Below are 63737 nucleotides of genomic sequence, written 5' to 3' on the forward strand. Positions count from 1 at the left end.
TTTTTTTATCAACATGTGAAATAATAAATGGGCAAAAAGCCCTAAACAAAATAAAAGGGCAACCTATTCCCTAGACTTGAAATTTAAGGTCATGAGTTCGAATTCCATCAAATATGTGGTTATTTATATTATTTTATATGGGGTGTTTATAATTTATTTATTATTTTTAATTATATTAATTTATTAGTTGAATTAGATGTCGATTTAATCATACATATAATTACCACGTAAAAAAAACAGTATATGAACTAATCCAATATTAGAGAGGGTGAACTAATCCATCAATCATCTCAATTACACCTCTAATCATCATCAATTATGACCAAAGTTTGTTGAATTTTCTACCACATTTTGCAATTTCTACTATCAACTGATTCCTACTCCTTACCTATATATTTCACTCACCTTTGAAGTTTTGCAGATATACCTTTAGTATTAATTGGCAATATCCTTTGATGCATTTTTATTTCAACCAATTTCATCTTACTCAAATTAATCATATAATAAGTGTATTGTATTTATCATATAAATTATATACAGATTATTTAAAATAATAAATTACATAGGTAGGGTAACAATTGATGCTTATTCATAAGAAAGTGTTTTTTACTACGCTTGATGCACATTTTTATCGTCGTTTTGAAAAAATAAAAATTATTGCTTCTATAATTTATTTTTCAAAAAAATTGATTTTTTGAGATTTAATTTTCCAAATAAACCTTATGACTTGGGTTTATACAAGAAAGCAAACACATTGATTTTCCATTTTTCTGAATTATTCTTTAGGATTTAGGAATTAAATAAAATTTAGGTTTAAGTACATTGTTTTTATTTAAAATTTGATATAATTATAAGTACACCTCCTATGATTTGTAAAATAACATTTAGTAACACCCCTAACATTTATTTTTGTCTATTACATGTCCGCACGATAAAGTATATCATATCATTACTCAAAAAATTATGAAATATTATATATTAATTATATTATAAATTTGCACATTGTACAATGTATATATATTGTTCGATATAATATTTTAGAATTGTATGGATAAAAAAAATTCAAGATATATAACAATACAAACAAAAATTATGTAAAACTTTTACCAGTTATATAAAAAATATAAGGATTATAAATTTATAGAGTTATACAGATTCTATATCTTATAATAAAAATCATAAATTTTGACTAGTGTTTATTTTTAAATAAATATTTTATAATAATTCAAATTATAGTTAGGAGAATAATTATAATAGACATATTTTAAGGTGTAAATAATAAGGTCGTTATCGTTATAAAAAAATTGGTCCTATTATGAGGGGCTATTTTGTTATATTTTATAGTTTATGGCTGTAAATACACTTTATGCATAGTTTAGGTGTGCAAAGTGTATTAAACTTTTTAAAAATATATTTATTTATATATGTTTTTATTAAAAATATATTAATTTAATAATAGAGTTTAATATAAAATATAATTTTATTATTTAATAAATATATTCTCATTTTACATTAAAATTTAGGATTAACGACACGTAAATCCTCTTTACATACGAAATTATATTTTTTTTTCAAAAAAAATATAAAATTAAATTTACACCCTCTCTGAAAATTTTCTATTTACATTTCACCCCATTCCTTTAGAATTTGGATGAAAAATGTTGGTATTGACAAAAAAAAAAATCATAAATTTTAAAATTTAATCCTTATTTATATTTTTTATATTTATAATATATATGAAGTGAAGTCGACATCATTTTTTTATAAGTATAAAATTATTAAATAAAAATATTAAATAAAGGATAAAATTGAAAATTTATTTAATTTTCTCTGATGTCAGCATTTTTCATCTCAAATACTAATGAAAAGAAAGTGTAAACAAAAATTTTTGAAATTTTTATAAGTATAATTCTAAAAAGTTTTTTTAAAAAACATAATTTTATATTTTTGGAGCGGATTTAAGAGTAAATATCCCAAAAGTTATACAAATTGAAAATACGTATTTTTCATGAATACTTGAAACTGAAAATGAAATACAAAGACCCTCCCTTCAACTCAAATTACAAAATGCTCTCACTTCACTTGCAATGTACTCCACCATCTACATCTCTCCAAGAATCCCCTCTCCAACCTTTGTGATTGATCGCCACCCTCCAACTATCGCCATTCTTTAACTCATCCCAAATCTTCCCACAACAGCAAAACACTCTTCTTTGATTCACATCTTTCATATGCATCATCATCCCGTTCCCACCTCCATTCCCAACTTAGATACCTCAAAACCCAAGCACTGATCAAGAGAATTAATGTTGGAGACGCTGACGCCCACCAATGGCCACCACCACCGCCGTTGGGTGCCCTCCACCATCACTTTCTTGTCCACCCACAAGACCCTCTTGATAGCTTTCTGGATGGTCTTCTTCTTCACCGTCTTTTACTCGCAGCGGGATGCTTCCCCACGCGGGCTCTTGATTTTCCGGCGGGCATTTCCTCCGCCGAGGCAGCTGCCTAAGCTCCGGCCCGTGGCGTTTAACTTAACCGACTTTGGAGGGGTGGGTGATGGGGTGACTCTCAACACGGCGGCGTTTGAGAGGGCGGTGACGGCGATATCGAAGCTCCGGAAAAAGGGTGGCGGGCAGCTTAATGTGCCGCCGGGGTATTGGCTCACGGCGCCCTTCAATCTCACTAGTCATATGACTCTGTTTCTTGCTGAAGGTGCTGTTATTCTTGGCATTGACGTGAGTGCTTTCTTTAATTTTCGAATTAATCCATTTTCTTTCCATTTTAAAGGCTTGAACTTTGTTTTATAATTAGAACGTGATACTATTTTTCTCTAATAACTAGGACTGCTGGTGTATGATGTGTTGGACGTGTACATTCAAAAGCTTATGCCTTTGTGGCGTAGACTGATCTTCTTGATTCTTAAGGAATATTAACTCATTGTATATGTTACATCGTTTCGGCACTGAACTGAAATTATCATAACAGTTTGGATAATGTGCTTATAATTAAACTAGAGGAGCTTAGATTGATGCTTTCGAGTTTATATTGGCATTCATGATCGCACCAACCTGTAACATTTGGCTCCAAACCTTGAGGATTGTATGAAATGTTTCGATATGTGTTCTCACTAGCTTGGTTTGGTCAATAGTTTGGTAGAAATGCAATGCATGTGAAATTTGCCCAAGTGATGGCAGTAATAAAGAATCAGAACACTCTGCAAAGTTTTCTCATTTATTTCATCTATTTGTAACATATTTGTAAGTCTTATTGTACTTGATGTTGAGGTGCTGTTCTAATATCTGCAATAGGTAGAAGGAGGAAAGAGGAAGTCCATGTTATACAAAGCCAATTTCATTTATAATTGTCCTCAAATAAAAAATTCTAAGTATAAGAAACTTCATAAATAATGAGAGCCTGCTATATGCCGGAAAACTTATCAACCGGATTCTGTCACATACACATTCTTCATATGTGATAGTTAGATTTTTTAAAGTCAATCAGATTTCGAATAGCTTCATCGTGTGATGTATTCCAACTATGCATCCGTTCATATTAATAGAGCTTAGTTCTTGGAAACTTTCTCATTTTCATTGGAAGCTTGTCAAAGACAAGGTCTATGTTAATGAAGCACCTATAATAACATCGTTTTGTCAAATGAATACAATATTATAAATAATGTACGAAAATCAATGCATTGCTAATGTTTAAAATGTTATTAAGTAGGAATTCGAGCTGCCGAAATCATCTAAAGGAAAAGAAAAGTTGTTTTTCCTGCTATTCATACAAGTATAGAGTGTAGTGGAAACCACAATTAATAGGTTATTTGCTTATATAAGACATTCGGCTAAGTCACATGCAATAAGATAATTAGGAAGGGAAACTTTAGGAGGAGATAATCGAGGTAGACAACGATCCTCCCTTTTATTTATATATGGGCGTAAGCTGCATTAAAGTGGAATTGGGGAAGGAAGTCGGAATTAATTGTGTAACAATTTCAATACATGCAACTTGGATGAAGGTTACTTATGCTAGAATGATTTAGAATTTAACAGTCAGTTCAAAGACAAACATTTGGATTTCATTGAATCGAACAATGGCGAATGGATTTCTAATGCAAAAAATTTTGTTGAGAATTCATTTTATAAAATTTTCCAAAGTTTTTCTTTTGTATTTTCTTCTGTGATTTTTTTTTTTGGGGGGGGGGGGAGTCACTAAAATCTCGACTAATTAGGTTGATACTAATGATCTGAGCACTGGAATACGACTACGGGGTTAAGGACATAGCTGGGAATCTCATGATTACTAAAATTGTCTTTTGGAATTTGCAGCCTAACTATATCAATTTAGTACACTTTGTTATTTGCAAAACATGTGCATCACATCTGTTTGGTATTTATATCAGAGTTTGGCACAATTAACACGACTGTAGCATCCTTGTTTTGACATGGTTTTGATGTCAATTTTGATTTGCTTTGCAACTGCTTGAAAGAATTAAATGAGTCATGTTAGCTTCAGATATTTTACCATTCTTGAATTTGGAGTCATTGATGCATTTTTTCCTTTTAATATTCTGTAGGATGAGAAGTATTGGCCTCTGATGCCTCCATTGCCTTCTTATGGATACGGGAGAGAGCGTCCAGGACCACGATATGGTAGTTTAATCCATGGACAAAATCTCAAAGATGTTGTAATTACAGGTCAGCATTTTAAACACAGTTTCTATGCTTCTCTTTTTGGAGTAACGGAATGCTGTTTCCATCAAATATCGCTGGTTGTTTGAGGATTTTATTGTGGCTAGAAGGTGTATAGAGAGAATATATACTCCTAAGTTTCATAATAGACACTGCTTCAGAGTATGTATTGAAGTGCCCAACAAGGAGTTATAGATGATGCTGGCAATGATTATAATAGCTATGGCCTTTGAAGGACAGAAAATTTTTTGGAAGAGAAGAATACTAATTCCTCAACTCCTCATTCTGATTGCATATGTTACTGTTATTAAATAGTGTACTCATTTGCACCTTTCTGGACTTTTTTAAATAGAAAATATCTTTTCGATTTGTGACTGCAATTTTTATAAACATTTAAATGGAGAAAGAAAACTTTTGGAGCTCTTGCTCGGGATTGCAAAACCTCCACTGTGAAATATGTGCTACCTTGAATCGTCGATGTTAATTATTATATATGTTGAGTGTTAAGATATCACGTCCTTGAAGGCTTTGGGCTTAAATTTAATATACATGGACCATGAGTACATACAGCTACGCCTGTGTCTTATCATCCTTGTTGCTACGTGCAATGCATGCAACAACATAACTCAGCTAATCCTTATCCTGTTTGCATGTTTTCCTGTGTTACCTTCCGATTTGTGTTATGAATGAATCTTTTAGTACTGCACTTGGTTTCGAAATTCTTTATGCCTGGTGAGAGTATGATGTATCAACCGTTTGTATAGATGTAATTGTACTATTGTCATCTGAATACCTGCTCGTGGATCCTGTAACAGGGCATAATGGCACCATTAATGGGCAGGGTCAAACATGGTGGAAAAAGTATCGGCAGAAGCTTCTTAACCACACCAGAGGACCACTTGTGCAGATTATGTGGTCTAGTGACATTGTGATATCTAACATAACATTACGTAATTCTCCTTTTTGGACTGTTCATCCGTACGACTGCAAGAATGTGACAATGAAGAATCTAACCATCCTGGCACCGATCTTTGATGCTCCAAACACTGATGGCATCGATCCTGGTAAGTTTCTTTCTCTGCTCTGTCTTTGTTCAGGTAATTGGACGGCAATATTGCAGTTGCACATATTTCGTATAGAATGTTGTAACATGTTGAAGTACAAGTGGATCCGGACATCGATGTGATAATCATATTTTTACATGTGAGCCATTGGATGACAATATGATACTGTGAAAAAGTGAAACGCTGACATCAATACGTGTTAGCCAAGACTCAAGTAGGTGGCATGAAATGGCTGTTGATATTATGCTAGATGTTGGTATTTTATAGCTTTATGTTTACTCCATATAAGATGATGTATTTCTTGGATTATACCGTCTGTGAGCTAATTGACTTGGGATAAACAGATTCGTGTGAGGATATGGTGATTGAGGACTGTTACATAAGCGTTGGAGATGATGGTGTTGCGATAAAAAGTGGTTGGGATCAGTATGGGATCACTTATGGAAAGCCGTCAAAGAACATACTCATCAGAAACCTCATTGTACGCTCCAATGTGAGGTGAGATATTGCTTCTATTCCATATTTTCGTATACTTGCGCAAGAAAGACCGGTTGGGATCAATACGGTATCTCTTATGGACGGCCCTCAATGAATATACTCGTCAGAAACCTTGTCATTCGCTCCATGGTCAGGTAAGATAGAAAAGAATAGATGGCACTCTGCCAGTTGCTTGCTAGTACAGAAATTGCATTTTGTCGATGTTTACATGAACGTTATACTTGTGCCTCAATGATAGTAATGGAACGAATTTTCCTGAACGACAGTGCGGGCGTATCAATAGGCAGCGAGATGTCTGGTGGTGTATCAAACGTCATCGTGGAGAACATCCATGTATGGAACTCAAGACGCGCTGTTCGGATCAAAACTGCACCCGGCAGAGGAGGATTTGTCCAAAACATAACATACCGCAATCTGACATTTGACAATGTTCGTGTGGGGATCGTGATCAAGACAGATTACAACGAACATCCAGACGAGGGGTTCGACCCAAAGGCTGCTCCAATACTGGAGAACATAAGCTACAGTACAGTACACGGAGAAGGTGTGCGTGTGCCAGTTCGTATTCACGGGAGCGAAGAGATTCCTCTAAGAAACATCACTTTCCGGGACATGTCGATCGGGATAACATACAAAAAGAAGCACATATTCCAGTGCGCTTTCGTTCAAGGTCGTGTCATCGGTTCCATTTTCCCAGCTCCATGCGACAACCTTGATCTGTACGACGAACAAGGGCGCTTGGTCAGACGATCAACCTCCCAAAACATATCGGACATAGATTATGACTTCTAAATCCATTACAGTTTATTCCCATAACAGTTGCAAAGAACAGGGGATCACATGCTTCTTGATCATTCTTTTTCAAGAACCCTCTTCTTTCCTTCATGTTCCTCTATTCTTGTCTGTACATACAACAGTTACATGCATTAATACAGAGTTGATACATTTGATGAGCACACGACGCAGACCAGTATGTTGTTGAGGAAATTCAGACAGTTCGAATAATTCAGACAGATAATTAATAGGATGGCCAGGTGCAAGTAACCAATCATTTTCACAGCAACTTTCCCTCATATTTAATCATAACTCTTTCATGTACGTTGTTGCAATAATTGAGTTGATGTATGCAGCTGATGCAAGTATCAAACATGTTTAAAAAAAACCATGAATATGCACGCACCAGTCTGTTTCACAAATTAAACTATTCTTCACTTTTGCCAACGCTTGTTGGTTGGGGACTTTTAGTTTCTAATAAGATTATTTCTGGCAATCGAAAAGTAAAAGTAGTTTATATAGTGTTGTTGATATTTTTAGGGATGTATATGTAATTCTCCAAAAAATAGGGACGATTTACTGTGAATAAGAAGATTGTGGATTTGATTCAATTCCCTACATATATGGTGGATAATTTTATAGAATAAATTATATTGATATTCCTTGAGATTAGATACAAGGGATAATTATATTACATCTACTGACTTATGATTTATTTATTCAAATTATTCATATCTTTCGCGTAATTATAGGAATTACTAATGACAACCAAAAAGTAGAGGTAGTTTGTGTAATACTGTTGATATTTTTGGGGCGTGTGTAATTTTTCAAAAAGTATGGATGGTTTGTGTAAATGGTGTCATAGTTTTGATGGGTGTATATATATTTTGAAAAAAATAAGGATGATTTCTGTAAATAGACCATAGGTATGGTATGTAGGTGTAATTATCCCTAGATATGAATACACAAACATTTCCTTATCTTTAGTAAAATTACCGGTACACCTTTGAATGCGTACTAATGCAATGTATCTCAAAGGTATTTGTCTAAACTTTTGCAATCGGACAGGGTCACAACTACAATCTCATGGGTGTACTTATAATTTTGCAAAGAGTATGAGGTGTTTGTGCATTTAGACATAACCTCAGGTGATGTCAATGTAATTTTACCCCAATTTATAAGTATCCTTATAAATAATCTATAGTTTGAGAACATGCGTGGATCTACGATGGTAATTGGAGTTGAAATTATTAAAAAAAAAATCTTAGTTTTTTAGTCATTTTCTTTTGGAAAATATATCTTCTGGTAAAAGAAGGGAAGAGAAAATAAAAGAGAAGGGCCCATGAATCAAAGATCAACTGTAGTTTCTGGCATGTTTGCTGATTCCCCAAATGATACAAAATCCTGCTGTCGGGGTTCTATATTTTCACAGGGAATGTTGGGCCCTTTTTTTTTTTTTTTTTCATTTATAAAAAACAATTTTTTTATAAAAGTATTTGAAATTTAATTCCTCTTTATCGTACTCCAACAACTTAAAAGGAAAATTTTATTCTTTTTCCTCCGTCTTCCCTTTTCTCTCATTGAACAAATAAATCATAATATTAAATTATTCTTTTTTCTAACTACTTAAACTTTTATGTAGTTTAAATCAAAGCCAGGTCAAATAAGAGGACACAAAATTATACTTTTAGTCCTATAAGATAGATGGTTCGAAACTTTCGTCATTTGCTTTACGAAATTTTCAAAATAATCCCAAATCGAAAAACTTGAAATATTTTGTCCTCTACTTTATTGGATTTTCAGGATTAATTTTATTTAGTTTTCTCAATTTTGGGATCATTTTAAAAAGCACACAAATAATTGAAATAAATATATTGAATTTTCTTAATTTTGAGACTATTTCTTGGGACTAAAAGTTTCACCAATCAGAAATTTTTGGCTCGAATCTAATTATTACTCATTTATAATAGAAATATTTCACGTACAACATTTTTATATAAGTATGTTACGATATTAAGTAGTAAATAATTCTTCTTTTTAATTATTTAATTTATTATATACACAAAAACAACGTACTAATCATATATTATGTGAGAAGTGTGACATGTGAAATAGGTTAACTGGGCATTTGATTATTATATATAATATAAAATGGGTGACATGAGATTCTTTTCATAATGTTTTTTAAAGTCATTACTCCAATAATTCAGAGAGAGAATCAATGCAATGAATGTCCAGGTGCAATTAATTAACTTCCCTATTATTTAATTATTGCTTCTCTAAAAAATAAAATAATATTATAACTTTTCATGCATGCATGTTTTCTTCCTTCCCTTTAATTTAATCCGAAAAATATGCAATAAAGTGCATTTATTTTCCACAACGTGAATCATTGTGTTTCAGCTGCCCACATATCAGAATCAGGGTTTGTTTGGATTATTCCTTTATTTCTTAATTTTATTTGATTAACTCATGAAAAAATAAAATATCAAGAATTGATTTATGTGATTGGTTTCCAAAATTTAAATTAATTCGAATTAAGTGGATGGAAGTCGGAAAAATATATGTTAGTAGGTTAAAATTAAAGTTGATATCTTATAAACAAGTTCGATGTCATGAATTTGAATTTCATTGAATTTGTTGGTATTCGTCTCACTTTATCATTATTTATTTGTGATTGTTATCATGTTGATTTTATTGGTTGAATTTTGAGATAGTGCTTAGTGTATCCACATGAATTATTGTAATATATATATATATATATATATGCATATGCATGGGCCTATTCGACCAATTAAACTATCATCTTTTTCCATTCAAAAACAAAAAATTTAAAAAAACAAAGATGAGAGAGAAAGGGCCCGTGAATCAAAATAAATCATAATTTTTGGCCTTTTTGCTGATTTGCCCATTGAATGTGCAGCAGAATCCGGTTCCGGCCCACTGTATGCAGGAAAATGAAGTATTAATTTAAAATAGTTATGATTACATACACTCCTATTTATAGTTTATCTATATAAATTATTTTTATTTTTTTGCATAATTATAAAAAAAGAATACTTATTATCTTCTCCGAATTTAATATAATTACACGTAAACTTTCTATAGTTTGAAAATTTTACATTTAGTACTCTTGATATTTGCTTCTATCTAACAAGTAGGTTCATCCGTTAGTCAAAATTCATTAATATTAATGAAAAAACTGGATGAAGATTGATATTTTTCTTAAATTGACTTACTACTGATTTATTGTGAGTCAAATAATTTTTTTTATTAAACTACCCTTATAACAGTGAAAATTTATATGTTCATATACATTAATATATGATAATATATAAGGGTAATTGAATCCTAAAAACATTTATTTGACATGTAATAGAATAGTATTAAGTCAATCAAAGGTAAATATAGATTTTTATCCCATTTTTTTGGTTAATATCAGCAAATTCGATGAATTTTGACTAACAGAAGGACTTATTTGTTAGACTGAAGTGAACCTACGAGGTATTAGATGTAATTTGTCAAATTATAGAGGGTTTATGTGTAATTATACTAAACATTAAGGGAGGCGAGAGTAATTATTCCATAATATAAAAACTTACCCTGACAACAAAGGCAGTGGTAGTTTGTGTAATGTTGTTAATATTTCTGATGATGAATATGTAGCTTTTTTAAAAGTAATTATGAATACCCCTTCATTGTTTGAAAAATTATAAAAATACCCCTACATTTGGGAAATTACGTAATTCTTGGATGGAGGTATGGATTGTCAACTTTGCTTTTAATGTGTTTTTAAAAAGAATATATAAAAAAAATTGAACGGGAGGATGCAAAAATTTAAAATATTATTAAAAGTTTATCCATTAGTCCATATAAAAAATAAAAATAAATAAAATTATAATTTTTACCCACAAGGGCATTTTGCTCAATTTACCACAAAAAATAAATAAAAACCTAATGAGAGTAAAGAATTGGACTAATTGTTAGACGGTCGTCACTATCAGGAAGTTTTGATAATTTTTCAAACAACAATCGATTATTCATAATTGTTCTAAACCTCAGAGTGGGTCGTTGTAATCTTTTCATATAATAAATGAATATATATATAAATTATTTTATAAATATATATCTATAATAAACTTTATATTACTCAGTTTTAAATGTAATTAACTTAACTTGAAATGATTATTTTTTAAATTACTAATCTTATTTAGTTTTAAATTTAATTAAAACTAATTTCTACTTAATTAATAATTTTATTGAGTTTTAAATTTATTTTTTAAAATTCGATTAGTTTGGTACAAATCAAATTAAATTGAAATAACTTTGAATTTATCAATTGAACTAATTATTTTGATTCGATATGTCATTTCACCGTATCGAAATTTTGATTAATCGAATATTTGGTTCGATTGAGTTCGTTTAACCAAAATTGCAAACTTATTTTGCCACACCTTATTAAAAAAATAGATAAATATTAAAGATTAAGATATATTATAATGTACGAATTAAAAAATCGCACGTTAAAAATATTGATAAACGAAGTAGCAACTAACAAGTCAAGAATCTATCAACTTGGACGCATCAGCGTTAGGACATTCAACTCCCAACTTGTCAATTAATGAATTGCGCGTTATCGACCTAAAAATATTGGAATTGTTCAACCTAAAGAATTAGGAGTAAATTACGTTGACACCCCTCATGTTTAATAAAATTACACAAACCATCCGTCATAAAAGTATCATTATGCACTTGTCTTATTATTTTAGGATATTAAAAAATTAAATTACTTCAATTTCGATCGTTTCTATTATTTGTTGGGTTGTTTATAAGGAGATTTGCAATTTTTAAATACTAACACAAATTTTACATCAACGGAAGGAATCAAACATTAAATTTTTTTGATAGAAAGCTGTCCGTCAAGTGGTTTATTTTGTATTTCTATGCAAAAATAATATTTCAAAATTAGAAAAATTGCTCCGAATTTAGAACAACGAAATAATAATCATGGGATAATTACATTGATATTCCCTAACCTATAGTCTATTTACACAAAAAAATTATGTCTTTTGGATAATTACGTATACACTCATAAAAAATATCGATATTATTTAATATAAATCACTCGTATTTTTTGAAAAAGTATACATACACTTCTAAATACGTAAACATCATTACACAAATTATTTCTGCTTTTTAATTATCAATGTAGTTTCTGTAATTATAAAAAAAATGAGGAGGTGCAAATGTAATTATTCTAAAAATCAATAATCCATGAAAAGAATAATAACAAAAAAAAAGGAAATTATTAAAATATTTTTCTTTCCGGTTAAGATATATTATTAATTTGTTCCCCTGTCTCTACGTCACCGTCACAAGGGAAATAGGATGAGGGAGAATGATCCAATAGCACAGCATGTGCGAGGCTCACACGGAAATCTGGCCACGTGTTGATTCCTTGTTGGTAGCAGAACGTGCACCTGCCGTTTACTAAGTTGGGCTAAACAAGATTAACAACGTGCGTGGGCCTCACCTCACCCCCTTGTTTGGCCTACTAGAACTTCTAATTCACCTACTGCCGCCGTTTCTAACGCCGTCGATAACCCTTTATTTTCTTAGAGAAATTAATTTGTCAATTTCGTCATTACCGCCATAAGTCCAGGGAAAAATATCTTACATATTCAGATCTTCTATTCAATTTAATTATTATATATATATAATACCAATGTATGTAAACATGTTGTCTCACTTCTAAATTATAATTTAACTACTACTATATTTTATAATTTAAAAAAAAATATATAAGTTATTTATTCATGTGACGTTAGTATCTAACACCATAATATAATAGAAAACTCACAGCAATTCGTGCTTACGCCCTTTCAAAACTTGTGAGTTAGCATTTTTTAAATCAATACTTTAAATTAGAGTGTATATTAATAAAAAAAAATATTGCAAAAAATTCGACTGCTTATGGACTCGAACATGAGTGATTTGTCCATGATTAGGATGCAGCTTCGGTGAAACTAAGTGGAGGTCTAAATCGACTAATGTTGAAGAATTGGCGGATGGGTTGTGGTGAGAGGTAGTTGGTTCTCCACGAAATGCATGGAGGCACTACAAGCCACTAGGCATCTAGAATTAGAGCATTGTTTTGGCTAGTGAGGCAATTGGAAATAAGTTCCATCGTCGAGAGAGAAACAATCTGGATCACCGGCTACCACCCCTAAACGATCGATTAGTGTTAAAGGAAGTAGAAGTGCAAAGACAACCTAGAGGTTTGCCTAGAAGCAACCACCCTTCAAATAGTGTGTAATAGTTTACTGATTGAGCGCTCTTGTGCCAAAGATGAAAGTGGCTAAGCAATTTATCGAAGCCTATCGGATGCAAAAATACATCTGTAGGGAAGCATTCCACCTTAAAGGGAAGTCCCTATGCAAACAACGATGGACGATGCGAAAGCAAGAATGCTGGCTTGAGTAACGCAAATATTGATAAGAATCCAATGCCCTGAAAACTCAAGGATTCCTTGGCAAGGTTCGTCCACGAAGGGTGAGTCAAGGCTTAAGATCAGGCCGATATTTTTTTATAAAAGAAAATATACTAAGACTATAACTCTACTCTGCAAGGTCTAGGACTATACTTGAACTGATGGATTCAAAATCATGAATTTTGAATCTTTTGTATAAAAACAAACTTGTCGGATAATTCTAATTCAAATTATTTCAAAATTTTCAACTCTAAATTTGAGCTATATTTTGTTGAACGTTAATTAATTTCAAATCCGACTCCACCAATTAATATAGCCTACAAAAAATACGTTAAGTGTGATTTTTGAATAAACAAAGAATACTTTAATTTAAATGAATAATTACATTTACATCTTCTAACCTATAAGTTCTTTATACAAACCATCCTGACACTCAAAAAGTAAGAGTAGTTTGCGTAATGATGCTAATATTCTTGGGATGTATGTATAATTTCTTAAAATATAATGATAATTTGTGTAGATAATATTAATGTTTCAGTGGGTGGATATTTTTGTAAACAAATCACAGATCAAGGTGTGGAAATATAATTAAAACAAAGACTAATTACATCATTTCAAGAGCAAAAAACAGCTTTTAATATTTATAATCATGGGAGTAAAATTTAATTCAACTTGTGCATATAGATAAGTAAAATATTATTTATGTCTCATAGAGGGAAACAAGTGTGCAATGAACATAGTCTTTCTTTGACAAATATACGCAATGCTATTAAATGTTAATTTAGTGATTAAAAATCAAGTTGGTATTTGGTGGTTGTAATTATCCGACTAAGGTCTTTATGATGATCTATCATAAATATAAATTTATCTATAAACATCATAGTCTTTGACTTGAGATTATTTAATTTTAGGGAGGGAAGTAGACTTCAACTAGTTCAAAGTGTAGGTTGAAGCAGCCAATGAAGAATCGTGACTCAGCTAACCTCTTTCTTTTTTCTTTATTATAATCTTAAGTTATTGGAATTAGGGTTCAAAAATAAATTAAATTGTTCGATGTTTGATTGAAATTCAGTTTGATAAATTTTTTAATTCGGGTCGTACTCAAGTTAATTAGTGGAAAAATGCTTGAAATGTGTGCTTACTCGAGCTAAATTTGTGTTCAAATTCAATTAAAGCTCGACTAGATTGATATCAAACTCAGAGGGTGTTTGACTCTGCTTATAAGCTCCTCATGACATCTTAGAAGATGTTTGAAAGTTTATAAAATGCTACGAAATATTTTATAAGTTTTTTTAAGAAAAAAAGACTTGTAAGCTCGAAATATAAGATGTAATGAACTTATAAACTCTATTTAAAAAAAATAAAGAGATTATTAACAAATCCTCCCGATTGCATCTGGATTGAAGGATTTGAAGCTACGGATTTTAGATTTTTTGAATTGGTTTGGATAATTCAAAATTTAAAGGATTTCAAATCTTTCCAGTTTAATTTTGAATTATATTTTATTAAATATTGAAAGATTTTTTAAATTCTTTTCGAATTGAGGCATTTGTATCGTTTCTCCAAATCCTTCAGTCAAGTCAAAATCCATCGTCCCGAATACTAATTACAAATTTACAAATTACGAACATCTTACAAGTTTCATAATCTTATTTTATCCAAATATCTCAAGCATCTTATAAGACGTTTTAGAGAGTTTATAAGCTCATCCAAACACCCTCTAATTTATAAAATAAGATCTGAAATCTTATAAAATATACGAGTTTATAAAATCTTTTAAACAAACTTACCAAACACCCTCTAAGTTTAACTTCTTCAATTTCAATAATAATTCAAATGAACATGAATAATAACTCGACTCGATTTGTTTACGTCCCGCATTAAAATTGAATACCAAAAAGTGTTTTTTGTTAACTAGGAGTGGAGTAATCAAATTTGCCTTTGAAACAGTGATGTAAAATAAAGATCTCCCACCTCACATCAACATATGTTTTTTTTTTTTTTTTTTTCTCCAGTAAAATCGATAAATTATTATTTTTTTAAAAAATATTATAATTATTAATATCAAATATGGTATAGCGGGCCCACGTGTGCTCAATGTGTAATGTTTTGACTATTTAGATAAACATGGTTTCCATGTTTCAGACCAAGTGATGGGGAAGTGTAGTTGTTGATTAGTCAAAGCTTCTTGCGTATTAATAGGGTTATTTAAGAGTATAGTTGTAAAAATGACTATTTTATTCTTCAAATGAATAAAATACTTATAAAAAAATATATCGATATTTCTAAAGCAACCAACATGTTATTATAATATTTTCATTATACAAATTTAAAATTCTAAAATTAGCCACATTCTTAAAATTAATAAAAGTATTAAAAAACTATTTAATGGGCATAATGAATAATTAAATTAAAATTATTAATAATTGATATGGGATTAAAAGCTATATATTGTAACTTTGAACAAAGCATAGATAGAATTTAATCCCAAAAATATTAGTAGAAAGGCAGCCAAACAACACAAGAAATTACCCCTATTTTCGAGATGCAGGTTTAATATTATTAGCTCTTTTTGGTGTGAACGGGTCATTTTGCGTCCCAGAATTGTTTGTTCAAATTGCTCTACTGATATAATGTATAGACTACAGAGTGATTTTTTATTGCAAACTCTGTTACATCTATGTTCTATTCAACGTACACATGTCACGTATATAATTTTTTAAAAAAAATAAAATACATGATATAATTTTTAGACTCGTGATATGTGTATATTGAATGGAGCGGGATTTATAACAGAAAATTCGATGCGATTGATTGTGATAATTGTGATAATTTATAAGGGGCTCTTTTGAGATTTGTCTTAATTATATATAAAAAAAAATTATTGTTTGAAAAATTACAAATAATCTCTTAAAATTATAAATTTTCTAACAAGTACCCCACAATGAGATGTCACGAGAGGGTATTTGTTAAAGTAATTACAATTTCAGAGAGATATTTGTAATTTTTTAAATAATAAAAAGTATTTATAATTATGATAAATTTTAAGGGAGTCCGTTGCAACGTACCCTCAAATTATGTGTATTTCACAACAAAATAAACCATTAGCTTAGTCCATTGACTTTGTCCAAAATCTTTTATCTTAGCATATTTAAAATTAATTTATTTCATCAATTCTAATCAATCATTTACTTTATCTTTGTTTTTCTTGCATTTAATTAAAAAATATATAATAAAACTTAAAATATACACCCATCAAATGTATTTTAATTTAATCAAATAACTTTAATAAAAATTTAAAATATACATATTCATCGAGTGTGTTTCGACCATCCGTATCAACAACTTTCCTACATATCCATATTCTTAAGAAAAAAGTGAAATTCACAAAACGAACAGATTAAAATTCTCATTTAAAATCTCATTGTATTCTAACATCATGTACACAAATTACGTCATGTCTGTTATGCATATAGCAAATTGGAATAAAAGATAGGGATAATTACACTGTCTTTTTTTTTTAATTTCGGGATAATTATAATCATTTCAAATTTCATTGCATTCTGCCATCCTGTACATAGATTACGACATTTATGTTATGTAAAAGAAGATTTCATATTCATAATGTGCATATAGCAACTGAAATTAAAGATAATGATAATTATACCGTATTCCCCTAAGATTTGGGGTAATTATAATCATTTTAAATCTCATTGTATTCTGGCATCCTGTACGTAATTACATCATTTATATTATTTAAAAGAAGATTTCATGTTCATAATTACACCATCTTCCGCTAAGATTCGGAGTAATTAGATGTGGACTCATTGTAGGTTGAAAAATTACAAACAGATCTATTCGTTGAATTTGCTGATAAAAATTCATATTTACTCATTATTGACTTATTGCAGGTCAAATAAATTATTTTCTGACCAAACTACTTTTATACATCTTTACCCTTATAAGGGCAGTTTGATCAGAAATAAAATTTGTTTGACCTGCAATAAAAATTAATAATAAGTCAATAAGGGGTAAATATAGATTTTTATTCGATTTTTTTCAATAAATTTATTGAATTTTAACTAACGAATAAATCTAGTTATAAAATAAAAACAACATGAAATCAATATATAATTACATTGAATCTCATGTGAGGATTGTGTAATTATCCCTAAAAGATAGAACAAGATTGGGAAGGAAAAATTCAATTCAAATCAAATAAAAAGAGAATAACGGGAATCGAGAGGCGCAAACGGCGTTAACGGGAAGGAGTAGGACGCCCTACCGGCTGCAAAAAAGCAAACACGAAACGTACACCGATTCTGAGGGCCCAAAAGAGCACGTGTTTAAATTTTTTCCTTAAAATCCTCATAAACAACATTAAATAACATTAATCCTGCACTAACGCAGTGTCCTTTGACAGCTGCAAGGAGCAGTTCAGTTCGTCGGTCTCCTCCTCTCTCCTCGGCCCCACCCCCTCTTTTAATATCACCACATATTCCTCGTGCCCTTTTTCTCCTTGCGCCGGACAAGCTCCGAATATTTAAGCCCACCACTTCATTCCTTTCTTTTCCAATCCAAACAATCAAACAACGCCTGCCTTACAATCATCTATCTCTCGCCCTCTTATCTGTTCATAATTGATTCTTGTTCGTTGCCGTCGCCGGATTTCAGATGGGTTCCTTGGAAAAGATGGATTCCGGCAGGGGGAGGTCTAGCTTCTCGCAGACGTGTAGTCTTTTGAGTCAGTACTTAAAGGTGAAGGGCAGCTTTGGAGATCTCAGTCTTGGCTTGACTCCCAACTTGGCTGATCAACCTAAAGGTGTGTTTGGTTGGTTTATGAGATTCTCTGATTTTTCTTTCCTTTTCCGGTGGGGTTTTTTTGATGATTGATTCTCTCTCAGTTGCTGGATTTGCTTTCCAATTTTGATGGTTAATTTTTTGGAACAGGGACTATGAATTTGTTGCCCATGATTGAGAAATCAGGGCATAGCGCCGGCGCCGGCGCCGGAAACCTCAACGTGCAGCTGAATAAACTACCCCAGCTCGCCGTCGCCGGGGAAAAAACCCCGATGACCGAGGCGGAGACTGCGCAGATGACGATATTCTACGGCGGTCAAGTGATAGTGTTCAACGACTTCCCGGCCAATAAGGCGAAGGAAATCATGACGTTAGCCAGCAAGTGCAGCGCCGCCACGAACCTCCACCCCGCCGCCTTTGCTCCGCCGCTCGCTGCCCAGAGTCCGGCAGAATCCGCCACCAGCACCCCTAATATCGCCCCCGCTTGTGGAATCCAGGAGTGCGCTCGCCGCCCTCCTCAGCCGCCTCTTGGCTCCGGTAAGTCCGCATAACATCGAAACTGCTGAGATAAGATTTCTACGTCAATTTTCATAGTTTTCTGATGTGGTCAACATTTCGTGCCGCAGATTTACCGATCATGAGGCAGAAATCACTGGCCCGGTTCCTGGAGAAGAGAAAAGATAGAATCACAGCAAACGCGCCTTACCAAACCAGCAAACCGGCGACGGCGCCTCCCAAGACGGCGGAGACATGGCTGGGATTGGCCCCTCAGTTCCCAGTCCAAATCCAGCGTCATTAATCATCTCAATTTAGTTCTTATTAGTAGTGAAAGGTGTATTTTTTCCGTCATTAATTATTAATCAGTACATCATCAATGTTCATGATCGTGATTATTAACTTTGATCTTAGAAGGCATTTGGGCTTTGTTATTACTACCTTAGTCAGCTCGAATCTAACAGACTTGTCATCAATTCTTGATTCTTCGCTTCTTCTTTTTTAATAATTTGATTTATGGGTATGTAATAAAATAGAAAATATATGTGTGATGATAGGAAATTATGTTGGTCCATATGTTTTTTGTCTTTGATTCACATGCTGGTGCAGGGTATTATTGCTTCTTGGACTTGGAATTCTTTTTTCGATTTTGATAGAATAATATTGATTTCTAAAATAAAATATAAATAAATTAAATTTTTGGCACAATTTGAGTTTTACTAATTTGCTAGCCATGGAAGTTTTGTTATGTACTTAAATCTTATCATAATCTATTTGGTTAGTCCAACGTCGGCTCAATTTTTTGTTTCAAATTCTATTATAATTTGTATTGTATTTAATAAATATCTGTCCATATAATTACTTAAGAAAAATTTTTATACACGTCACATGTTGCAATAAAAAATTCAATCCGATGAAATGATTTTGGTAACATTGAGACAGTAGAAATATACAGTTCTCTTTAGAAAAATTATCATATTGTTTGAATTTACAAAATGAGATCTCAAATCAATTTTAAGGGATTAGCCATATGGAATAAAAAAGTTACCTTTGTTCCTTGGTTTATAACCAAATATTTTGAGTGTTTTGTTTTGATATTTTAGAGACAAAAAAAATAAAGATAAATAAATGTTTGTTGCAGATAGAGGAAAAGTTTGAATTTTTGTGTTTTGAGATAATTTAAAATATTTTAGAATAAATAGTATAGGTTTGATGTTGGGATTTAAAAGACAACAATCAATTATCAAAGAATGAATACTGTTTTAGAAGTAAAATCTACACGAACATTTCTTAAAATTAATTATATTGACATCCCATCGAAAAATATATTTATAATTTTATAAACAACGAAAAGTATTTATGTAATTAAAATTAATCTAAAAAAGATATGCATGAAACGTCCTGGGATTCTAGCATAGGCCCCTTTTTTCAGAATTTTAAGGTAAGGCATCAATGGACTTAGTACCTCTTTTACGATAATATGATGGCCAATGTCGGATATACTGCAAAATATCATCCAACCACTCATTCTTTTCATTTATTATTTATCCATGTTTATAAATATTTTGTAATTAACAAGATAGAATATTGTCGGGGAGAGTTGGAAATGAAATATAAATATGTATATATACAAATACACACATATATATATATATATTAAATTTTGTTAGATCCCATTACATCAGAATTATTATATACATGATATCCACAAGGATTAAATTATAATTCTTTTATATTTAAGTAAGAAAAGTCGTATAAAAAAAATATTAGTAAGGTTGTAATAATGAAGTACGGAAAAAATGCAAGTAACCATTTTGCGGTATCGTAAATGAACACATTACCTGCATATAAAAAAAAAAAATAGCAATTTACTTTTTTGTGTTTTTTTAAAATGCAACAATTTCTCCTCCCCTTTGTGTTTTTTAAAATAAAATAATTTAACTTCTTAGATATGGAGATAAAATTATTTTATTTTAAAAAATATAGGATGATAAATTACTATTTTTTTAATTATAATGAGTAATTTGTTCATTTGTAATATCACAAGAGAGTAAATTACATTAAGCCTATGAAGTATGTTGCGAAACTGTACTATATAGGATTAATATGTACCAATTTATAGTTGTATGGTTTCATGTGAACCATAAATATATAAGTAATTAGATGGTTAGTCTTATATAGATTTAGATTCGACTCGAATAAAAATACGTATTCTAATGTATTTTTATAATTAATAAAAAAAAATTGAGGACTTTAGAGTGTTTACGAATTTCAAGTAATATTCCATGTAAATTAATATTTAAATAAATTAGACATTAAAAAATCGTGGTCCCAAATCCCAATTTATTATTCCAAATAGTTGGTGAAATTTTGAGACTTTTTTTTCAAAGATAACCACACTAACGCGACCAACTTCTAGAATTTTCTTTTTTCCTCCCCCTTTTTATTTATTATTTTATGGTTTGAATAATAATATAAATATATTTTCCACCACCCACCAAATAATGCCGACAAAGCACGCGGTTTTGAAAACTAAAATAGGAAAAGCAAGTGTGTAAGAAGTCACGAGATTCATGTACTATTCAATTTCAATCACACATGCTCTATACCTAATTTAGATGTGGCGTTGTTTCTTCATTTTAATTGAATATTTTTTCCCATGTTTATATTAGCTTTGATGGAGTTTGTTTTTGAAAATTCTTCTTGTAGTTAAGAGTAAAATCTTTTTTGATTTATATTTTATTAGAATTATCAAATGATGTCTAATTTAGTTAGTAAAATTGAAGTCGTGTGATTTTAGAGGTCGTGAGTTCTAATACTGCCATGTGAGTGGAATGTTTTATACTGCATAGTAGTAGTTATTGTTTACCGCATAGTAGAAGTTGTTGTCTACTGTAATAGTAGGTGTTGCTGAGTATGATATAATTATTGTAATTGTTTTTGTTAGATGTTGATGTCGACGGGAATGATTGTAATTGTAATTTATTTATTTCAATTAATAATAGTTCATCGCTCTTACTTCAAAAAAATATATTATTAAAGTCATTCGTTTCTATTTCTTACAATAGTTGATTCGGGTTGGAGATTTAGATAGCTTGCCCCGAGTCGGGTGTTTCGGGGACTTGAGAAGAAAGAAGATAGTTAGGTTCGTTGGGTAGTCCTCAATTAAAAAGCATATTCGATACTTAAGTCAGTTTGTAAATTAATGATCATACTTGTACAAGCCCATGTGTCATCATCACGAGCTCCCAAGTACAAAGTCATTGAACTACCCTGGTTTCGAGTCCCAGGCCCGGTTGGATTGGACACGACCCGACCTAACCTGAGCGAAAAATACGCGGATCCTAGACCTGACTATATATTTTGTCTTTTTGGAGAGTACTTTAATCTTTATAGTGCAATGTTTCAGATATATCTCCATCAATCGTATATATATCATAAGTCCCTTGAACAAAAGGACTTGCGAATGATACATGGATTTATTCCCACACAGTGTCCCAGACGAGGGAACTTTGTATTTAAATATGGATTAATCTATAAATGTCCTTTAAAAGATTCACTATTTAGATATGAATAAAGATCGGTGTCCTTTGTCCGACCAAATGACCTGATTTATGAATTGTCGATTATGAAAGTATTACAGATATGCATTTATGATCTTGAGATGTAGGTCTTTAATTACATCCGATTTATTGTAGAACGCCATCCGACATAAATATCAAAGGGTTTTAGTAGGAGGGTCTTCTCAAGAAGCTTAACGAACTTTTAGTTTTAGGTTAATCCAGTTGTTTCAAATCAAGGTACTATCAACATCGTAAACCTTTCAAATAAAGAATTTCGATAGCTTTATTCCAAGTACAGTGTTGAACACAAAAAATAAAATATGCAAATAATTTGAATTCCACATACAACTTCATATATCGTGTAAAGTGCACTTGACGACTTTGATATCCTCACTTGTAATACTATACGGGAGAATTTGGAAATGCATACACTCTCGTTTCCACATACTACGTCAAATAATGCAATAAAGTTCGGAGAAGAAATTATAACAATTATAACACTTGTCGTATATAATTTTTTTTCTTTATTATATTATATTCTATGTATGATAAAGAATCTTGTAGGAAGGTTGAACTATTGATTATCAAACACAAGAAATAAATTAAGGAAGGGGCAATTTTGATTCTTTAAAAACTATTTGAGGGCATTTAATTAATTAATTAATTATTAATCACGTGGCATGGAAATTAGAAAGAAAGCAATGTCTGGCCCAAAAGAATTATGGGACAATTACAATTTACACTCTCATTTATGGTATATTTACATAAATTATTTATACTTTTTACTTAATTACATAAACCATTCTGATAGTCAAAAAATAGATAATAGTTTGTGTAATGATCTTGACGTTGTTGGGTGATGAATGTATAATTTTTTAAGAAGCAACGATAATTTGTATAAATGATGTTGATATTTTTAATGAGTGTATGTATATTTTTAAAAAAAAAAATAAAAATAATTTATATAAACATTATGAATCATAAGTTAGAAACATAATTTTAATTATCCCAAAAATTAATTAAGGAAGAAAAGGCATTATAAAGAAGCGGGAAGTCCAAGGTAGGAAAATGTCATTATAATTAAACATAAATATAGACTCGTACGTTGGTGTACATATAATTATGTCACGTTGTTCACGTCTCCTTCTTTTATACCCAATATCATTACTTTCTTGTATATGTTATTTTATAGGCATCACATGTATTGTCCACTACAAATCTTTTCTTTATATACGTCCGGCTCTCCACCTTTGACCCATTCCCCCCCCCCCCCCCCCCCCCAATTCTCCTGTAATTTTAATTCATATTGAATTTAATAGAATCTGAATTAATTATATAATAAATATAATATATTTACAGTGTAATTGATATATAATTTAAAGAAAAAATATAAAATATACAATTGATCAAAATCGATAATATATATTAACTTTAAATGTGCATGAATAAAACTTTATCGTAAAATCGATTAGTTAAAAGATATGATTATTTTATGAAAGAAATAAATACATTGGATGGCACTTTATGAGATGGCTTATGTGCTTATGTCGATTTAAATATGAACCTGTTTACGATAGTAAATTCAGAATTTAATTATAAAAGATGGATTTGATCCACCTTATATTCAGATTAGACTGCAGTAGCAATTAAAAGATTGTTTTTTTAGTAGTAATTATGATTTAAATCGATATTTTTAGAGTAGAATGGCACGTATTATTAATATCTTAAAGTTTCTTTATGCATAACTACTATTATTGTAAGATTTATTGTTCAGTATTGATTATTTTTACATACTTAGGCTACATTCATCAAAATATAATTAAGTATTTGAGAATATTTTACAAACACATACGTTTTATATTTTATTTTCATAATTTATAAATCTCTGAAAGTGAAATATTAAAATAAAATTATAGAACTTATAAAATATTAGAAATTTTAATTTTGTAATTGATATGATAAATATTAGGGATAATTACACTCCTCTTTCCTGAGATTTGGTGTAATTACATGTAGACTTCCTGTAATTTGAAAAATTACATCTAGCACCTCTGATGTTTGCATCCATCTAACAAATAAGTCTCATCGTTAGTTAAAATTCACTGAATTTGCTAATATGAACAAAAAAAAACTGAATAAAAATTGATATTAGCATTGATTGACTTAAAACTAACATATTGTAGGTTAATTTTTTTTGAACTAAACTACCCCTGTAACTGTGAAAATATTTCTCATCACACGCATTAATACGTGAAGATGTACGAGGATAATTTATAATAAAAAGATTTATTTAATCTATTATAAGTCAATAATAAGTTAATCGGGGTAAATCTAAGTTTCTTTTTAATTTTTTTTTTGTTAATATCAACAAATTCGCTGAATTAAACTAATGGAGGGACTTATTTGTTTGACGGAAGTAAACCTCAAGGGTGCTAAATGTAATTTTTTAAACTATAGGAGGTTTACGTCTAATTATACCAAACTTTAAGTAAAAAAAAAAAAGTGTAATTATTTCTAAATATTAAAAGAGTTTGTGAATATTTTAAAATAAGTCGGAAATTGCTTAACTTTAATAAAAACAAAAACATTGTTTTAACAATTTTACTTTCACATGCCGCTTTCACTCTTAAATAGTGTTAAAAGTGAGATCCACGTTCTAGCGCTTTTACGGTCATCATAATTGTTTCATTAATTTATTTGGTGGAGATCACGAGACCATTGTCTTGTCTTTTTGCTAAAATCCATGATTTCATTTATGGGTGAAAAATGGACGTTTCCTATTGAGATGCAACGTGCAGTCTATCCCAACTTTACATTCAAATTCAATGATCCTCAATTTTATTAATATAAAATATAAAAATAAATAAAAAAATTCGAGGGTGAAATTATAAATTTTATGATTTTTTAATATAAAAAGTTGAAAAGTAATTTTTTTAATATAATCTCTACCTGCCTTAGTCGTGACTTATATCGATCTAAGTAAATAAAATATAAATTTATCCTATCACCATTTATCCTTAGTTTTATTGTGTATTAATCCCATCCCACAAAATAAATAAGAATTTACCTTCATGTGATATGAGAAATGAGCAAAAAATCCCCCGTAAAAAAAAAAATAACAACCCATTGTATTTTGAAAAATGAAGCAAATTACCCCCTATCTGAACTATTGATAGGATAATTTGCTTCACTTTTTGTAACATAGGAAAATAATTTACTAAATCTTTTTTCATAAAAAGATATTTGCTCGTTTCACATATCACATCATTTTAGAAAATCAATCTTGGATTCTTTTCATGTAAGTAGCAGGACTTTGTGAATAATGATCATTTAAAGAGAAATCACGCTTTTAGCATTTAGAAAGAAACGATAAGAAACACGTTTCTGTATTATTCAAGTCTCGACAACCACCAAAAATGAAATGGAGAAGGATTAATTTAAATTTCAGGCCCAATAAACACAACAAAATACCAAATATATTAAGATCCAAATCAGCCCAAAATTAGTTGGGCTGCAGTGTTGGGCTAGCCCATCACTGAAAATTCACATTGTTGGGAGTTTCGGGACAGATCCACCGTCCACGTCTTATGAAAAATTAATAATGAACTACCCTCGATATGTATATATAATGTTAAATTTTATTATATTTATGTTATTTAATTAGTCTTGTGCAAAATCACATACATTTTTTAAATAAATTGACCGAAAAAGGATTAACATTGCAAAAATATTAAATTACAAAAATTAATTCGTGCATTATAAAATACCAATTTCTAAATTACAGGACTAAAATTATATTTTTTTATAATAAAATTATTTGTTATGCTCGACGAAAACAAATTAAATTTAAATAATTCGTTCAATTCAATAAATTAAAAAAAATGATAAAATGTCTATAAATATTAAATTATTATAACTATATTGAAACTTCTTGGAAGTAAACTCATTCAACAATTAAATTAGTAAATAATATCAACACCCCTTAAAATTATATTTAATTATACAAATTTCTTCTATCATTTACAAAATTACAAGTGCGCCTCTTAAATTTATAATTGCATTTTACATAAACATCTCATGACCCAAAAAAAAAAAAAAATTGTACAACAACCCCTAAAATACCTAATTGGAGAAAATACTTATACAAAAAATCCCTGAAGTATATTATACAGACATCGGTTATAATTTTGTAAAAAACAAAAAAGTGTTAATATAATTAAATCATAAAAAATACAAGTAATTCTTTTATGATATAGAAAATGAGCAAATTACCCCCTTATGAAAAAATAAATAGCGATTTACCTCCTTCTGTTTTATAAAATACAACATTTTATCTCCCTATGCATTTAAAATGAAGCAATTTACCTCCCTGTATAAGGAGGTAAATTGCTTCATTTTAAAAAGTATAGGGGGTAAATTGCTATAATTTTTTCATAGGAGGGTAATGTGCTCATTTTCAATATCACATGAGGATAAATTGCTATTCACCCTAATTAAATCTGATCTCAAAAGTGTTAGTGTAATTTATACTAAATCAAACTTATACATTAAAAACTATGGGAATACTTTTTGAAAAGTTTATAAAATTCTAAAATAAAATTAAATTTTTAGATCTTATAAGCTTTTTAATCTTAATATTCAATAAACAAAGCACAGTCAAAATTTTGATAATATTTCACTTTTATACTTAATTTAATTAATGTTTTTCTCAAAGCAAAATTATCTATTTATGTAATTTTAAATCCTAATAGTGTGATTATTTTTTTATTTTTATTATAGTATGAAAAATAACTTTATAGTTTTTGATATTTTATTTATTCAAATACTTTAGAATTTATTTTCAAAATAAAATGAAATATTTATAAAAATTTAAAATATTTTATAAAATGTAGAAAGTTAAGGAATGTTTTAAATAAGCTTAGCCGGACAACCTCGTACTGGGTGCGGTCCAGAAACCCGATAGCATAGACCCAGCAACATAAACGGACACACCCGCTCAAAATAAAAGATGAAAGCGAGCGCAATTTCACCCAACAGTGATTGCTCTCCCTCCACTCTCTCTCTCTCTCGCTCGCTCGCTTGCGGTCTTTCTTCTTCATAACCTCCCTCCTTAGAGGGTTTATTTCCTTTTTTTGCCTTCAGTTTTTGATTTATTTTTTGTATTCCTTTACTATTATGCGTTGTTGTGTCTGAAAATTCCGATTTTCATTTGCATCCATATAGTTAACATTGTGTTGTACGGGAAAAGAAGATGATGCAGCAGCAGAGGTTGAAGCAGCAGCAAGCACTGATGCAGCAATCGCTTTACCATCCGGGTCTTCTAGCACCTCCTCAGGTTCATTTTTCCTTTTATTTTCATTCTTTAATTTGTTACGTGTTCTGTGTGTTTGTTCCTTGGTTGTTGTTTTTAAGGATATTTTAGTTAATTTGGTTGTTACGCATTGCGAAATTTATGTTTTATTAATTGTTTCAGGCATTAGCGTTTTCTTTTTTCCCCATTGTTTAGTCACTTGAAGGAATGCAGATGAATTTGGAGAGTGTAAATTTGAGCAGTTAAACTCATAACTACTGGAGCTCATTCTTGATAGAGTTTGATCAAAATGCGTGGATGAAATGATTGACTATTGCATTTCATCTGAACTTGTTCAATTCCGGCGGAGACTATAGGGAATGAAAAGAAATGATTTTGATCTTGGTTTGTTTCTCAACCAAGAAGTTGCATGTATAATTATTTTCCTCTGCAGTTGCTTCTTTTTTTTTTTTTTTGGTTTTAATAGTTTTGAAGGTTATTCATGTGTCTGTGGCTTGGCTTTGATGAGTTGCGTGCTGCAATAACTTTTCTAATTTCAGTTTCCGACAAGAGCCGGACCTAATTGTTTTAAAGTGCTTTGTCGTAGTTTGGTGAGTTGCACCTATTTTTCGCCTTAAAATATGTGGAAAGTTGTTCATTATTGAGGTAGTTTTTGTCTTTGGTGAAGTGGCTCACGTTTCCCTTCAGGGAGATGCTTCCTTAGAGAACTTATTGATGTAGTGGGTACTCCTTCTTTACTTACATGTAGAAGTATTCGTTCAATGGATAGAATTTTAAGAATTTGGTGCCGTTCATGTCAAATGCATTAAATGTAGCTGGTGCTTTTATTGTTAATGCAATGGGGGAATTGAATCTTATTCTCACTTCCGATTAAGCAAGTTGTGAGTTGATCTCAAAACAATGTCAAATTAGAAAATACCGTGAGGAAGGTACTTCATTAGCTGGAGTCGACTTTCTGAAAGGGATATTAGACTATTGATACTCGTAGTTTACTGGCCGTAGGAGTACATGTCCAACTACCTAACTGAATCAGTAGGGTCACTGGGTGTTTATAGATACACAATTTAAGACTCTATTCGAGTTCGAACTTCTCACTTGCTGTGCAACCAGTTCATTACTGTTTTGGTTTATGGATTTATGGTTTTGAATGAACCTCACTATGGGTTTGGTGGTTTAAGCTAGACAATAATAAATAGTAACATCTGTTGCATTGAATCTATCATGAGACTGTCTTCAAGAGTAACTTATATATTGTACTTCAGTCTCTTGAAAGACAATTATAGTATTTTTATCTATATTCTTACGAAAATATTATTAAACATGCAGATAGAGCCTATCTTAAGTGGAAACTTGCCTCCTGGATTTGATTCAAGTTCTTGCCGCAGTGTGTGAGTTCTTTGTGAACATTCACCTTTCTTTATGCATTTACTTATTCCACTTTGCTTTTCCATTTCCAAATAAATACCTTCTTTTAGTGTTTGTTGACAATGTTGTCTCGATTGTTTTGTGAGTCTGTGGTATCTTCACTGTAAAACTATGTTGACATGCTTGATATAGATCCCTAAAGCAAATTTTGAAAATATATGTAGAAAAAATATTGAAATATCTTCCAAATATTTACTGCAATAATGATGGTCGGTCTCTGACTCTGATGCTAGGTTATGGAGAGGTAAAATGAGACACCACATCCAACTGTACCTCCTCTGTAGTTCCGGACAATATAGATAGTTATGATCTAATTCAGAAACCACAGTAGTTAATGGTTTATTGTGGTGGTTATTGAGAGACGTAATGAGAGATCAAATACCTGTACAGTCTAGATTGGTACCTGTTCCTTATAATATGGATGCGGATCAACCATTTCGTCTGAAAAAAAAAAGGCATATTATCCTATTCGGCTTTTGTTTCTTTTCATCTCTAACTTAGATTATTGTTTGTCTATGCATTTCTAAACCATGAACTTTCCTAGTTGAGTTGATTGTCCGGGATGCATGATATCATTTGCATGCGTTATTTTGTCAGTTTATACTTTGTCAAGTTTTAATATGTACAACTTTATCTGATGCATTGCAGCTATGTTGGCAATATTCACCCACAAGTTACAGAACTTCTTCTTCAAGAGGTTTTCTCTAGTGCTGGTCCTCTTGAAGGTTGCAAGCTTATTCGAAAAGACAAGGTGTGTTTTGATCCTTAATGTCTCTTGGTTTGCTGGTTTATGAAATTAGTTGTTCCTATCCTAAATGCTTGGAGAATTCTTTGCTTTTTCCCTATGGATTGATATTACCTGGATCCTTTAACTCCTATGCTTAGTCTCTTTTTGACACCACCTCAGTTCTAATGTTTGCTCTGATATACATTAGAATTAGATAAAGAAAACTTAACTGAAGTTGAATGGTAAATTATGTTACCAAGGAAGCACAGCTAAAAAGTATCATCTATATATGATGCTCAGGAATCACCACAACACCTAGAGAGGTTCTCATGGTAACTGAATTACCATATGATGTGGGAAAAACTGGCTCCATTCTTTTAGCTTTTAATAGGATGTAACTGACATCTATTTGAGTCTCTCCAAATTAAGTTATCATTTGGCAAGGAACAGAGAAATGCAAATGATAGGTTCTATCAAAGTTTACCTCTTAATCATTAAGTCAATTGATTTAATATTTCATTAGTTTATGTTTGAATTTCTATTGTTAATTCTTTTGAAGGAAAATAGTCTTTCTTAAATTGGTGAGTAAATTTGGCTTCTGGTTGTAATGAATGGTATCCTCCTTTGAAATGCAGTCATCGTATGGTTTTGTGGACTACTTTGATCGTCAATCAGCTGCCCTTTCTATTTTGACCCTTAATGGGAGGAATTTGTGAGTAGAAATTGTGGTGAAATTTTGGTATTCAAGTATTTTGTATTTTGTCTAATATGTAGTTTGCAGGTTTGGACAGCCTATAAAAGTTAACTGGGCATATGCTGGTATTCAGAGGGAGGCCACATCAAGTACTTAGATATATCTGGAATTTCTTTTAATCTATTCTTGTTCCTCTTTCACAACAGTTAGTGGATTTAAGTTTTGATATTCTATGCAAACTAAACCTGGCTGTGCAGCACATTTCAACATTTTCGTCGGTGATCTTAGCCCAGAGGTTACGGATGCTACCTTATTTGCATGCTTCTCTATGTATCCTACTTGCTCGTAAGTCCAATTTCATTATTTCTTCATTGGAGCTGAGGTTCCAAGACTTTCAGACCAAATAGTAATACTGAGAACTGCACAAAATCCATCTTTGTATTATTACAGAGATGCAAGGGTCATGTGGGATCAGAAGACTGGCCGTTCCAGGGGTTTCGGTTTTGTATCTTTCCGCAATAAGCTGGTGTGCAGATGTTGGTTTTATTTTTTCCTTTCAATTTGTAAAGGTATTCAGTAATTGTTTTCCTTGGGTGTTGTTCAGGATGCTCAAAGTGCAATTAATGATATGAATGGTGAGAATACTTCTACTTTTTGTTTCTTTCTTCTATTCTTGTCATGTCAGTTATTAGGCTGGGACATTGTGCTTGATCCACTCTCTTGCTTATTCCCCTATACTTAATTTCTTTCTGTTTTCTCTATTTTCATTTCTATTGGTTTCCAATGGTAAGGGTGAGAGCAGAAGCCTTCTTCTGGAGAAAATATTATGTGCATGGTTTCTGTTCATCAAGTTTACTTATCCATAAAAGGAAATAAAAAAGTCGATTTTATGTGATTGCTGAACCAAAAAGACTTTTATGAAAAAATTTCTCTTAGACATTGAAATTCCTGTTCAAAAGCTTATAATTAATGTTGACCACCTTTTCCAGTTATGATATCAATTTGTCACTTTCATGAGAATACGAGACTTTTACTTTCACAGTGGGGAAGAGTTATGGTTTTTCTGTGACAAATAATACAAGAACGTGATGGAAGGTTGGTTTTGTTGAGTGCAGATTGAACTTAAAACATTATGATGAACTTTGGTGACCTAGTATAAATATTTTTGTACCTTTGCCTGCAGACTTAAATATCAAATCTGTATAACATGGATCACAAATAGTCCTGCCTTCTTTGACAATTTTTTCATTGCAGTTCGTTTAGCATATTCATAGTGTATCTATAAAGTCTTTGCTCGTTTATTGCATTGGTAAATGGTTCATACAGCTTGGTTACATTTTTAGTGACCGCAGCTTGGAGGGTGATGTTTTTTTCCAAATTCAACTACAAGCTGTACCGTTGATGCTTTGGGTTTTAATGGATTCTTAAATTACAGGGAAGTGGCTTGGAACAAGGCAAATTCGTTGCAATTGGGCTACAAAAGGTGCTGGTTTAGGCGATGACCAGCAGAGTTCCGATTCAAAAAACATTGTGGAATTAACAAACGGATCATCAGGTTTGTTCTTCTACTGCACTTGTCCTTGCTGTAAATCTGGCTCTGTATGTTGTTCAATGTCTTCTAATACGAAGGTGATTTGTTTACATGAAGAGATTGAACATCTGCAAGATTAATGGTATTTAGTTAGTGATACACTATTTGCAGCAGATATGTAACTTTGCTATATGTCATGGACTTTTCCTCATAAATTGTATTGCAGAGGATGGTCAAGAAAAGAGGAAAGAAGATGGTCCAGAAAATAATCCGCAGTATACTACCGTCTATGTTGGCAATCTTGCCCCTGAAGTTAGTATAGACTGAACCTAATCTTATAAGTTGTTGCATCATAAATGCGATTAAACCAACAATCTGGACTATTGCAATTAAAATAGAGTGAGGTGTATAAGTTTTTATTTTGGGAAACAATCAGCTTGAAGTTGCCAGCAGCTCTGTATTGTTAAACAAATTTAGGCATCTACTAATGGATGCATGCTTGTCAGTATCATTTATGTCTTACAATTAGATTATATTTTGTTCTATTAAGAAAGAGAACTGCAGTTTGCTTCTGTTGTAGACATTAAGCAGCATGACTCATTCTTTGCATTTCTTAATCTATATTTTCTTCTATATAGCAATAATAATTTTTCTTGCCTTATCTGGTCTTTTTCTTCCGATATTTTACCCTCCATTAGGTTATGCTTTCGGGATTAGGGGTTGGGAGGTAGGATTGAGGACTCTGTTTTGTTCGTATGGTTCACACTTATATTATTGCAGGTCACATTAGTTGATCTCCATCGTCATTTCCATGCACTTGGAGCTGGAACAATTGAAGATGTCCGTATTCAACGAGACAAAGGATTTGGCTTCATAAGGTACAGCAGCCATGCTGAAGCAGCTCATGCCATCAAGATCGGAAATGCCCGAATCTTTTTTGGCAAACCAATTAAGGTACAGGTGCAATTTAAGTAGCAATATCTTGTTTCTCTGTAAATCTGATTGGATTAAGCTAAATATCAGCTTTGTGGCATGGGCCGCACGGCATATCTAAGACAGACTCCTACAAAAGAAAGCTGATACCTATTGTTCTCTCCTTCAGCATACCTGTCAATCACATATGATAAACTGAGTCTAGGCACTTTCACTTCTGCTTGTTGTGATATATCACTCAAGATGCAACTATGATAGCCATGTTGTGCCTTGTATTTCTGAGTTGTATTTTTGTGCTGTGGTTTATAACTTGGTATCTGGTAGGATGGTTTATCATTGACCTACTCAAGTCGAATAAGCTGATGCTATATTATATACAAATGACAATTTCTCGTTCCAAGCGAGTGTTATCAAAGTTTAATTATTCCGTGGTTTAAAGAGGCTTAATCCTCATTGTATTTATAGGTGACTTGGACCAAAGTTTTTCCATATTTTGTTTGTATTTCTTCAATGTTCTTTAGCACCTCTTTTGTCGTATTATGTATGTCTAATTTATATTCTGTTTTATACTACGACGGCCGATCTAACCAATAGATGTTTATTCCGTAGTGCTCATGGGGTAGTAAGCCTACTCCCCCAGGAACCAGTTCTGCCCCTTTACCTCCACCAGCCGCAGCTCATATGCCAGGTTTGTCAGCCGCTGATCTTGCTGCATATGGAAGGCAGCTTGCTTTGAGTAAACTTGGTGCTCAACCTCTTATATATCCACAAGGTCAGCGTCTTGGTACTGCTACTCAGGCAATATATGATGGTGGATTTTCGAGCATCACCACAAGCCAGCCACCTATGTATTACCAGTAATATAGAAACTCAGTGCTGCTTTGCAGGCTGGGATTAAGTTTTATCTTTTCTTCATCTGTTACTGCATTTGTTTTCTGTTCCTTTTACTATGTCCCCTCTGTAGTTCCCGCTTGTATGGGAAATAGCTTGTGTCATAGTTTTTCAACTGGGGAGTATGAAAATGACAATGACTTACCTACTGCAGTTCTGTAAATGGATGAGCGAAATTCTGTTTGTGGAGGTTCCTATGTGCCTTCCAACCAGAACGCTGGTATCATTATGAAGTTCTTTAATTTTCTTGCAACTTATCGTTTCTCGATGGTCCTAAACTTTCTACCCTTGGTAGAATGCTATTATCATTGTGTCGTTGTTAATGTGTGTGTTACCCCCATTGTAGTTGAGTATCAGTTTGAATTTTCTATTTCAAAATCTTATTACGGACATACTCTACCATTAGATCTTGTTGGGTTTCAGGGAGTGATGGAGGAAAGTGAATGAGAAGTTTCTTGCATTTTTGTAATCCTACATAAATTCCTGTTTTCTCACGGATTACTAATACCATCATTCAATTGCTAAAGCACCTGGCAGTGATAAGACTCGGCATTACATCAAATAGACCCATCCCCCATTATGTTTTTTTAAACTTAATATTGATGGTTCGGCCAAGGTAAGTTCATTGCAGAGTTCATGAGCTTCATTGGCACTTTGACTAACAACAGTGTTGAAATTGCAGGGATTTTGGAAGGGACTTCAATTGGCTTGAGAACTCCAAATTGATAATCTTATTATCGAAACTGATTCAATGCTTCTTTTTCATCTCTTCAATAGGAACCTGGCCCCTGCCCATCCAATCAGACTGCGGCGAACCTACCGTAGGACTGTTAGTAGATCTTGACTGATTTTAGATCAGTCCTCTCGCAGCAGTGTTACAGAGAGGGAACAAACCAGCTGACCTTTTGGCCTTGACAGACTATTACGATACCTGCACACCTTCTTTTATCCCTTGGTCAGGGAAGATATGTTTTGTTCTTCTGTTAGATTGGTTAACTCCTCCACTTGTAACAAGACTATTCGGCTTATACAAATTTCGTTTCGGTATTGTTAAAAAAAAAAAAAAAAAACAAACACCCCATGACATGTAAACCACATTTAATGTTATATGTTTACCTGCTCATGTAACATGAAATCACCCATCATCCTCTATGCAAATTTTGTGAACTACTACAATGATGATCAAGGTTCACACTCATCATTGAAGCTGTCATGAGAGAGAGAGAGAGAGAGAGACAAAAAGGGTAGCTCCATTGACGAGCTGTTTCCCATATGTATAACGGTGTAATAATCCGGAGTATACATATATATATATGTACTCTACTCATACTAGTATGTTGATGGCATGGCTAGCTAATCGCTACCCATGTATGTTCAGACTAAATTGCCAGAATTCCGACGGTGAAGTTCTGGCCGTTAGCGTAAGGCGAGGAGGAGACATCGACCGGCCTGGAGGCTTCTGAGCTGCACTTCTCTTTGCGCTCATCCATAACTATTTGCCTGTATCTGCACTCTGTGCTGCAGAATGCTTTCTCTCCCCTGCAAATTTCCATGTACAAAACTATCATCAGCATCAACACTTTCCCTTACAATCACATGTCCACTTTTTCTTAATCCTCAAGAACTATATTTCCAAGAAAGGGCAAATTCCAATATACCTGTACATGTATATGTCTTCGCCTTGGAGCTTCTTCTGGCACATACCGCATGAGCTGAGAAAATCGGCAGCCAGAACTCCGGTGGCCTCCCCAAATCTTGGCGGAGCTATGTGAAAAACGCTGGCCCGGGTACTCTTCATGCTGCTACTTATCCTAAAAGGGCTCCTTTCATCACCTTTTTTGGCATCAAAGTACACCTTCGTGTATGACTTGTTTGGGACATGGCAGGTCACAATAGTATACTCCTCCCAACTCTGCCTCTCTACCTCCTCCAAGTTTTCTTTATATCCAGATGACTTCTTTGGTGAAATGACCGGAATCGGGTTGGATCGGCTCAAATTTCGACTGAATAACGCCTTATTAGCCGGAACATCACCCCGACCATCGCCCGACTTCTCGAGGGCCGCCACGATGCCTAATCCCACCCCACCAAGATCAAAACTTTTAAGCCCTCTTGGAGATTGAGTCTTGGCCTCAAGGTGACTTCTTGGGCTAGTTGTGACGTGGACACCCCTAGGCCGACAACCGGAAACCAATGATCCCGTGAGCATACCGATCACCGGCGTCGATTTTTTTCCCAACATGGTCAGTTAAACCTCCTTCTTTCTTATTCACTAATACAAAGATATCGTATGGCTTGGACAGACCTCAGAACTTGATTCTTGATTTAAGAGGCCTCCCTACTTATGTTTGATGGGAGTTGTTAGACTTAGCCCATGGTTTGGTTTGAACATATGACAACTATATAGTTGTATTTGATGGGATTCAATAGAGCAAAGTTGCATAATTGAACCACTTTATTCTATTATTAAAATTGATTCCAAAGTCTTTTGTTTCTCTTCCAAAAAATGTCAGTTGTCAGTGGGGGGACAATATTTTAAGTAACGTCCATGTCCAATGATTGGGACCCGATCCAAGATCGGGGCCCCACTTCGCCGTTGTCTGACTCAGCCCGAGATTCCGGTGAAGTGACGTCGCCGGAGATGGGGGTACGTGGCGTTTGATCAGAGGGCCAGAATTATCACGTCGGGTGTGTGTGGGCCCCTTGATTGCTTCGATTCTTCTGGACTATTCAGACTGCGGTGGGCCCTGTGAAAGTGATCTACGGTGCCCCTGAATTGTCACTCACAGGGTTCTAGTGTTGTGTCCGCAATTACGAATTTACCCCCCGTGTGTGCATGTTCTACTTTTTACCAAATCTTTTAACTCTTTAAAGATATTATTCCGTTCCTTTTATGAGAGTTTGTTTTTTCTTTTTTTAAATTTTTAAAGAGATTTATAACTTTTTTGAACTAATGTCGACTTTTTATATCAAAAGAGTGCTTTTATTTTATTCTAATTTGTGATTGTAAAAGATGTGATAAGAATAAATAAAGATGCCCGGAGTTGGTATAAACATTTATATTATTTAAATATAAGAGGTAAATCACAATGAGTTTTATCAAATTTTGACATATTTATAAATATTTTTCGTTATTTGATAAATTATAAATATTTTCTGATATTAACAGTCATCCAACAATTAGTCATTTCATAGTCTTTGTTAAGTTTTCATCCATATTTTCTGTAGTTAACTGATCGAAATGCTTTTATAAACCATAAATTATAATTTAGCTTATTTTTTAAAAAAATTATGGACTAAGTGGATAATTTGTTACAATCTTTAAAATTTTGCATCCCCCTCATCCGATTTTTTACTATTATAAACCTGCATCCAGTGATTATATAATTTTATCAAATATCAGGTAGTGTAGATTATATTTTAAATAATCTCTGAAGAACTTGCTTTAATTTACTCTTACATGACAATTTCAATTCATTGAAGATCATTGAATTATAAAATAAAATAAATTACCACGGACTCTCCTGAAGTTTGTTATAATTATAAATATTTTTTAAAATTACAAATGTCTTAACAAATACTCCTTGTGACAGCTCATTATAGAGGATATTTATTATGATATTTATAATTTTTTAAATAATAAAAGAGTATTTATAATTAAGACAAATTTTAAAAAAAAAAACATTGCCATTTATTCTTAGAAACTATGTGTAATGATAACCGAACCTTCTTGTTTCAGATTGTCAGGATCAATGTAGCCACCTCACCCTTCAACCCATGAATCTCCTAGGGGCCAATTGGTACGAAAGAATAATTATTAAGAAACATTAGAAAAAAATAATTGTTGGTTATAATTTTAATAGTTATGTATTAATCGTGGCAAATATTTTTTATTGACCACAATTAAATAAAAACGATATAAAATATAGATTTTCTATCAAGAAAAAATTATTTACCATAGTTAAGAGCCATAATAAATGTTTTAGCCACCTCGCAAATACCATGGCCAACAACCGTTGTATGGCCGTGGTCAATAACTATTTGCAACAGCTATTATGTTTTTCACCATGACAATTAACCATGATTAAATATTGCATTTTTTGTAGTGAAAGAAACGAATGAATTTATGTATGGAACAATGAAAAAATAAATTATATTTGAACATCGTTCATATAAAATTTTTTGCGTGAGTGGTGAGCTTGAGATCTTACAATTGAGAAATCTTGAGTTCCGAGTCCTACAAATGTACGTGTTTAGTCTACTTTTAATAGTAATATGTGTATATTATTTCTTTATTTGCTGTGAAGTTGTTAATTGATTTGAAAATATTGTTGCATTATTTAAAAAAATTAATCGTTCATATTTTATTAAATATGTCGAATTCAATAGTATAATAGTAGTAGTATTGTCATAAATTGCTAATAAAACGTTACGAGCAATTTATAAACATCCCATATGTTATTAAAAAGAATATATATAAAAAAAGTTATTTATTTAGTTAAGAATTAATTTATTGATTAAAGATAGTGACAAAAGTTTACATAAATACCCACACTATACCTGTAATTTGCAAATGAGACGAGTGTTTGTGTATTTGAATGTAACGTTTTCGTGTAATTTTACACTATATATAGAAATGGCAAAAGGGTAATTTTGTTGTGGGTTTGGCGGCAATTGAATGGAGTAGGGCATAGGGATGGGGAGTGTTGTGTCTTTAGGTAGCACATATGATGAATGGTGATGGAGGCGTTGTTGCTATCTGGGGCCCCACCACCACGCCACCTCTAGTTTAGGGTTAGGCCACTGTTCTTCTTTTATTTACATCTGGAGCCCCTCAAATTTCTATTATTCATCTTATTACCAATTCCCACAGTAATCGTTAATTTTTCTAGCTATTGAAACACACTTAGTGTGTGCATAATTTAAATTTTTTTATATTTATTTAATTAAATAATCATATTATTAATTGATTAATATTAGTAAAATAAATTAGTTTTAAATGTGTATAAATAAAAAAATAAATAATAAAAGAAATAAGTATAATTGAGTGTATTTTAATTGACTTACATTCTGTCGATCGTGGTAGTTATTTTACGGGCCTCACCTTTAATAAATAGTATAATAAATAATGTTTCTCTGTTTTATTTTCATTCCTCTCATATTAAAAATATCGAATTAATTTTTATAGCTTTTGAGCAAAATAACATTATTAGAAATTATAAAATTAATAGTTCATAATTTATTATATGTCAAAATTACAGCATTCAATCAGAAATAAGTTAGAAGTTAATGTATTTTCTCTGAAAAGTGAGATGAAATTTTTGAAAAATTATAATTAATTTTGAGAACATTAACAGATGTGCAATCGGAAATAATTATTACTCATTTATTGTAAGTCAAATAAATATTTCTCTGACCAATTACTTTTATACATTTGAACACGCTAATGCATATGAAATATGTTATGTCTTTTATATTTTTTTATAATAAAAAAATAATTAAGCCTTATAAAATTATAAATTGTCAAATACAAAATATAGAATAAGGGTAAATTACAAAAGACTTTCGTATAGTTTATCATAATTATAAATACTTTATCATCGTTTAAAAGATTATGAATACCCTGTAAAGTTAACAACTGTCTAACAAATACTCTTTATATTGAGTTGTTACGATGGAATATTTATTAAACATCTTAATTTTAGAGGTATATTTATAATTTTTTAAATAATAAACAAAAATTTATAAAGGAAGGCCGTTATACTTTCGAAAACTTATAACTCAACCAAACATCTTACGACACCAGATCTAATCACACGACTAATTTAATAATTTTGAACTCAACACAATATAATAATTAAATCATAGTTATTTTCGAGAGCTGAACTGTCTTATATTTCTTGTTTGAATCAACAATCCCATTCATTAAAAGATTAAAAAAACAAATATCATCAGTTGCTCATATAATTACTTCAATTATCAAATAATTGATTTAAAAATATCTTTATATACGTTTATATTTAGGGTAACAGAATGGATTTATTACAACCACCTCTTCTGAAATTTGGTATAATTACGAATCCCCCTCATTATTTGAAAATTTATAAATACATCCTTCAAATAATTATGTAGCCTCAGATATGAAACGGGTATTACTATTTTACTTTTATTGGCTTTTTTTTTTTTATAAAAAAAGTATATTTCAAAAAATTACAAAAATATGGAGTGGGTAAAATAAATAATTTATAAAGTATATTAGTAAAAATATTTTAAAAAATTCAAAAAATATTTAATTATAATTTATATCTAAAAGGGAATTTTGGTCAGTTCAAATGAAAACCGAACGAATGCTAACAGATTAGATTCATTGCTAGATAAAAGTTAAAATCGAGAATAATACAAAGATATTTATAATTATGTCAAATTTCAAATAGAATAATTATCAGATATAATTTATATTTATAAAGTCTAGAGTAGTAGGCGGTAGGACTAAGACATTCATAGAATTCTTCAATTTTTTATTTTATTTTTTATATATTGTTCCCTGACATATCTGATTCCCCAACATATCTGAAGAAATATGCAATTTTAATATTATAAATTTTTTAAATACATGAAAAATTGAGTTGGCATGATGTTGACACCCATTATATAATTCTTTTTTATTTTATAATAATTAATTTATTTTATTAATAAAATAATAATAATAATATAAAATAATGAGTGAAAATGAAATGGCATATGTCGTGTTGCAAAGACCTAATTAAATATCAGTGCTAGTGGTAGTGGCAATGGTGTTAATAATAAGGTCACTTTCCATATATTGACTTTCATTTTAATTTTCCCTATTTTTATATCTTAGACCCCTATTTTATTTCATTTATTTATTTTTATCTAATAAAATACCAACATTTCAATATTGGGAGTTATATTATTTGGGTAGTTGGTATTAATATTTGATAAATTACAACTATTTTTTTAAAGATTTAATATAATTATGAATACATTTTCGTTGTATAAAAATTACAAATATTTCTTGATTTTAACGTCTGTCTAACAACAACAACAACCTCATTCTGTTAGTTTTATTTAGGTTTTTATTCAATTATTATGATGAACTGATCAAACTATCATTTTAAATTATAAATTATTATTTTAAATATTTTTTAGAACATTCTAAAATATTGTTATAGACTGATATGGCTTATGGATTTACTATACACACCCTCAAGTTTTTTTTATATTTTTTTAGAAGAAAAAAGAAATTTAGTATGAGTATAGTAGTAATTTTCACGGCTATCTAGGGGCTATATAATTATTTTTTATTTGAGGAGGCTATTTGTAAGTTTTCAAACAATAAAAAAATATTCGTAATCATACCAAATTATTTCAGAGAAAATAGGTGTAATTTATCGTTAATTTTTAAATATGTGAGATTAAGACAATCAAATAGATACCAGATTCGATACGATAATATATTAATGAGAACAATAGGTATAAGTTTAAGTATTATTATAATTAAATAAAACAAAATCTATGTAAAACAATTCGATGCCCTAACTTCGTGTCGAGTGTGTATTTCTATTTCAGATTAATTCTAAAAAAAAATTCAAAATAAAAATATAATGTCATCCTTATACATGTGAGGTGCGTGTGCGTATGAAAGACCTAATCGAATCAAAATCAGTACGAAAATTTCTTGAAATAAAATGTATTTCCTCATGAGGTAGGTTATAAAATCGACAAATTTGAATATGAAATCTCTTACAGTAGTGTATCATAACTCAGTTACGAGAAGTTGTTTCGGGCCATTTTGCAATTCAATTGGATTGTAACAACGAATTAACCCTAAACGAATACATAGAGCAGTAGGAGACTCTTACGATCATGTGATCGATGAGGGATGTTATGTTATTCATCCTCTCATGCTTTTGATTAGTTTTTAAAAATAAAAAGGCGATTTACTAAGTCTAAGATGATAATAAAGTATTTTCTTTTGATAAAGATTCGTTTCATTATATTATTCTGTATAGTTAAATGTAAAAATTGATTTAATACATTGATAATTTTAAATCACTCAGTATATTAAAAAAAAATAAATAAACAACAACAAATTAATATAGATGTAAGCTATATAGCCACGTCGACGAGACTCGAACCCATAATATTTTAATTGTAAAGTTGATGTTGGCAGATGACAATTAAATAGTTGCACAAGGCCTTTAATACAATAAATATATAACATACCTAACTTGATTAGATTCCAAGAAGATAGAAAAAATAGTTTCATCAATTGATTAGTAGAGTGGTCCCCCAAAATTGGTACAATATATACATAGTAGTTTAGACTTTAGAGAATATGCAATTATGAGATTCCCAAACATTATTTTAAGTGCAAAGGCTATTGCTAACTACATAGGGAAAGTTAGGTGTAAAGAAGGGGACAATTTTATACATAATAATAATAATAATAATAAAAACTTACCTTCTAACTTTTGGCAATAATTACAACGGTCTCTTTTGAAATTAATGTAATTATATGTAAATTTTTTGTGAGTTGGGAAATTACACTTAGTATCACTGATATTTGTTTCTGTCTAATAAATATATTCCTTCATTAGTCAAAATTTACTGAATTTACTGATATTTGTAAAAAATTAAATGAAAATTCATATTTACCCCCAAATGACTTATTATAAGTTAAATACAATTTTGTTTGATCAAATTACCCTTATACATCTTCTATACGCTAATGCAGGTGATGAGATATATCTTCACCTTTACAAGAGTAGTTTGATTAAAAAAAGATATTTGCTTGACCTGCAATAAGTCAGTACTAAGTCAATTTGGAGTAAATATGAACTTTGATTGAATTATTTTTTTATTATATTAGCAAATTAGGTAAAATTTTTACCAATATAAGGATATATTTGTTAGAAAGAACAAATGTTGGGGTACTAAATATAATTTGTTTTTCAAACTATCAAAAATTTATGCATAATTACACTAAATCTCAAGGAAAGACGATGTACTTATCCTAACTTTTATATGTGATCCAAACAAAGCATCTTGTGTTAAAAGAAAAACAAGAAAGTATATTTGAATTTAGGGTAAATTGCATTTTGTAATATGAACTATACTTATTTTTACACTTCGGTATTTAATTTTTTTTTGTGTTAATTTACCATTTCAACTTTGCGAAATTTGCATTTTGCCATATATGACCCCCCTTTTTTTGTTGATTTTTCTGCCGAAAAGCATGACATGCTGTGTATATATGAAAAACACATAACTCTTAAATATCACATGCGCACTGTATGTGATGATTTTTTTTTGACAAAAACTTGACGGAAAAATAGTTATATATGGTAAAATTCAAAATTTTGTAAAGTTGATATGGTAAGTTGACACAAAAAAAAAAAAATTTAGATGCCACAAATGGTCATAGTTTGGATGACAAAATATAATTAACCCTTAAATTTATTATAGGAAAAATTATATTTATATTTCTTAATCTATGAGTTATTTATACAAACAACTGATTTTTTTTTTATATAATTATAAATACCACTCTTAACAACCAAAAAATGGAATAGTTTGTGTAATGATATTGAAGGATTTCCATATCATCTTATCATGACATTGAAAATGATAAGATAACAATTGGAGTCCTTTAACTGCCAATAACTCCTGCTGATGTTTGAGTGTTTATTTAAATAGTAGAAAATATATGTTTTCAATTTTATATAAATTTTTATGTCAAATAAAAATATATTTGAATTAATTAATAAAATTTTATTTTATATTAAATTATAGTATCAAATCGATATATTTTCAAAATACATATAAATAGACATACTTTCACTTTAATTACTATTTCAAAAACTGAAAAGTAAAAATAAAATCACAAACAAACAGGCCTACAGTAGAAATGATTAATATCATGATGCAATAAATATTAAATTTAATTGATTAACTATCATCCAGCTACTGGGTTGTCATTCGAATTTCTTTTTCTTTTTTTAAAGATACCTGAACATAATTATTGTGTATAACCATTGTTGATATCCAGTATTTTAAAACCCTCTTGAATACGTATATAATTACGTGGCAGGATACGAACCATCCAATGTACGTAGCTTGTACCGATGTATGTTTCTGGAGGTAAACTACAAGCTACATACATCATCCAACTCAACGTTTATAGATTACCCACCATCACAACGCGTCTAAACAGCAGGGTTAAGATACAAACACCAATGACCATTGTAAAGACGCTCCGTTTCAAATCCTAATTGTTAAGAGATGAGCAAAATCTAATAAAGCATTAGACATTAGCGATGCATCGCTGGGCAATTTATAGTGCCTGATGGATGTTTGATTGCTGCACCAGCAGATTTTGTTCATGGAGTTCTCCAGCAGTCGGTTTCTATTGTCCATCGAGAGTTCCAAGTGCCTCCTTCAGAAGTCTCTGTGCTTCTTCTCTTCTCCTGATCACCAGTTTTGGAACAAGAATGTTATGCAGTAGAAATCACATTGAAATTTTACTGGCACACATGACGCAACAATGTATCAAAAACAAACTTGTGCTTTTTGGAGAGAGAGAAAGGGGGGAGATTGGCGAAAATCAAATCTTTTCTATCTAGATAATTGACATGTTAAAGCCTGGATCTTTTCTTAGGACTCTCAACCATAATTTGTAAGTAAACATCCATATTTCACATGATACTGAAACACAATGTATAAATCTCATGCGCTACAGAAGATAATGATTCCAAATAAATTGCAAAGCATGGAAAAGGCAACCTCTTAATGTCCTCCACAGCTTGTCTGCGCCGTTGTATCTGGAGTTCTAGGATATGGATCAGTGTTGCTCTGGCCTGAAAAAACAAAGGTACAACGTGATAAAGCAGAAGCCCAAAGCTAAACTGTGGTCCTCCCAAAAAGTCGCAAAAATTTTATGTAACTCAAGATGACCAAGAATTTATGTAACTAAAGATACTTCACCTGGTGAGGACGCAAAGAATTCAGAAGGTGATGTAAGTTCTTGAAAATAAGAGAAATATCTTCTACTCTTCTAGCATATTGAGATGGCCGCTCAACAAGAACATCAGCAAGCTCCAACAAATGTAGTTGCAATTCTCTGTTAAGTGCAGTCAGCTCTTTCTTGATATCTGAAAGAAAAAAGTCTAATCACATGCCAGGACAACATGCTTTCACCTAGGTAAGAATCAATGCAAAACATTTCCCTGAAGGTGTCAAATACTTTTTGCAACATGAAATAGCAATCAACATGAGCGATGCAGATATTTCTGACATTTGAACCACAACCAAGATACATGAAGTTAGAGACAAACTTTTAACCTTTTTATCTTATTTTTATAATAGAAAGTTATATACTTTATTCAATTACAGGCCTGACATCTGAAATAACACGTCCGTTGAACCAATAAAGAAAATGAGAGAGTATTATGAAAACTCGACAGCTGGCACGCAAATAGGAATGGCAGATTGGTAGTCATAAATGGAGGACTGAAATAATATTTCGACGAGTTCTGGGTCTCTGGTGCTGATATAAATCTGATGAGAATGAAAATTAGTGGAGTTAATGCATCATATAACTTTTATTCATAAAATACTTCGAATGAGTTTGGTCAAATTGACACATTTTTTTGACTGACTTATTTTACACTAAGTACCTTTTGCTATAAAACCATCGTACAATCAAAGCTGGTAGAATAACACCTCAATATGGGTCAAAGCACAAAACAAACACCAGGCAAAAGCTGAAAAGAAACAACAAAATGACTGAGTAATTGACATCTAAATGGTTCTTATATCAGGCAAAAGCTGTAGCAAATACACTTTAAAGCAATATATATCTAAAATATACCAATATTTGGCCCTTTTGGGTACAATTGACGAACACCCTGCTCTTCTAGACCTGGAAGCACATCATCAGTCTACAAGATGGGTAAAAACACAAGGTCAGACCAAAGACTAAATCTCTCATCCTCCTTTGCTGTTGTAAATAAGCAATAGCACACTACAAACTCTAGCTCAAATAATTCAGGCAAGTATGATATATGGGATTTGTATTCAAGTGTCTATGCTGAGAGTTTATGGGCATGAAATGCTAAGTCAAAAATTCTTAGCGATCAAGTAAAATAAACATCAGAAGTTTTATATACCACTAAGTTTCCAGAAGTAGATAGTTGAAAAGAACACATGCAGTGGTATAAATTTCTATTGGCAACTTCCCCGAACATTCTAACCCTGATAAGCTATAATACATCGGCTTTAGATGCTTTTAGATGAGGGCCATCTTTAAATTCTTAGTAACACAAAATAGAGAGTAAAACATGGACATGGCACAGATTCCAGGATCTCATGACTGTGGTCGATCACAATTTGTACCATGAGTTTTATCCATTCTACTGGGAATATATGGCAATGCCACTAAGCATGATTACTGCTTAACATCCCAAAATAATATTCCCATTCCCTACTAGACAAAACTTCTATGAATAAGCAGAGCAGAGCCAAATACTTATCTTCAGGAAGAATTACTGATTAGCAGCAGAAGAGCACATTAGTTCTGATTAAAAGGGGCATCAGGTCAAAACGAAAGATATTCCTAACGAAATTTCGAAAGCTTCTTCACTATAACATGATCAATAATGGTCAACGGTAATAACAATACTATCAGATGTTCTCATAATGACAATCATCAGAAAAGCTCAACAGTGGTTGTAGGCCATGCTTATTGACACACGGAAACATGAAAGGTGATTATCAGGCCACCAAGTGGTTAGAGAACAAGGACCAGGTGCCTCAACAGAATTGCATGCTCACTGATAGTATGTTAATCTAACAAACTACTGCAGCAATGTATTCCATTATCCTGGCAAGAGAGTACATGATTGTCACCCCTATTTGCAATAAGGATTTTATAAAATTAACTAACGAGAGACAAAAGGAAGGACTCAACTCATACAAGTTTGGGGCCAACCATGACGTTTAGAAGGAACACTACAGATCAAGGATACTTATATATTAACTTAATCCTGATGCAGATTTCCATCATAAATAAATGATCCAACCATTTGCAATCTCTTCATTCCATGATATCAACCAAACTGATTGTTCAAACCATTGGTTCCGGATGCCTCCCATTTTCTCAGTCAAATTTCATATACCTTCACAAAAAAAGTCCCTAAAGCTTATTAGAAAGACTAGACTTTAGGATTCAACTGATCTTTCGTGGAGAGCACAGTACTTATACTCTTTGCAGAAGCATGATTTGCTCCAGACTGCAATTGGGACCAAACAACAACCACACATGGCAAGCAAATTGCATATGTCATGTTATGAGTACACAATTAATCCAAGGCGAACATTATTGCCCTTGCCATATGAGTAATTGGGTTCAAGAAAGAACAATAGGGACAAGAACTTTCTAATGCAAACGGAATAACACGCTGTCGTGCATTTTGCTCTTTACTCCTGCTCATATCAATCCTCAAATTCCCATTTCCAAAGGGCAGCCCAACACCCGGTACAAGAAAAAGAACACTTGAAGCAATATCACATTAGGAAACCCAGAAGAGAAACAACTTCAGTAGTTCACAATTCTCATAAGTCAAGTAGCAATAAATATTCCAATACCAAATGCACAACATATCCTACCGTATAATTTGCTCCATAGAGGACGTAAGGGCCTTCGATAGGCGGTGGGGGTGCAGGTGCGGAATCGGGGTCCTTCGAGTACTCTTTGTACAGCCTGTAGTAAGGCGGCGGCGGTGGGTAAGTCGCCGTTGCCATGGGAATAGAACGATTTGCAAATTGATAATAGTATATGTCCCTATTTATAAGTGGTGGTGTCGCCGCCGCGGCAGGTCGTGGTGGTGGATCGGTTTATTCTGAGAGTTGCGACTTGCGAGCGAAGGAAGTAGAGAAGGATCTCTCTGGTTATTTTACGGCAGTCTCATCCGGTTCCAGTTAAGTCGAGGAAAGGTGAGTGCGATTTCTCATGTCGCGTTCCCTTTCCATGTTATATTATAACCAGCGTCTTTCTCATAGTCTTATATTAAAAATGAAATATAATTACGATTTTCTTTAACTATTTCAATATATCGAAATTGGGAAATAATTTAAATTAATATGATTGAAATTAAAGAAAATAAAAAGCGGAGAGAGAAAAAAAAACGAAAAAAAATCTTATATAAGAGAGAAGAGAGAAAAAATATTAAATAAAGTGAAAAGACCGAACAAATACTGTACATCATTTGAATTTCTTTGGGTAAATTGCATAACAATCCCTGTATTTTAGAAAAATAATGCAAAACTCCCTGCGTTATGCTTATAGGTAAAAAAACCCCTGTGTGTTATTTAAGGGGGTAAATTTAGTTATTATATTTAAAACATATTAAAAAAAGATAGTGTTCACTCTTTATTAATAATTAGTAATTTGTGATACACCTTATAAGTGTGCATAGTTTTATAGTAATTACTTAATAAAATTTATCCAAAATGATAAGTTAGTATTAAATTTATAATAAAGTGGTGACAAGAAAAAATGGATACTGACAAAATTAATAATTATCAAAAGATAGTGGAAGAGTTAGATTAATAAATCAAAAAATAAAATAAAATATTAAAAACATATAAAAAAAGACATCAAAAGAATATTCTTCTTTAATATATAGTAGGGATAATTGTGTTCCCCGCCTATGAGATTTAGTGTAATTATATATAAATTTCATGTGGTTTGAGAAATTACATCTAGCACCCCGAGGTTTGCTTTCGTCTAACAAATAAGTCCCTCCATAGTCAAAATTTATTGAATTTATTGATATTAATAAAAAAAATTAAATAAAAATTGTATTTACACAGCTTGACTTATTATTGATTTATTACTGGTCAAATATTTTTTTCCCAAATAAACTACCCTTATAACGGTAAAAGTATACCCCCTCACATGTATTAATGTGTGAAGACGCATGAGGGTAATTTGGTTACAAAAAATTTATTTGACTTGCAATAAATCAGTAATAAGTCAATCAATGGTTAATATATTTTTTTTTTGATTTTTTTATTTATATAGCAAATTCAATGAATTATGACTAATAAAGGAATTTATTTGTTAGACGAAATCAAACTTAAAAAAATACTAAATATAATTTTTCAAACTATAAAGAATTTATATATAATTACGCCAAATCTTATGGGAGAAGAATGTAATTATTGGTCTATAGTATAGATATAGATGCATATTATAGAAAAGGAATTGTGCTAAAATATAAGTAAATAAAGCTCTATACAAAATCTCTTCGATTTCACTAGTGCAAATCAAGAGTGGGCCAACTTTATGAAAATACAGAAGGGTGGACTCCTTTGCAGTGATATGACTGGTTGAGATCTCCCACTTTGATACTGGGTGATTTTATAATTGTAGCCATTGAATTTCTGTGAAAAATATAAAAAAAAAGCCCTATAATTTGGGGTATGTGCAAAATACCACTCCTATAAACCAAAAAAAACAAAAAACTTTTTTTTTTAAATAAAATAATTTATCTTCTTGAAAGAGATGCATTTTACATTATAGGTGACTTATGTATGATTTTAATTAGGATAAATTACAACGACCTACTCTGAAATTTGATATAATTATGAATACCTCTCATCGTTTGAAAATTTACCAACATTTTCCTGATTTTTTTAAAATGAAGCAATTTATTTTCTTGAAAGAGATGCATTTTACATTGTAGGCTACGTATGTACGATTTTAATGGGGTTAAATTACAATGATCTACTATGAAATTTGACATAATTACGAATACTCCATCATTATTTGAAAAATTACCAATACTTTCCTGATTTTAACAGTCGGTCGTCTAATAATTAGCTCAATTCATTAGATTTTTATTCATTTTTTGTGGTGAACTGACCAAAATATCCTTATGGATTAAAAAGTATAACTTTATTTTATTATTTAAAATTTTTAAATTTTTTTATGAACTAAGTGGATATCTTTTTTTATAATTTTTAAATTTTTTTCATCCATCCTGATCGATTTTTTCATAAGTTTTTAAAATACAGTAAGGGTAAAGTTGACAATTACATACCCCCATCCAAGGATTACATAATTTTATCAAACATCAACGAGTATTTGTAAATTTTCAAACAACGAGAAAATATTCATAATTATGATAAACTTCAGAAAAAATTGTTGTAATTTACCTTTTTAATTAATTTTGTGAATTGCACACACATTATTGCAGCATCACTTGGTGTACAACACGTGTTTTATGGAGAGGATCCACGTGCGTAACTGAGAATGATGCCCTTTATATGATGCAAAGACATCCATTATATAACATGAATTTAGTGGATTTATACGATGGAATGAGAAAATAGTGTCATAGAAGATGATTACAAAGACATATCCATAAACATTCACTACACTACCAATATTCTTATTATATAATATGATCATTTTTCATTGCTATTAACGGCACAAATTAATAAGTCCCAAAGTCTCATTTTTCTAATGAAATTGTGAAACTTATAACAATTAAAATAAATAATACTTCGTGCAATAAGTACAATTTGAGTTGCACCCCCCTTAATGGAGGGGCTTTTAGTCCAATCAATCCACAACACGTGTCTTGTTAGGAAAAGGAGGCCTGTCTTAACATTAGAATATTTTGATTCATCTATGTAGATTTTTATAAAATTTTGTGCGAGAAATGAAAAAAAAATGGATTTATAAATTGACTTGAAATTGTAGTAAAGAAATTTTATTTTCAAATTCATATTTATAATTAAAGTAGAAGGAGACGGAAGTCACAGTTTCAAAAAATACGAAAATAATTTATAAAAGAAATATTATAAAAGAAAACGAACAAAAAACGTGCTTTCTAACTGAATATGCCTGGGAAGAATAAATCCAAACATAATGCTTCAATTCTGGTTACTATTTTGTCTCTCAACTATGATATAAAAATACAAGCCTACAACTGCGCGTAGGGACACTGTTTAGTGTTTATCTTACAGTAGACTACAAAACGTGCTTGTTTCACAACGCGACAAAAGGACCACAAATGAAGGCGACAACAGCGTTTTTGCGTGGCTCCACCACTTATAGAATAGCAGTAAAGCACGAGGATCAGCATATCAAAATCGCATTTCAAATCCATGCACCCAAATGACAATATATATATTAGTCATTGCGTCAGGAAGTACTTGTATATTTTTAATCAATACATGTTTAATGGGGTATTTGTTAGAATTTTCAAAAATGATTTTCAATTTCTGATTTCAAAAAATATATTTTTAAAATATTTAGGATACTAATTTTTGTCTATGAAACTGCTATGAAAGAGTAATTTTAAATTAAAAACTAGAAGCACTTTAAAAGGCGCTTCTAGCTATTTTGATTTTTTAATAAATAGATCTAAAATTCTTTTGGACTAATTCACTCTCATCTTAAGAATTTTAATTCAAATTTATCATTTCTAATTCAAAAATTTTCATCGAAAGTTGATGTTAGAATTTTAAATAATTTGAATAATTTAATAGTAATAGATTTATAATTTCACATATTGAATATTTTATATTCTATATTATCTGATATTATTTCAATATTATAAAAAAAATTATAAATTAAATTATAGTGATTAATTACTAAAAAAATATTTTTTTTGGGTAACCATGCAAGTTTTTTTGTTGTGTTATGAATGAATAATTATATTATTTGGTGGGAGTGTTTTTGAATGAACCATTTAATTTTTTTTAATAGTATTCAATATTTTAATGATATAAATGACAAATATTTGAAAAAAAATAAATATGAGATATACTAATTAAAATAAAATTTATTATTTTATAAAAAAATATTAAAATTAATAAAAAGCAAGTGCAAATATTAAGTAAAAATAGTATCTCGTTAACATATGGAAACAAAAATAATTTTAAATCAATTAAACATGTTTCGAGTTTCAACTGCGATTTTTCTCCAAACACAATTAAATTTAGCTTTTTATCTATTTTTATATTTTTTTACAAACACTATCAACTTTTAGTTCTGGTACAATTTTCAATTTTTTCTATAAAAATCACTTCTCTAAAGATAAAAGTTTTTGCAAACGCTTCCTAAAAGCTGATAAAGTGATTAATACATGATACTGGTTAAAAGATTGCATGGACTATTTGAAATAAATAAATAATTATATTTATATAAATATTTAAAAGTATAATTGATACTTTAAATTATGGTATGTAGTAGCACAAACCTCCAGAACTGTCTTTATATATATATATTTATTTATTAATATAGATATTAAAGGAAAGGGTTTATAGAGTTGCAGGCGAAGAATACTAGAACGGTTGTGAGAGTTATTTTAAAATTTTTGAGAAAATAAATTTCACATTTTAAAAGTGGTTTGAGAGTAAACATTTTTAAAATATATTAGAACTATTGATAACTAATTAAATATAATTAAACAAAATCCTCATTTATAATAATATTATTTACTATAATATGACTTTGTAAGTTTTTTCTTTCATTTTCTAATTAAAAATAAAAGAATAGAGTGAGAAGTAAATATACACCCCCCCCCCCCCAACCCCCTCGTTTGGCATGTGGTATAAGGACAACTTCTGGAAGTGTTCTCACTTCTATAATTTATGTATAGGATTTAAGAACGTGCATGATTGTGACAAAAGCGTGCATCTGGACAAATTAAAATCGTGGTGGCTCTATCTGGATAAGATCCAGGGATGTAGATACTGATTTTTTTATTTTTTTGCATAATTGAGTTTGGTGGATAAATTAGCCATTAAATACCTCTTCCCAATATTAGAAAGGGTAAATTATATTTATCGTTTTTCAAATTTGACATAATTATAAATATATTTTTTTTATTTAAAAAAATATAAATACCTATTAAATTTAACTTTCGTTTCACAATGAGCTTATTGTATTTTCATTCGATTTTTATGAATTAATCAAAATATCATTATAGATTATGCATTATAATTATATATATTTTAAAAATATTTTAATAGACTAATGTGTCCTATGAATAATTTATTTTACATACCCTCAAAATTTCTAAAATAGTTTATTTTTAAAAAAATAAAAAATAGTAATTATGACCTTATATTTTAGGGATTACATGATTATTTTTTATTTAATTCTTTAGATATTAAAATAATATTTATAATTATATAATATATATAAAAGCCGTAATTTATCCTATTATAAATTATAGAAGAAAACTAAAAAATATTGAGATGGAGAAATCGCACCTCGCCAGAATGACAACTTTGGTTGTCAAGAATTTTTGAGACTTAAAACACTTCCATCTATGAGTGCGTAAAATTGTTTGTGGGCCATACGTACGAACTTCATTGTTGAGGCATTCATGGCTTTCCTCGAAAGAAGAAAAAGAAAATAATGTAAGAATATTTGTTAAATCATTGAGTTTGTGAGTGAAGAGTCTTTGTATTGTCATGTCACCATCATCTTTCCTCGGAATTTCTTTTTATTTTCCAAATAAAATTATATTTAATATGATAAAATTTAATTCGAATTATATTATCGATATTAATCGAGAGTAGGAATCACATCATTTGGAATAATCACAAAGTATGATTTTCGACATTAATATTAATGAAATATGTTAATCGAGGGAAGTGAATATTACATCAGTTGTGGTAATTGCAAAGCGTGATTTCCGCCATCAATATGAATGAAAAGTATTAATCAAGATACACACACACAAAAATATATTTATAAATAATTTATAAATATATTGATACTTATATAAGTAGCACATATGTTAAAATTTTTAATATTTCAATGCAATAAAAAAATTATAATAATATTATTGTCTTATATCTATAAAATTAAGATAGTATTATTTGGAATACATATATTTTAATATTTTAAAAATTTTAATCGAACCAATCCCGTCCAATCCAACAAATCACGGTCCAAAATTTTCTTGATAGGATGAGTCTGGATTTTGGCAAAACTATCTCGTTGCCATCCCTAATGACTACAATGTATAACTCAAAAGCTATATGATAAGCTACCAAATATACATAATCGCGAGCATTAATTAAAAGTTAAGAATCATATCATCTACAATAATTGAGAAGTGTAATTTCCGAAATTAACATTAATAAAAAGCATCAAGTGGAGTACTGATGGTATGACGACGACCTATAATTACTCAAGTGATGTAATAAAAAGTGAAATGAAGATGACAGTGGTGGGATTATAAGTACAAAAATTCAATAACAGATTCTTTATAAAGTGAAACATTACAAAATTTGCACGTTATGTACCATTTTTGGAACTATTACACAATCTTACGTCTTCGATATAGAAAATGAATAATTAAAAAAAATAACGACCAACAATAATTTAAAAATAAAAATTAAAAGAATAAAATATAAAGTCGATGGTCACACTAAAATAGTTCCATCAACTTTATGAAAAAAAATTTAAAAAAAAAGGATCAGTAATTCCAGTAGCAAAATTTTCCGGAAGGTTCTGACCCGAACTTCAGAAACTCCAAAGCTCCGAAAATAATAATTCCTCGTTGTTGTCTGGCCAATAATCGACGTTGGGCAAAGGTGGTGGCATCAAAAAATCGCCGGAGAAATCATCAAATCCCGGAAATAACCCGAAATCCGTGACGTTATTCTCTGTGCCCGTGGTCAGGATCTGGTCCAGAAACGCATTATCCAGGGGTATATTAGTAAATTCCATGCCCGGCTGAGCCGTTCCATCCGATACAGAAGGACAAGGCGACTCCACATGCTGTAATAACTCCGAAGACGACAGGGAATCCGACTGCGAATCCAAGTTATCGATCCGACCCGAACTCCGAGACCCAGGTTCAGAGTGCGCGAATCTGGCCGCAGCAGGGGTCAGGGAGCGGCCGTTGAGTATATCCGGCGGGCTGTCGGGGAAATTGAACTTGGCTTTCCTGCCACGGAGGCAAAAGAGTGCGGCGTCGAAGGCACGCGCCGCCTTCTCCGCCGTGTCGTAGGAGCCCAGCCATATCCTCGCCCTGCTGTTGGGCAGCCTAATTTCCGAAACGTATTTACCCCACTTGCGCTTCCTGACGCCCTTGTACTTGCAAGAACCTTCAGAAATCCTCTGTGTCGCGGCGGAGGATGACGGCTGCTGCTCCCCCTGATTAACCAATGATTGCAACATATCAAGAACTTCAACTTCTTGATTAATTTAATTTTTTCTTTTTTGTTTTTTTAATTTTTTTTGGGTTTTTCAGTTTATGGGGAGCGTAGAGAACGCAGCTGAAGATGGGTAGAAATGGCGGCTTGGGGGGGGATATATAATTGACCTCGGGGGGGGGTGGGGGGGGGGGGGGGGGGGGGGGTGAGGAGTGGCGTGGGGGGGAGGGTGCAACGAAGAGGAGTGCGTGTTGACAGAACAAGCAGGGACACGTGGGGGCCAAAATCTGGATAAGTAGTCCAAGGGTTGTCTGGTGGGTACGCGGTAGAAGAGAGCACGCGATGGAATTGGAGTTCCTCGTGTACAAATTGAGATGGGACGAGGAAGGACCATATGTACAACCACGCTTTTTGCTTTATTATTTTTTTTAGTTTTTGGGTCATGACGCTTTTTGCTTTACTGCTCGTTTTATTATAAAATTTGACGAGGTAACTGTGTTGTCTGAACTACAGCACAAAGGGTCGTATTATAGAATCTTGTCCGTACCAAATATTTTTCACAGTCAAATTAGTGTAATAAATTGAAAAATATTCTAAAGACATTCCAAATGTGTGTGATTATTGTTGTGGCATGTCTATTATATGTGAATAGTTCGTACGAACTGTGAGCTAATTTTATTGTATTTGAAAAATTAAAATACAAAATAAATTATTATAAATAAAAACATATAGATTAAAATATTAAAATGAGTACAATCTCTATTTAATTTTTCAATTTTTCTCTTTAAAATATATTTTTAATAAATTTGACAAATTCAAAAGGTAATTTCTACGTAGATCTCCTTTGGACTTGGATTTGAATTTTTATAATATTAATTTGAGGACTCACACTTGTAATCCCGAATTAAACAATATAGTTTTGACTTAAAATTTGATGATTTGAAAGTGGATGCGCTACTTGAATCTTCTTGAAAAGATATTTGAATACTTGTAATGATAATTCGAGGACTTAACGCCTGCAATCCTGAACTAAAAGCTATAACTTGTGACGTACCTTTGACAAAAAAGCCAATCTCCACCTTAAATGCCTTTGAATATTCTTGAGCTCGAAAAACTTTGTATAGAGGATTATTTGGCATTCTTATCTTGTTTTGCTCTTCGTTCTCTTTCTCTGTGTTGAATGAGGTTCAAGGACCCGTTTATATAGGTGTCAAAGAGGTAGAATTGTGATGCACTTGACCACCTTCTGTATTATCTCTTTATAATTTAATTTAATTTAATTTAAAGAGATAAATATATTATATATTTGAAATGATATGATTGGTCAAATTGACATTATCTCTTTAATATTTGAATTTTTTAAAGAGTTAATACCACAAATATTTATTTTGATTTGATTGGAGCTACATGCAATTGCTCCACATGACGTGGTTTGATTGGTTGGAATTTTTGACTGCGAAGCATCATTTAATTGGCCGAAATACTTTATTTTGACACTTATCGGTCATTGATTTAATGATAAAAAATATATTAAAATATAATTAAATTGACTATTTATATTTACAATTAATTTTAGTAAATTTTAAAATATAAATAGAAAATTGATAATTAATATATTATTCGACATTTGTATAATTTTATTTGGGTACACAATTCATTTGTCTACGCCAACAAGAGAATATGCTATTAGTGATAAAATATTAAACAATAATTTTAAAATTATCGTAAATATTGTGAAATTTTTATCTTGTCACTATATAATTTTAGTGGCAAAGTTTATGTATAAAGTTGTAACTAAATACAATTAGTGGCACATGTATTGTAACAATAATTTATTGTTACCTAGTCGTCATTATACAGTGCCGCTAATTGTATTTAGTGATAATTTTGTGCACATTTTCTGTCCTTAATTCTTGCTCGTAATATTTATTACAAAATATATATTAGTAAGTATTCAAATCATGAAATTCATTATTGTGATAATTCATATACTCCAATATATTCTGAATCTATGTATAAAACATTCAGGCTGTACCAACCGAATCTAATTTAATTTGAAGTCGAGCATGTATGGATCAATCACGACCATACGACGAAAACTGCATCAGTAGTTCACATCATGACACGGTACAATTCTGCCGTACTTGTAAATATATGATCTCCATACTTAACTTTTGTTATCCTAACTATACTCACGAGCATAATTTCTATACAACCTTACTAACTCAAGTATCAAGATATTATAATTAGGGTTTTTCCAGTACTGTTATCACGAGCTATATTTTACAAAGTTATTTTTAAGTTTCTTAGAGATACTCGGACCTAATCCACAATTATTTATACCTTAAGAACTTAACGAGTCTGAACTCGGATAAGGACTAACTCAATGGTTCCTGAATATGTATGTGAGAACAAAACATAAATAACTTCTCTTTCAGAATTTCGTATTGGATCGAGAAAGAATCTTGCTAGCACGATCTGATGACACGTTGAATGTCGTTCAATCCCAATTACTTATTTACGAGAACTAGTGTGAATCTAATGATTTTTTGAAATTGTAAATTGAAAAATTAACAATATGTTATATTTAAAATATATAATTTAGGAGTGTTCAATACAAACTCAAAGTCCTTTCGCAACAAAGTCGTTTTGTGGGGGCTTGACGGGACAATCATACACGTTTTGAAGTAGAATGTTTGTGACCTCCGGTGAAGACACTCAAGTACAGTCACTTGCAGTCTCATACGTCGGATTCTAATCAACGACAACTCATATCATAACATATTTATTTTTAGTATATGATCAATTACACAAAAAATAGAAACCTATAATTCTAATAATAATTATGATTTCACTGGTTATGAAATAAAATCATCTTAAATAACTATTATTAATCACGATCAAACAAAAATCGATACAAAAACTTGACTTATTCACCAGAAAAATTGTTTTTGCCATGGTTATGAGCCATGACAGATATTTTTTTCATGACTTTTAATCACGAAAAATGTATTGGTCATACCCGTAAAAACTACAATCAACAAGTGTTGTGTGGCTGTAGTCAATGATTTTTTTATTATGACTATTAATTTTTAATTATGACAATTAACCATGATTAGATATATTTCTTGTAGTTTCCAAGTTAAATTTAAATGATCAAACGTTTTGATTGTGAGACATAGGCGATAAGGGTTTTGTGAAGTTCGCCAAACGACCGGCAAGAATTCTACATAATAGAAGGTTAAAATTATAATGCAAAATAAATGTCTAATAATTTAATCCTTGTTTCTTATGTTGTGAATTTTTTAAGCATGGGTCACTAATCTTTTTAGTATAGAAACCATCCTAATTATTATTCTAATAGACGAAACGTGTATAGTATGGGTCACTCTCAAAATCAACAAAATTATTTAGATCCTTATGATTTGTGTGTATCCACGGATTTGAATTTGAAAAAATAATTTTTGAAAAGAAGTATTAAATGATTTTATATAAAATTCATTATTATTTCACGGAAAATAATTCAAGATAAGAGTCGAAGAATTTGAAATTCTTCCTTATCTATATATGAAATTGTCCAAATAATTTTAAAAAGCTTGTTTTTAAAGATTTGAAATTGCCCATCAACCCAAATACAATCTAAAAAAAATGATGTTTTTAAATACCAACACGACCTTTTGCTTCAACGGCAAGGCTGAAGTCTTGAAATTTTTCATTAGAAAGAGGTTCTAGATATAAGTCCTACACGTATAAATTGATAGGATCTTCAGTATTTTGATATATTATATTATTTATCCGATAGTTTCTTAAGAAAATTACAATCCGTCTATTTCTTGGGATAATATTTTTTTCCCATGTAAAGTTAGAATACTAGAGAAATCATAGGATTAAAATCCTAGAATACTATTCTCCCCTATTTTGCTATTTAGAAATAAAATGAAAGTATTATTACTATTATTTATTTAAAGCAAAGGGATTTAAGTTTGACGTCATACACATGATCATCCCCATGTCAGCGCGGTTAGAACCTCTTGAAAGCACATCACTCTCGCAGCCACTCACACCACACACACACACACACACGGGGTGTCTCAATTCTTGAATCGAAACCTCTTAATTATAGAAGCAAAAGTTGGACTAAAATTGCAAGAATTCAACACAAATAAATAAAATTTTTGGTATTCAGAAAAGTCGCACTGTAATTCCATCATATAAAACACATTTACTTGAATGGGAACATTTTGACTGGGGAAGAAAAAGGGTGGAAAAGGGCAGACAGCGCACAACGATGAGACTCCGCGACATCAGCGCTGCCTTTCTCTGAACTCTTTACGTCATCCGTTGGGGTTTCCATCACCCACTCTCCCAACCAAAAACGCATTTCCCATGCATAAATATGGAGATGTAATGCTGTTATTTTCTCTACTATTTGGATTCACAGTTTTAAATAAAAAATTTAAAATTTGTCAAATAAAGTGTTGATGTTAAAAGTAATACTATCGTACTAGCTATTTTGAATAGATATTATAAATTTAAATAGTATATAAATTTTAAATTTGTTTTTTTTTTCTTTTAATAGTGAAGCATCATCTTTTTAATTAAAATAAATTTATGAGGCTCCGATGAAAATAAGTAACATGTTGTTTGAGCAATTGCACACACCATTATTTGAAATTGTTCATAGGAACAAACATGTGTCTTTACCTAGTCATTTATTTGAGGGGTTTATAGAATGAAAAGATTAATACCTCGAAGCATGATAAGTGTTTTTCGACGATAATATTTCATGATCTTTATTCAATGACAAAAATATCAAATGTTTGTATGATTTTATCAGTTAATGAGATTTTTAGATGTCAATCTCACAAGCGGAGTGCTGGCAAGTGGTTCACTGATGATTAGAACCGGAACAAGAAATCTTCTTCTCCTTCTTTTCTTTTGCTCCATTTAAAAAAATTCTTTATGTACTCATTTCTAAGTGAAAATCTGAAGTGGTTGTGATTAGTCCTCTGTGGACCGGCCTTGGTGGTCCTATTTGGATTCTGAGCAACCATGAGAGGTTGCTGGCCTTGGTGGCTGTAGGCTTCTCTCTTCGGATTTGGCTCCTTGAGCCAACCCTTTTTCTGTTTCTGTTTTATCTGATATATTTTTGTAGATATTAAATACTTATATATATTGTAATTCTTAGATTTTTAGATATATTTGTTGATTCTGTAACATTGGTTTGTATAAGAATTTTCGTAACCCTCGGTCTTCTGTAATAGTTGAATAGGGTTTAATCTTTCCTTATAGCATAATCAATGTCCATCTCATTCCACACTTTATAATTATCACATCTTAACTAAAAAATATCACTCTCCATATCAAAAGAATTCATAGGTTAAAATACTACAATACCATATACATGCCCATATTACAAAATATAAACAACAAAGTATTCACTGTCGTCGATGCGAGATGAAATATGTATAGGTAAGGGGAAAATGTAGGTGCAGAAAGAAAGATTTATATCTCGGAGCATGATAAACTTTTGCTCACTACTTCTCATGTGCGCTTCTACAGTAAAGATCAAAAGCAGTCATGTGATCAGTCATGATTACGGCTTATCTTATGTCCGCTCTGATGCGAAACGACACGACAGAATTACTCGTATGGTAATCTCTGCCCACGGCTTACGTTATACTCACAGTAATCCTAATTTTTTTACATACAGAAGCCCTCTGTAGTTAAGACGCAACTATAACATCAATCAACTAAAAAATTTTAGCCAAAATCATTTATCCAACATATACATGAATAATTATGATTGTTTTAAATTGCAACACACCCTATTTTTTTTCCCTCGTATTATTCAGATTATTTCCACGAAATTCATGTATTAATTTCAAGTTTAGAGTTGGTTGTTGACGCACTTTACTTGAAAATTCTTTCTTTTGTCAACTTTGTGTCCAAATCATGGTTTCATTTACTAGCAAGAATCCATGGTCCATACTTAGACACTTTGAACTTCTTTCCTTCTCAGTCAAACATCTTATCATCGTCTTAGGCCTCCGCGCTTTTTTGATCTTTCCCGACAATCTTGCGCAGTTTGGTATACTATCAACATAACTGCTGCTTCTTTGTACTTTCTTGCATTCCCGTTTTGCCACAACGACTACATCACTTGAAATGACCACCATGTCTTTCTAAATGATAATGATCTATATGCTACATATACATTCATTTATATGTAATTTATGTACCATAAGTCGAATCACATTCGATGCATATACGTAATTTAAAGTTATATTTATTTAAATAAATAATTGACAAATATATTAATTTTTAAAGGATATTTGATAGGAATAAAATATTGTATTAGTCCATTAATATTATTATGTTTAGATATATAGATGATAAAAGATATGGTTAAATTGTTAGGATATATTGTGTTTAGTATTTAGGATTAAGCCAACTGGCACAAAATCCTCCTTTTAAGGAAGATGTTGTACTGGCACATTTGCACGATATCTAGTGAAAATGTAGAAATAAAATGACAGAGAACAATTTCAAGAAAACTTCAACTTCCTACGCTAAATTTCTGGAGCTCCATCTCTGCTCGAATTGGGATAGCCATTTTCTAACTTTTGATCATATCACATAGTATTCATCCCGCTACTGAAGGACTTCTAAAGAATCACGATTTTATTTAATTATGATTAATCATAATTTTTAGAGTCCAGAGAAATTTAATAAAGGAGAATGATTTTAAGTTAGAAGAAGCAAATATTTTAACTTTGATTTAATTCTGAAAACGAAAAAGAGATATAAGTCAACACACATTTTGTATACCAAATTAATTATTATGGGCGCCTTCTATTTAATCAATCGTACTAGATACAACGACACATTTGAGACATTAAAGTTGATGTAAAGTTTCATCGGCACATAAAATATTGTCTCAACTACAGTATGATAACATCACATAAATTGTCAATAAAATTTTTTTCTGAGTGGTGAGATTTTGAGTTTTATGGATGTAGGTTGGTAGTCTATTTTTAACAGTAATTTCTTGTTTTTTGTTTACTTTGAATATGTTAGTTGATTTAGAAAATCGATATATTCAATTAATATTTGAGTTTGAATGTACTGATATAGCAATAAACAATATATATACTAATATAAATTTTTTATCTATATTTACAAACTTTGGCTAGTGACATCGACGCATCAATTTGTAAATATGATAATTATATCTCTAATTACATCATTTTAAAAATAAATTATAATTATTATTATTTTTTTTAATAAAAGTGACTTCGCGTCAATTTATCGCTATTACACCAATTCTATTGTCATGATGATAATGTCTTAAGTTATTTTTTTAATATTTGATTTGTTGGTTTACAAATTATATATTTTATTTATAATATATACTTTAAAATGTATAAATTTAATTATTATATACAAATAAAGACGATGTGCCATGACAGCTCGCTAGTACCTATACTATATATTAAGGGAGAGCACTTTTTTTGTGTCTCCTTATTTTTGGTATGCTTTTTTTTCTTTTCTACACACTAACTTCCACATATTCCCACTATCTAAAAGTGGTGAAAATTATTTTTTAAAATAGTAATTTATTTTTAACTAATATATTTTTCTCTTTCTCATACTTTAAATATTCTTTTATAAAATTATTTATTTTTTATAATAATTATTTTCATATTATCAATCTTTTATGCACATGCGTTGAATGTGCCGTGTCCAACCAGTATATATAAAAAAATAATAATAAATAAACTAATTTTAAAACCCTCATATTTAATCCGACCCGACCCAACTCTAGACCAAGTTACCAACCTTAACTATATGTCAACTCCCACATTCCACAATTAAGGCCCAATAACCATTGGAGCCTCCAAATCAAAATGGGTATTGCCCAGAAATTCAACTGTCTTTATCTGGAGCTCCATCCAAATCAAATGCTCCATTTCTAGAACCCTCTTATCCTTTGCAGAAAACCCCCTCTGCTGCAGAACTTTCTAGGGTTTTGTTATCCTCTTTAACGAACCCATCACTCCCACTTCAACACACAATCTCACCACTCAAAAATTCTCCAACTTTTCACACTTCGCAATCAAACATCACACTTTCGAGGTACTGCAATTTGCTTTTCCTGCTTCCTTATCATGAGCTGTTTCTTGTTTCTCGTTATCTGATGGGTTCTTCTATTTTCTCAGAGGCAAGAAAATGGCAACTGTACAGCTTACTTCCGCGGCGTCTTCAATTTCAGCGAAACGGTTTGTTTCATTTGAAGGGCTAAGAGCTTCGAGTGCAGTAAAGGTCTCGTCTTTTTCACCTCTGAAGCAGAATGGGCTCTCCTTAAGGTCGTTTCGTGGCCTTGTTGTTAAGGCTGCTACAGCTGTTGCCCCTAAGGTGTAATTTCTTGCAGTTGATGTAGTAATCTATCCAATAGTTCAACCTTTTACGTTGGTTTTATTCTCATCTTTATCTTTGTCCGATTGAATTTGCAGCTTCTATTGTTTTGAATTTGATGTTCGTACTATTGCTGGTGATTTGTCGTACCTATTTTAGGTGTCTAAATGAATTCAGTGACTCAATATTGGATCTCATTGCCCCCCCCCCCCGCCA

General features: G+C 31.1%; 7 protein-coding genes across 9 annotated transcripts in view; 4 read left to right on the plus strand and 3 right to left on the minus strand.

The window, feature by feature from the left end:
• LOC105161944 (probable polygalacturonase) lies at window positions 2061–7425 on the plus strand. Its single transcript, XM_011079822.2, has 5 exons — window positions 2061–2738; window positions 4580–4700; window positions 5510–5758; window positions 6103–6256; window positions 6523–7425. The coding sequence occupies exons 1-5, from the start codon at window positions 2307–2309 to the stop codon at window positions 7046–7048; spliced, it is 1482 nt and encodes a 493-aa protein (XP_011078124.1). The 5' UTR covers window positions 2061–2306; the 3' UTR covers window positions 7049–7425.
• Window positions 17975–19411, plus strand: LOC105161945 (protein TIFY 10a-like). Its single transcript, XM_011079823.2, has 3 exons — window positions 17975–18342; window positions 18471–18857; window positions 18947–19411. Exons 1-3 carry the CDS (start codon window positions 18195–18197, stop codon window positions 19117–19119), a joined length of 708 nt encoding a protein of 235 aa, XP_011078125.1. The 5' UTR covers window positions 17975–18194; the 3' UTR covers window positions 19120–19411.
• LOC105161947 (oligouridylate-binding protein 1-like) lies at window positions 27322–34245 on the plus strand. 3 transcript variants are annotated; one of them, XM_011079826.2, is made up of 13 exons: window positions 27322–27462; window positions 27602–27713; window positions 29016–29077; window positions 29763–29865; window positions 30477–30553; window positions 30623–30684; window positions 30793–30880; window positions 30986–31061; window positions 31140–31170; window positions 31971–32090; window positions 32293–32378; window positions 32847–33020; window positions 33609–34243. In XM_011079826.2, the coding sequence occupies exons 2-13, from the start codon at window positions 27630–27632 to the stop codon at window positions 33858–33860; spliced, it is 1215 nt and encodes a 404-aa protein (XP_011078128.1). In that variant the 5' UTR covers window positions 27322–27462; window positions 27602–27629; the 3' UTR covers window positions 33861–34243. The 3 variants fall into 3 exon arrangements, with proteins under 3 accessions (XP_011078128.1, XP_011078129.1, XP_020549573.1); XM_011079827.2 differs by having other exon boundaries at window positions 27334–27495; window positions 33609–34244; XM_020693914.1 differs by lacking the exon at window positions 27322–27462 and having other exon boundaries at window positions 27607–27713; window positions 33609–34245.
• LOC105161946 (protein MARD1) lies at window positions 35121–36275 on the minus strand. Its single transcript, XM_011079824.2, has 2 exons — window positions 35549–36275; window positions 35121–35429 (listed from the first exon to the last, which is right to left on the minus strand). The coding sequence occupies exons 1-2, from the start codon at window positions 36130–36132 to the stop codon at window positions 35270–35272; spliced, it is 744 nt and encodes a 247-aa protein (XP_011078126.1). The 5' UTR covers window positions 36133–36275; the 3' UTR covers window positions 35121–35269.
• On the minus strand, window positions 43965–47917 carry LOC105161949 (mediator of RNA polymerase II transcription subunit 7a). Its single transcript, XM_011079828.2, has 5 exons — window positions 47580–47917; window positions 45784–45853; window positions 44898–45064; window positions 44697–44770; window positions 43965–44380 (listed from the first exon to the last, which is right to left on the minus strand). Exons 1-5 carry the CDS (start codon window positions 47712–47714, stop codon window positions 44320–44322), a joined length of 507 nt encoding a protein of 168 aa, XP_011078130.1. The 5' UTR covers window positions 47715–47917; the 3' UTR covers window positions 43965–44319.
• Window positions 54194–55238, minus strand: LOC105161950 (ethylene-responsive transcription factor ERF017-like). The gene has a single exon (XM_011079829.2). It carries the CDS (start codon window positions 55126–55128, stop codon window positions 54469–54471), a length of 660 nt encoding a protein of 219 aa, XP_011078131.1. The 5' UTR covers window positions 55129–55238; the 3' UTR covers window positions 54194–54468.
• The window catches only part of LOC105161951 (20 kDa chaperonin, chloroplastic-like), a 2614-nt gene continuing 1949 nt past the window's right edge, over window positions 63073–63737 (plus strand). The window contains exons 1-2 of the mRNA XM_011079831.2: window positions 63073–63242; window positions 63326–63521. Coding sequence (XP_011078133.1) covers window positions 63336–63521 — 186 coding nt within the window. The 5' untranslated portion in view covers window positions 63073–63242; window positions 63326–63335. The remainder of the gene's footprint in view (window positions 63243–63325; window positions 63522–63737) is intronic.

This window comes from Sesamum indicum, linkage group LG5 (assembly GCF_000512975.1).
Source record: "Sesamum indicum cultivar Zhongzhi No. 13 linkage group LG5, S_indicum_v1.0, whole genome shotgun sequence".
NCBI lineage: Eukaryota > Viridiplantae > Streptophyta > Magnoliopsida > Lamiales > Pedaliaceae > Sesamum > Sesamum indicum.

Coding starts and splice junctions, on each gene's coding strand:
- LOC105161945 (XM_011079823.2), top strand. CDS start 18,195: ATGGGTTCCTTGGAAAAGATGGATTCCGGCAGGGGGAGGTCTAGCTTC. Junction 18,343..18,470: donor CTTGGCTGATCAACCTAAAG/GTGTGTTTGGTT, acceptor TTTTTGGAACAG/GGACTATGAATTTGTTGCCC. Junction 18,858..18,946: donor TCAGCCGCCTCTTGGCTCCG/GTAAGTCCGCAT, acceptor TTCGTGCCGCAG/ATTTACCGATCATGAGGCAG.
- LOC105161947 (XM_011079826.2), top strand. CDS start 27,630: ATGATGCAGCAGCAGAGGTTGAAGCAGCAGCAAGCACTGATGCAGCAA. Junction 29,078..29,762: donor TCAAGTTCTTGCCGCAGTGT/GTGAGTTCTTTG, acceptor GATGCATTGCAG/CTATGTTGGCAATATTCACC. Junction 30,554..30,622: donor ACCCTTAATGGGAGGAATTT/GTGAGTAGAAAT, acceptor TGTAGTTTGCAG/GTTTGGACAGCCTATAAAAG.
- LOC105161950 (XM_011079829.2), bottom strand. CDS start 55,128: ATGTTGCAATCATTGGTTAATCAGGGGGAGCAGCAGCCGTCATCCTCC.
- LOC105161944 (XM_011079822.2), top strand. CDS start 2,307: ATGTTGGAGACGCTGACGCCCACCAATGGCCACCACCACCGCCGTTGG. Junction 2,739..4,579: donor CTGTTATTCTTGGCATTGAC/GTGAGTGCTTTC, acceptor AATATTCTGTAG/GATGAGAAGTATTGGCCTCT. Junction 5,759..6,102: donor CACTGATGGCATCGATCCTG/GTAAGTTTCTTT, acceptor TGGGATAAACAG/ATTCGTGTGAGGATATGGTG.
- LOC105161949 (XM_011079828.2), bottom strand. CDS start 47,714: ATGGCAACGGCGACTTACCCACCGCCGCCGCCTTACTACAGGCTGTAC. Junction 45,065..45,783: donor CCCAAAAGGGCCAAATATTG/GTATATTTTAGA, acceptor TTTTTCTTTCAG/ATATCAAGAAAGAGCTGACT. Junction 44,771..44,897: donor ATTCTTTGCGTCCTCACCAG/GTGAAGTATCTT, acceptor TTGTTTTTTCAG/GCCAGAGCAACACTGATCCA.
- LOC105161946 (XM_011079824.2), bottom strand. CDS start 36,132: ATGTTGGGAAAAAAATCGACGCCGGTGATCGGTATGCTCACGGGATCA. Junction 35,430..35,548: donor GAAGACATATACATGTACAG/GTATATTGGAAT, acceptor GGAAATTTGCAG/GGGAGAGAAAGCATTCTGCA.